Source organism: Pleurodeles waltl, chromosome 1_1, assembly GCF_031143425.1.
Source record: "Pleurodeles waltl isolate 20211129_DDA chromosome 1_1, aPleWal1.hap1.20221129, whole genome shotgun sequence".
NCBI classification, from domain to species: Eukaryota; Metazoa; Chordata; class Amphibia; order Caudata; family Salamandridae; genus Pleurodeles; species Pleurodeles waltl.
This window is the reverse complement of record NC_090436.1, coordinates 552,423,552-552,495,640: the sequence shown is the minus strand read 5'-3', so window position 1 is coordinate 552,495,640 and position 72,089 is coordinate 552,423,552.

Genomic DNA, 72,089 nt, shown 5'->3' with positions numbered 1-72,089 from the left:
CACTAAAAATATATATATTTAATGTTAATATAAATGATCTCTGAGAATGAATGTTTGTCTTTCATTTTTATTGTAGTAACAATCACATAATGTGATAGGTGGCAACGTGAGAATGAAGTCAATCAGGTAGTATCTGCTATTCACAGAAGAATATGTGGTCATTTACAATAAAATCATTAATATATCACAGTTATAGAGAACAAACAATTCTCGGGTAAGTAAGGACCCATACACGAAATCATTATTAGTGCCAAGCCATTCACAGTTAATATATCACGGGTAGTCATTATCTCATAGCATAAGTTGTATAGGGTACAACGTACAATAGTCATACTCAAAACCATCACAAACAATAGGAAGCGTTGCAACAAAATCTAATCCATTGCCATTTGCAGAGTAACAACAAATACAATCATACATAAAAGACCTGGCAGAACTAAAAAACATTAATGGCGCCAAACCATACACTATTAGCATGTAATTTAGTATACAGCACAGCTTAAAATGTTTCATTTAAAGTGCATTGTGCAAATGACACAAATTTCATTCTCAGTTGTAACATCTCAACTAGCATGGGTATTCGCTATATAGCAGCATATATGGTCATTTTTTAACACCAGGCTGTGCACAGATGACAAATGCTTGAGTAAACAGCATATCTTCATGTGCAGTGTGAGACTGCAGAAAACAATTCAGTACTGCAATAGTACTGGGTGGAGTAGGTGCTTCAAAACAAGGTAAGTACAGAATATGCCATACAGTTCAAATTGCCTAAGTAGCCACTAGGGCTTTACGTCTAGTGGTCCACATCCAGCCCAGGAACTTTGGAACAACACATGCATACAGAGGTCTAGGATCACATTATAAAATTCGCAAGGCCATTGAGCAGTTTCTTGTGCCTAAAGTTTGGCAGACCAGCCTGATCCAGGTCTTTCTTGGATCAGAATAAATCATACAAATGAATAAGACATGAGCTACATTTTCTTTGTACCTGTTACAGCTCGGGCAAATGAATGATTACTCAGCTTTGAATGACCATTTTGCAGTAAACATCTTAAGCGGTAAGAAGGTATAATTTCCTACCTAAGGGATTAGTCATGCAGTTCAGATACTTTTGATATGGAGGACTTGACTAGAACTGGACAACATTCATAGTAAGAGACCCTCTGGAGCTGTTAGCAAACTCTTTGTAAGTAATCCAATGCCAGTATAATTTATTGATTTGTTATTTTGAAGGAATTGGCTCAGACTGTGTATGCTTCCAATGACTCAGCAGGCATAGAGAGGATAACACCTTTCTCATATTTAAAACATCACTTGAATTTATGGACTCTATCTAGCCTGATTACATCCTGGACGGTCTCGGTGTAATTAGCTAATTTGGGAGTAGTTCTAAGTCTCCACCAAAACAAGATTGGTCTGAGTCTTGCTTTGTCAGCAATTTGTTTTCTGCCCATGTCGAGGTCGAGTGAATGAGAAAGTGTGCTGGGGGAAGGGCCACAAAAGTTCTAATGAACTTACTTTAAGATTTGAGGTCACGAGGGACCGGTGCAAATCCAAAGTTCAGGTCAACCTTGATGGAGGATAGGTCAGATACAGCACCCATGCAAAGTCTGCTGAAACAGTATCTTGGATGGACCATAGCGTTGATGTTGAGGCACAATGCATTCTTTCCACGCAGTATGGTCACTATGTCAGGCTCCATTGAAGTGAATGTGTTGCTTCGTCACCACACAGAGGGCTGTTGTCAAGCTCTGCGGGTTGTGAATCTGCTCTTATCGAACAGCCCCTGCGTCGACACCGAAGGAGCAATGCAGTGAGATTTTACCTGCACTCGGGGCAAATTTATCAGTTTTTGCAGAAATCAACTGAAGATCCCAACTCTTAGGGCCAGAGCTTAGAGGGGGCATCTCAGGAAAGGGTGAGAATCACAGAAAGCAGAGCCCAGCAGCACTATGAGAGTTGTAGCCAGTCTTTGATAAACCTGAGATTGCAGGAGAACAGGGGCAAGCCAGCAAGCCCATGAGATCACTTTGGAGGGAAGGCAGAGTCCTTCCAGCAGGGCCAGAGAGAGCAGGGCAACGAGCAGAAAAGCAGATTTTCTAGAAAAGCAGTCCAGGTGAGTCATTTGAGCAGCACAGCAGTTCTTCTGACAGAGGTTCAGTTCCAGATCCAGAAGTGTCTGATTTTAGGTGGTTAGAGACCCTTTATTTATACCCAAATAGCCTTTGAAGTGGGGAGACGTCAACAAGTGGCTTTGAAGTGTACCATTTCCCCTTCAGCCAAGTCCTTTCTACCAGGCTATCTGTTGGGGGTAATCAGTCCTTTGTGTGGGTCAGGCCACTGCCATTTGAAGTGTAAGTGTGAGCCTTTCCCATTCTTCCTGCCCGAGCAGACCCATCAGTATGCAGATGAATGCAGGCACAGTTGAATGCCTTCTATTTGTGGCTATACAGATAGACTGCACAAATGTAGCTGTCAACCAGCCCAGTCCAGACGTGTAGTGGAGACAGGCTGTTAGGCACACCAAGCAGTAATAGAAAAGAACTACCTACTTTCTAAAAATGCATTTCTAAAATAGTAATGTTAACGCCGACTTAACCAATATGAAGGATTTATCATTACTGCTCCATATATATAAAACATGAAGTAGCTATTCCTTTCTGATCAGGAATTAGAGCTTAAAAGTATATCAAGGAATTTCCATTGCTGGCCTAGGAGAGGAGCAGGCCTCACATTAGTGAAAAACTACTGTTTCACTACCAGGGCATGTAAAACCTAAAAGTACATGTCCTGTCGTTTAAACACACAGCACCCTGCCCTGTGGGTCACATAAGGCCTACCTTAAGATGGCTAATATGTAATAAAAGGGGAGTTTAAGACTTGGCAATGGGTATTAAATGCCAAATCAAGGTAGCAGTAAACTGCCCACACAGGCATTGCAATGGCAGGCCTGAGACATGGTTAATCAGTTACTCACGTGGGTGGCACAATCAGTACTGCAGGCCCAATAGTAGCATTTAATTTATAGGCCCTGGGCACATGTAGTGGGGAATTATACATAAAAGAAATATGCCAATTAGGTAGAAGCCAATATTATCATGTTTAAGGGATAGAGCACAAGCATTTTAGCAATGGTCAACAGTGATAAAGTCTGTGAGAGAACATGGCGGCCAGCTAACGGGGGCCGCCGAGGTTCTCCGTGCTGGTCGGCTTGTGCGTACATGTCGCGCTCCGGCTTTTCTTTAATAAAATAAATGAAACGCAGAGACAAGAGGCAAAATAACAAAAAAAACATATCCTGGAGGGGATAGCTGCGATGTTCAGGCCCGCGATATGGACACGGGCCGCTTGCGAGTTTCAGCGCGGTAGGTGCACTGCTGCCAGAATTCCCCTCTGGGGAATTGAGGGAAGAGTCAGCACAAGCTACACTGCTGACAGCCTACGCCATTCTTGCTGGAGAGGAAGCCTTGGGGAAAATTGTCCCCTTACTCAAACAGCACCATAAAAGAAGGTATTTGGTTCCTGCAAGGGGGGGTTTGCTGCTCCTGAGTCTCCTCTTTTATTCTCCCCATGGGATGGTGGAAATAAGTATAATTCTATTATGCAGAGTAGGAGGAGATTGAGTTTGGGTAAGAGGAAAGGAGGAGGTGGAGCTGGGAAGAAAAGAGAACTGATCTATTCATTAAGAAGTACTAAGAAGAGCCTTAATACGAAGGGGACTTTGGCCCCTCAGGTTGCTCCCCCCCCCCAATAAGGAATTGGAGATCTAGCAAGTCTTCGGTGGTGGATGACCAAGAAATAAGGGATAAAGATACCACCAGGCATACAGTGGTGGTTGTGTCCAACTCAAGACACTCAGAATCTGCTCTTAGGAAGGCGAGGATTACCCTGTCTCTAAGAACATATTTTAAAGGTTTGCCCAGTACGCAGGCGAAGGAGATGGAGGTGGAAGGGTACAGGAATCCTGATTTCTCAGGCAGGGGTGTAGAGGACAGCCAGGCTTTACAAATCGAGCATTCTCCCAATAGATTTCATCTGCTAGAAGCGGACAATTTGCACCACAGTAACAACAGTAGGGCTTCTAGCCAAGAGGATGGGACAATTGTTCCTAAAGGGACTTCTGCATCCTACCGGCATGATTCAGAGATAAGGGGGAGGCATGGTATAGAAGGGGATCTGCAACAGGAAGTTGTCGCTTCCCCCCACGGGCAGGCCGTAAATGATGGACCTCTTGCTCAGTCTATTGCAGGGATGATACAAGACTTAGCGGTGGAGGTTGGGGGAAGCTTTGAGATTTCGAATACGAATCAGAAAGAGATAAGAGGCTTATGTGAAACTCTTGGGTAGAAATTTGACGATCTGGCAGAATGAACAGCTGTCCTGGAAATGGAGGTTTCTGATCTAAGAAGAGTCATGGAAGAGAATAGGGAGGCAATCCATCAAGTGAAATTGGGGGAGGAAAACCTACAATTAAAACTTGAAACAAAGGAGAATAGATTGAGGAGGAATAACCTGAGGTTTTTAAAAGTCCCAGAAGATTTGGAAGCTGGGGATTCAAAGAGTTTGGTTGTTCCCCTGATTAAACAAGGCACTCAGGTTGAAGCTAAAGGAAAAGACTTGCTAAAAGACATTCAGCTGGTGCATAGGGACCCCTTCAGGAAAAACTCCAATAGGGATAAACCTAGAAGAATTCTGGTCTGCTTCCATACCTATGCTATCAAAGAGAGCATTTTAGCTGCCGCACTAAAGAAAAAGACTTTAACAGCTGAGGGCATCTGCTTCGAGATCAGATCTATCTTCTGTGACACTGAATAGACAGTGGGAGTTAGGGAAACAAATCGATGTTTTGAAGTGACTAGGGGCTACGGCCCAGATGAAATTCCCTGCTTCCTTGAGGGTGATGGCAAATAATAAAATGTATACATTTAGTGATACGAGAGAGGTAGATGGTCTGATTAAGACAATAGACAAGGATTATCATTTGTTGGGTTAAGGAGTATGGTATTTTTATAGTTGATTATAGACCGGGAGGAGACGCCCTCGGCGATTTGCTGAGTGAGGGGATAGGGTGGGTTCTCTCAGGGAAATGGTGATGGGCTTGAGGGATCGTAGAGGGGAGTGGGAGGTTGGGAGGAGGGGGAGTTGCACAGGGTGGGGAGCATGGGGGAAAAAGGAAAAAAAATGTTGTCCTTATTCTGGTGTATTTGTTATGAAATGGCTGTTTCTGTCAATCTCTAGGGGTGTGGGTAGAGTGTGTGGGAAAACAGGAAAAGAGGATGAAGGATAATGAATTAAGGCTTCTGTCTTGGAATGTTAATGGTTTAAGGGTAAGAGGCAGGCAAAATAAGTTAGTCCAATATTATAGGGATGTCCAAGCCATGGTGATAATTTTGCAAGAAACACACCTATCCAGTGAGGAGTATAGTAACTTGTTTAAGCCACTTGGGTGGGTTCAGTACATCTTATGTTCTACTCAGGCGGGGGCAGTAAAGGGGTGGCTATATTAGTTAAAAATCATCCAGAGATCTCTTTTCAGGGAGGACTAGTGGATAAAGCTGGTAGGTGGGTAATAGGAAGGTTGTTGGCTTTTAATCAGGCTTTCACCCTGGTGGGTTATTATGTCCAAATAGGGATGATGTTCAGCCTTTGCGAGAGCTGTATCAGCACCTGCTACAGCATACAGACCCAATAATATGGGCGGGAGATTTTAATACAGTGCTGGAATATCACCTGGATAGGTCAAAGGGGAGTAGGACGAAAATGAATGAGAAGATGCGATCCCAGGTGATTAACATGATGTCCCATTTTGGGCTACATGATGTTTGGAGGGAGGTGATGAGAACACGGCAGGGTACACCTTTACTAATAAGAAGTATAAACATAATTCTAGGATTGATTGTGTATTAGTTGACGGGAGGATGAGAGAGAGTGTTGAAAAGATATTGCATGTTGGAGCCCACTTGTCAGATCATTCAGCAGTGAGTGTGAGCTTTAATCTTAGAAGGAGAAATGTACGGATCAGATGGACGTTAGATAGAACTCTCCTCCCAGATGAAGATATTGTGGCAGATCTGAAAAAGGATACAGAAGAATTTTTTATATTAAATGTTGGATCAGCTGCACCAAAGGTGGTTTGGGATGCTTATAAAACCTTTTTGAGAGGTAGATTGATGAGGGTAGCCTCCTTTAAAAATTAAACATATAAGAACATGATTAGTGTCTTGGAAGAAAGTATACAATCAGTAGAAAAAGAGCTGATAGATAAAAGGGACAGGAAGAAGAAAATGAACTAGCCAAGGCAATCCAAGAATCCCATAATGAGCTTGTAGCTCTATTAGAGAATCAAGGAGAGATGTGAAGCTTACAAGATTACCTTTTTCGATACAAAACAGATGAGGAATAAAGTGGTGGAGATTCATGGGGAAAACATAAGAGGTCCCTGTGGAGGGAATAAGGAAATAGAAGAGGCGTTTCAGGATTATTTTAAGGGCCTATATACAGAGAGGTTAGAGGTACCTTCAGGCTCAGTTCGGACCTGGCTACAAGGTGTAGATCTCACAGCTCTGGGAGTTGAGGATGAGGACAGAGATATTTTGGATGAAGGAATTAATCGGGCCAAAATAGTAGATGATGTGATTTGTTCTGGGAAATCAGGGAAGGCGCCAGGTGCAGATGGGTTAACCCTTGAAGTTTATAAAAGTTTAGGGGATATCATAACTAAGGTTTTTGTCGAATTGTGTGATAGTATTTGTAAGGAGGGGGCAGCGCTCCCCCCTCCTGGAGGGAGGCAACAATTACCATTATATTAAAACAAGGGAAAGACCCCACATGCTGCGAGTCATACAGACCAATCTCCCTATTGAATTCCGATTATAACGTTTTTGCAAACATTTTAGCAAGAAGATTAGGTACGGTGGTTGGGAAACTGACCCAAGTAGATCAAAAGGAGTTCATAAAGGATAGATATCTACATGGGTTAGCGCCTGGTTTGATTGGGGCTATAGATTTGGCAAGTACATGTAATGGTGGTGATGATCGATGCGGCTAAGGCTTTTGACATGGTTAATTGGGCCTACTTGACTAACCTTTGTGAATCTCTCAACTTGGGTAGTAGGTTTATAAGTGTATTACGTCTGATATATCATAACCCTGTGGCTAGAATTTTAGTCAATGGCTCCTTATCTCGTCCCTTTAGGATTGAGAGGGGAACAAGACAGGGATGCCCTCTATCCCCTCTATTATTTAACCTTTATATAGAACCCTGGCTTGCACAATTAGCAGTAATCCGATGATACTCCCTTTTCAGTGTGGAAACTGGCATAGGAAAGAAACCCTGTCCGCAGACGACTTGATGCTTTGTACGGGTAATTTAAAGCAATCATTGCCTGTTTTGGAAAAGTTGATAATGGAATTTGGGTTAATTGCGGGATATGCGGCTAATAAAAGCAAAACCGAAGTCATGGCTTGGAATATGCCTGAGAATATGATTGTGGGTAGTGCAAAGATGAGTAGAAAGCTGAAATATTTGGATATCACAATAGTAAATGATCCGGGGGGGGATACCGGAAATAAAATTTGGGAGAGTGATGACCGAGTCTTGTAAGCAGATGAAGAAGTGGGATAATCTGTCTCTCACAATTTTAGGAAGGGTCAATCTGCTTAAAAATAATGCTTCTGCCAAAAATGCTATTTATCTTCAATGTTATACTGTTGAGATTTGATAAAGAATGGTTGAACAAATTTCAAGGCAAGATCAGTAGTTTTATATGGGGTAATAAGGGTGTGCGAATAGCATGGAAAAAGTTGAGGCGGAGGAAAGAGAAAGGTGGCTTAGCATTACCGGACTTACAACTGTATGCTTGGGCAACTTTCATAAAAAATATGAGAAGGGCCTGTGGGGGAGCTACATCCTCTGAATTAGGGTTGATCTTAAAAGAAATGATGAAGTTTGAGAAGGTTGTAGAGGAGGGCTTTTTGTATAAATTTGGGGATACAACATTTTTCAAGAAGGTGAGATTCAGATTATTAGTGGATTCAGTAAAAACTTGGTATGAGTTGCCATATTACAGCAAATAGGCCCCCATTTGGAACTCACTGGGTTGGCCCGAGTGGACAAAGGATGTTCTAGCTGTTCCCCTGAGGGAGGCTGGGGTGTGACAATGGGGGCAGTTGTGTACTGTAGAGGGCCTGATCCCCTAAGGTGATCTCTTAAGGGATACAGCAGGGAACTTATCTAAATGTAAGTACTGGCAAATAAGGTGTTGGGTAAAAGAAATCAAAGGAGGAGTGGGTGGCACAAATCTGCTGGAGGAACTACTCCAGAAGGGTGATGTGGGAAAAAAAGAACTAGCGAGATGGTATTGGACACTCCTGAAGATGATAGACGATGAAGCTCTGAAGCCGGAAGACATCTGGAAAGAACATCTGCCAGGAATACAGATAACAGAGATGTGGCAAGTATTTATAGCTTTGTTGTATTCTACAGTTAAACGGCCTGTTTAAGGAGGAACCATCTTTTTAGAATTCACAGGGTTTTTTGGACCCCTCTAAAAACTGTCAAGACTGAAGTTGGGTAGTAAGGCTCGCTGCCGGAAATGTGGTGCCTAATCTGTAGGTGACTTGCATATGTTTGTGGAATGCCCTCGTCTCTTCCTATTTTGGACAGAGGCTAGTGAATGTATTAAACAGATTCTATCCCTGAAGTGTAAGGTAAGCCCCTCTCTGATTATTTGTGGTTGTATACAGGGAGATAGTAGGATAAAAAAGACAGTGGTAAATTGTTATTTTATATGATACTGTTGGCTAGAAGAGAGATATGTAAGAAATGGATTAGCCCGTTGCCTCCAACGATGTTGAAATGGAAAGACTCATTATTATACAATTTAGTTTGTGAGACTAAAGGGAGAGGAATAAGTGAGAAGAGTTCTGAGTTCTGGAAGCCGTTAATAAATTGGTTTGCTAAGTAGTTCAATTGGTCCTATGATTACACATTCAAGAGTCCAGAGGAACGAGATGCTCAGCATTCCAGAGGGTTACCCTGCCCAGAGATGGACTGTTCCCTGGTCTGAAAGTCTTATTTGCTGATCGATATAGAAGGAACCCATTTTAGGTTTATTCTGTCAGAGGTCTCAGACCATAGGATCAAGAGAATGAGGACAAAAAAAACAGTGGTAAAGTCTGCAGAGTCCTGAAACCAGCAAAATCAAGTTCAGAAAAATGGAGGAAGGCAGGCAAAATGTTGGGGGAAGACCACCCTAAGGCTATGAGGGTTAACATGCCCACTCCAGAAAGGAGACCTACCCAACCTCTTGGGAGCTCTTATCTTTAAGGTGGAAGAATTTGGAGATACCATCAGCACTGGTGTGGTCGGACCCCGGGTGATGCCCCACCATAAAGCCCATTCCCTGTAGGGAGATGGACCACCCAAGGGTTTAGGATGTTCACCCCTCATCTGAGGGGCCTGTGGTGTGTCTGAATTCAGAAGTGAGTCCCAAACAGGTATTGTCTCAGCTTCTTCAGTGCCCAGACCATGGCAAATGCTTCTCTTTCAATATAACTCTACCTCTGTCCCCATGGAAGTAGCCTTCTGCTGATGAAGGCTACCAGTTGGTCTCGGCCCCCCTCATTCAGCTGTGCTAAACCTGTCCCTATGTCATGCTCTAAAGCATCTGCCTAGCAAAATAAAATCCTCGTGGACATCAGGAGCCCTGAGCACAGGTGTTGTGCACATGGCTTCCTTGAGACTCCGTGTACAGATCACCAATTTGGGCTGCTTCTTGGAAGTGGAAGTCAGCTCAGATAAGGAGGCAACAATGGTGCCATATCCCTTAATAAATCTTCTGTAGTATCCAGAAAGGCTTAGGAAGGCTCGCACTTCTGTTTGGGTTTTAGATGGTTGCCAGGTCATGATAGTTTCAATCTTGGCCCAAGGGGCTGCACTTTGTCTTCACCTACCAGGCATCCCAAATACACCACGGAACCCTGCCCAATCTGGGACTTACTGGCCTTGATTGTCAGGCCTGCCTGTTGCATGTTGCCATGTCTAGTGGAAAGTAATGCAGGTGTTCCTCTTAGCTGGAACTGTAGATGGAAATATCATCTAACTAGGTGGCACAGAAAGCAAGCCTCCTTACCACCCAGGACCCTGTTAACCGACTGTTGGAAGATAGCAGGGGCCTTCTTCAAACCAAATGGCATCACACAGAATTGGTAATGGCCCTCTGTGGTTGAGAATGCTGACCTCTCTTTGGCATGCTCAATCAAGGCTATCTGTCAGTACAGTGTTGTCAAATCAAAAGTACTGAGGAACTTGTCAGTACTTAGCCTGTTAATGAGCTCATTAGCTCTGGGGATGGGGTGAGCATCAGTCCTGGTGACTGAGTTGAGTCCTCTGTAGTCCACGTAGAACCAGAGTTCTGGTTTTGGTGCCGGGTATGGCAGCCTTTGGTACTAGCACCAAGGGGCTGGACCAGGGACTGTTAGAGGGCTCAAACACCCCTAAGGCCAACATCTTGGAGACTTCCTCCATGATGCAGGCTCTCACCCTGTCGAATAACCTGTACATTTTGTTCTTTACAGGGGGACTGTCTCCCTTGTCAAAGTCATGGCCGCACAGATGTGTGAGACCAGGGGTGAGAAAGAACTGTGGGGTAAACTGTCCCAGCAACTGTTCTGGGGTCAGTGTGACAGGGAGGCTGACACCCTCCACTTACCCACCATGTTCTTGTGAAAAGAGGAGGTCAGGGAGAGGTTCACTCTCCTCCTCTACACCCTCATCTGTCACAAGGAGCATGCTCACTTCAGACCTCTCAGAGTGAGGCTTTAGCCAGTTGACATGGAACACCCTTTGGGGATTTCTAGGGTTCTGGAGGTCCACTAAGTAAGTGGCCTCCCCTTTTGCTCATTGACTATGTATGGCCCAGTCCAGCTGTCCTGGAGAGCTCTGAGTTCTACTAGCTCCATGACCCATACTTTCCGCCCAGGTTAAAACTCTACTAGAGTGGTCTGCTGGTTGGCCTTAAGATTGCACTTGGCCTTCTTCTAGAAGTGGTGCATCTGGATCCAGATGACCATCATGTAGCTGATCACATCCTGGGGGGTTTCCTGGGAGATTTCTCTCATCCCTCCTTGACAATGGTCAGAGGTCCCCTGACAGGGTGTCTTTAGAGGAGTTTGAAGGGTCTGAATTCTAATAATTTCTGTGGCACCTCCCTGTAGGCAAAGAGAAGGCATGTCAAGAGAACATCCCACTTATGTCTCCTGGCCTCAGGTAGGCCCACAATCATGCCATTCAATTGCTTATTGAATCTTTCAACTAGACTATTGGTTTGTGGGTGATAGGGTGTGGTGAACTTGTAACTTACACCACACTCATTCCACATGGACTTCATATACACAGACATGAAGTTAGTTCCTTAGTCAGACACTTTCCCCTTGAGTTTTTGTCACCACAATGCAGTCAATGTCCAAAAAGGGATAGCCTCTGGGTAGCATGTGGCATGGTCTACTAAGACCAGGATAGACCTGTTGTCTAGGGCTGTTTTGGGTTCAAGTGTCCAATGACATTAATGCCCACCCCTTCAAAGCGGGTGCCAATGAGGGGAAGTGGGATTAGAGGAGCTTTCTGCTTTTTCCCTGACTTCCCACTGGCCTGCAGGTGGGACAGGTCCTGGCGAATGTCTCTGAGGCTGTCCTCATTCTGGGCCAATTTAAGTGGGATGCAGGCCTGGGAAAGGTCTTCTCTTGCCCTAAATGTCCTGCCAGAGGTATGTCATGAGCCAAATCCAGTAGGCAGGCTCAGTAAGACTGGGGGACCACCTGCACATGGTATTGGAAATGAGGTTTCTGGTTGGCTAGGGTATGCACCTAAGCCAGGCAGAACCCACCACTCTAGTTAGGGCAAGTAAATTACACACCAAAGACAACCTCTGCTCACCCCGTGGTAGCTTGGCGTAGAGCAGTCAGGCTTGTCCCCAGAGGCAATATGTAAAGCATTTGTGCAACACACTCATTTCATTTGAGCTGATTCCGATTTCAGACCCCCGTACTCTTGAGCCACCCATTCACTTGAAAGATCTTAAATCTGGATGTAGTCCCACCTGTCTTGTTATTCCAGAACTCCCACGACAGTCTTTGTCCCTCGTCAACCAGCTGACCCCATCTAGTAACACCACTTTGTTTCAATGGTAAGGCTAGGTTGTCCAATAAGCACTCTGGAATCCCAGGCGAGTCCCAAATAGGAGCTAACTTACTGTAATAGCCGAGACCTAGGAAGGATTTAATCTCGTACCAACTAGAAGCTACTACTTGAAGGTACTTCAACCTAACTTTTTTGAAAAAATTCAGGGCTCCAAGTTTATAAGAAAACCCATCCAAAGAATAGCCTATTAGCATTGCCCTAAACATATTACCCATTAATGAGTCATCTGGAGTCAATAGCAACATCCTGTTATTTTTTAATTGATATGACCAACAATAAAGCTGTAAATCAGGAAGGGCCAATCTGCCAACTCCCTACCTCCTCCTCAGTTTTTTCCATGATAAGCGAATACCTTTACTATCCCAAATAAAAGAAGTGATCTTCGCCTGCAGGTTTAAAATTGCTTTTTTATCAAAATGTAATGGAATATCATCAATTAGGAAAGTGATTTTTGGAAGAATAGACATCTTAACCTAATTAACTCACCCATATATAGTTAGTGGCAGGTTTCCCCATATTTTCAAGATTGCTGCGATCTCAGCGGTCACCTTTTCTAAGTTCCTACTGGCTAACTTACCCAAATTGTGTGTTATCCTTACACCCAGATATTTCAGTCCTACAACCTTTCTGGGATCTTCACAATATAGATTCCATGCCAAAATCTAAGTTTTTCCTCATTCACCTCATAACCGGCTAGTTTGGAAAAAATCGCCACTTCTTTTATAAGATTCGGGATAGCAGATGAAACATCAGAGGTACATACCATCAAGTCGTCAGCATATAAAGCTATTTTCCTATAGAAGTCCCCAACCACAAATGATCTTATAAAGGTCATTTAACCTCAGACTTTCTGCGAGAGACTCAATATATAAATCAAATAGTATCGGGGAGAAGGGGCAGCCTTGTCTAGTTCCTCTTTCTATCTCGACTTTCAGAGATAATACACCATTAACAAGAATTCTTGCAGAGGGTGCACTATAAATCTTTGCCAACACATCAATTAAGGGTTTACCCACCCTGAAATCAGTCAAAACCGTCATAAGATATTTCCAATTCACACGATCAAATGCTTTAGCAGCATTTACCGTTATAACCACCAGAGGGCTATCTAATGTTGTTGCTAGGTCAATAGAACCACGTAGGGCATGATTGAGACCTTTCATATTCCTGCCCAGCAGAAATCCCTGCTGACGTTGATGTATCAACTGGCCGTCAACTTTATTCAATCTATCTGCTGTAATACTAGTAAACACCTTATAATCACAATTAAGTAATGATATTGGACGATAAGATTGACAGTGTAAAGAGTCCTTACTGGGCTTCAATATTAAGGAGACTACTGCCTTGTTCCAAGAATTCAGAATAGGAGAGCCCTTCAGCAATAGAGCATTGAACAAATGCACCCAAATTGAGTAATAACCTCCTCCAGTAATGCATACAGCTCACTCAGGATCCCATCGGGGCTGGCAACTTTCTGTTTCTTTGCTTTCCTAATAGCGCCTAAAATCTCACTACCAGATATTTCTTAACAAAGAAACTGATCTTGCTCACTCGCTAGACTTGGCAAATACTTCTGATCAAGCCACACTTCAATTGCCCCCTGATCCAGGTTTAAATCTTCGTTATACAATTCCTGAAAAAAGGATTTAAACGCCACTATCATCCTGGAGGTGTCTTCAATCACCAGACCTGTGGTATCGTTCATAATTTTCTTAATTTTATTCTGGCACGCTTCCAGTCTGGCTCTGCAGGCCAGCATCTTACCACAGTTTTCACCATGTATAATATCGAGCATCTTGTTGGCTTTCCACTGCTGTGCTGCCTTTCCCTCCATCGTGACCCGTTTTTTTGACTGCAATTCTTGTAGGTGTTCTAATGCTGCTCCCTTTTCTACCTCACTTAATGTGTTTGCTTTTAACTTCTCTTCCACTCTCACAATCTCTTCCTCCAAGTCAACCTGTTGCAATTTTTCATGCCTTACCCAGTGAACCCTTAATCTAGTTATCTCCCCCTTAATCAAGCCTTATATGCGTCCTATATCACGTGTATTGATGCAGATGCTTGATTCCAGGAAAAAACTCTTTAGACAGTTGTAATATCCTGTCAACAAACTCTGGGCACGCCCAACATTCTTCTATCCATTGTTGACCCCCTTTCTTCCCAGAACTGTTTCTGCTGAATTTTTAGAATTAAAGCTGCATGGTCCGATAAATGGATGGGCATGTATTCTAATTTGATAACACTCTCCATCTGTTTATTCTCAATAAGGAAGTAATCCAACCTGGAATAGTGACCATTCTTCTTGCTGTGAAAGGAGTACTCCCTACTATTCCCTCTCAATTTTCTCAAAACATTACATAAATCAAAATTATCCATTATCTAGGAGGCAAGCTCTAATTTTTTGGGAGTTAATTTGTATTTTTTCAGAGGATCTATCCAAAATATTTTCCAGCAATACGTTAAAATCCCCTCCTAAGGTAATCAGGGCTTTTAAAGCAAGCAAATTGTCAAACAGCTGAGATATAGCGGAAATATCATCCACATTTAGTCCATAACAGCTTACCAATGTATAAACACCATCAAAAACCTTTATTTCTGCCATTATCCAACACTCTTCCGTATCAGCCTTATATCTTGCTAAACTTACCCCTGAGTTTGTTTTCAGAACCAGAGCCACTCCTTTAAAACAATACTGCTGATCCGTTGCTAGTATAGTTCCCACCCACCTTTGCCTAGTAAAGAGATCATTACATTCCTGTCTCAATAATTGAGTCTCCTGCAGCATCAGTAGCTGAGCTTTACTATCCTTTAAATATTGTAAGACCGCACGTGACCTTCTGGCAACCCGAAGACCATTTACATTCTAACAAAGGATCGACCAAGACTTCATTGTGTTTCCCTCACCCATACCATCACCCAGAGCCATCTATTCCGGACTCATTTCTAGTGCGCCGTACCCCAGCTGGACTGGTTAATGTTTCCTTCCATCTCCTAGTTACCTTACTGGTTTTTCTAACAGACCACTTAGCTATGATTGAGGACCTTGACATTTATTTTCTTTTTTCCCACTGCTCCCCACCACGAGTGCCCCTCCCCTGGGAACCCTCCCATCTATAACTAGGAATATCCTGATGCCCATTCCACCTGCTCCTGTGGGAAAGCCAACACCGCTTAATTATCCTAACTACTGCCGGGGTCCCCCTCCTTCATTATCCGAGAGATAAAAAATATCCAAATCTGCTGGTTCCATGAAGTTATACATCTTGTTTCACCACATGACCTTCATAATGGCGGGAAACCTCAGTTGAGCAGTAGCACCCAACTTCCTTAACTCATCCAGCCTCTTCCCCAGCTCCCACTGCCTGCCAGCAGTCTCCTTAGAGATATCAGATCTAATCCTAAATGAGGCCACTAATGCTTGTAGAGACCCAGATTTTAAAGCTAAGCCCAACAGCTTCTCCAAAATCTTGCTGGGACTCGTCCGCCCAGAATTTAGTTTAAACGGAACTCTATGCACACGCTGAATTTCTTCCTCTAAATTGTCCATCCAGCTGTCCTGCGCAAAATAATTTCTCAGCAGATTAACCATGACTGTTTTAATATCCATCTCTTCCAGGCCCTCTTTCACCCGTAGGATTCTAATGTTGTTCCATCTAGCAATATTTTCAAGTCTTTCAAGTTTAGATTTAAGACGTGAAACCTCTTGGGCATTGTCCTGCATCACCACTTGTAGCGCCTGAAACGCCTCCTCTAAATCCTGTGTACATTGGGTTAAATTCTCAACTTTAGCTTCCAGGCTAGAACAGGTGGCCTGAATCCCAGTCAGATTAGACTACGAAATTGCAAAACGTTCTTTAATATCTTGGGACAGCTGGGCCAGGGTCGACTGCACCACTTCCCAGCCCCTGGGCTTACACTCCGGCGTACCCAAATTATGTAATTTTCTGGCCTCTTGGGATCCTGGCTGCTCTTTACTTCCTCCTCCACACATCTCCCTCTCAATGACATCAAGAGCAACCGTCCCTGAACCTGCGGAGCTTTTATAAGTAGTCGACACCACTAAGGTAGAAGGGGGGTCAAGAATAGATGTTTCAGTGGAACCCACCCCTTCAGTATCCATCTTTCTTACTGTGTGACTTTGTTCAATTGAGGCTAAATGTTCCCTCTTATCCACTATGAGGCCGTCACTTGTGTCAGACCGAATTTTGAAGTAGGACTTTAAAGAGGGCGTAATTCTCTTAGGGTTCCTATCTTGCACTCTCGTGTCCTCAAATAGGATTTTTCCTGCCACTGCTCTTGTTTTAGAATAATTTTTAGAGTAGGGGGACTTGATTAAAGGGTTCTTGAAGAAGGATTTATCTGTTCTTGCCAAAACACTTGCCTTCATCTGTTCAGAGTCAGTGTTAGAGTTATTACTGCCCTCCTGCGCATTACGAGGTCTAATTGACCTCAAAGAATATCTTGCCGCACTTCCCTGCTTCATAAGTTTAATACATTGAGTCCCCCAGTCTCTCCCTGCCCATTGAGCATAATCACTGCCTAAATTTTGTCCAGCATTTTCCATTGAGCACCTCCCCCATTTGTCTGCCTCATCGCGCTGCCCTCGGCATTTTCATTTGTTACTAGATTCAATTCTGCTGGAAATCGGCACTTCCATCTTGTGCTGACTCTGGCCCTCTTGCTCCTGACAAGTTCTCCACCTAACAGCAAGCTGCCTCCAGAGTGCACTTGCCGCTGAGCTCCAAGCAAAGATCTCCGGGACCACCAAGGACGACAGCGCACCAAGAACAGAAGGTAAGAAGAAGGAAAACACTTGCTAGCACGCCACTTGCCAGGAAAAGCTAGCGGCGTGCATTACTTCACCAGTGGCGCGGTGTGGTGGACTTTCCCGAACGGGCATTCCAACCACGCGTTAGCCGGCCACCATGTTCCCCAGCTCTGAAATCGTATTGTAAAATCCAACTACATCAGTAAGCAGGATCTTTCACTACCATTCCAAACATTTCAAACAACCCAACGCTACTCCTTTCAGATCAAATATTACCACTTAAATGTATATAAGTGAATTGCTAATGCTAACCTATGGGAGGAGCAGCCTTCACAGTAAAGAAAAATGAAAAATACTGTTTGTCACTACTAGGACATGCAAAAAATAAGAGTACATGTCCTACCTTTTACATACTCAGCACCCTCCCCATATGGCTACCTAGGGCCTACCTCAGGCATGACTTAGGTGAAGTAAAAGGGGACTTTAGGCCTTGGCAATTAGTTTGAAATGCCATTTCAATGTGGCAGTAAAAAGTGCATGCAGGCCTGGCAGTGGCAGGCCTTATACAGGTTTGAAAGGCTACTTCTGTTGGTGGCACAATCAGCACTGCAGGCCTACTAGCAGCATTTTATTTACAGGTCCTGGTATATGGTGTACGACTTTACAAGGGACTTACAGGTAAATAAAATATTCCAAACAGGTGTAATCCAATCATACCATGCTTTAGGAGAGAGAGCACCTGCACTTTAGCACTGATTAGCAGTGATATAGGGCCTGATTACAACTTTGGAGGACGGTGTTAATCCGTCCCAAATGTGACGGATATACCACCTACCGTATTACGAGTTCCATAGGATATAATGGACTCGTAATACGGTAGGTGGTATATCCGTCACATTTGGGACAGATTAACACCGTCCTCCAAAGTTGTAATCAGGCCCATAGTGCCCAAAGTCTTAAAGTCAACAGACAGAAGGTCAGAAAATTGGAGGAGGAATGCAAAAAAGTCTACACAAATAATGCACATCCTAATCCAACTTTACTCCTAAATTTTCTATCCTCACCAACACCTACTACAAACACCTCAACACTACAACACTCGTTCATCCACCTTTCACCCATTGCACAGTTTAGAGCCATAAAACATGACCCACATTCTCCATCACCACCCTTCACTCATACACCTTCTGTAGGAAAGTGATATCTTGCCTGGCATGTTACCCCCATTTTTACTTGTGTGTCAGTTTGTTTTTGCCTGTCTCACTGGGATCCTGCTAGCTAGGACCCCAGTGTTCATAGTTTGTGGCCTGAATGTGTTCCCTGTGTGGTGCCTAGCTGTGTCACTGAGGCTCTGCTAACCAGAACCTCAGTGCTTATGCTCTCTCTGTCTTTAAAATTGTCACTGCAGACTAGTGACTATTTTTACCTTTTCTGATTGGCACACTGGAACACCCTTATAATTCCCTAGTATATGGTACCTAGGTACCCAGGGTGTTGGGTTTCCAGGAGATCCCTGTGGGCTGCAGCATTTCTTTTGCCACCCATAGGGAGCTCAGACCAATATTACACAGGACTGCCACTGCAGCCTGAGTGACATAGGGGGTCATTCTGACTTTACCGCTGTCAGAATACTGCTGCGCCTGCAGCGCCGCCATGGAGGATTCCCCAGGGCAGCGGGAAACCGGCGGGACACCGCCGGTTTTCCGTTTCTGACCGCGGTGGTACCGCTGCGGTCAGAATGCCCATGGTTGCACCGCCAGCCTGTTGGCGGTGCATCCGCGGTCGTTGGCCTGGCGGTAGTCTACCGCCAGGGTCAGAATGACCCCCATAATGTCCACGTTATTTCACAGCCACTTTCACTGCACTTAAGCAACTTATAAGTCACCTAAATGTCCAACCCTCACTTGGTGAAGGTTAGGTGCAAAGTTACTAAGTGTGAGGGCACCCTGGCACTAGCCAAGATACCCCCACATAATTCAGGGCATTTTTCCCAGAATTTGTGAGTGCAGGGACACCATTACACGCGTGCACTACATATAGGTTAATACCTATATGTAGCTTCACAATGGTAACTCCGAACATGGCCATGTAACATGTCTAAGATCATGGAATTGTCCCCCATGCCAAATGTGGTATTGGGGTGTCAATTCCATGCATCCCCGGGGCTCCAGCATGGACCCCGGGTACTGCCAAACCAGCTCTCTGGGGTTTTAACTGCACCTACCGCTGCTGCCAACCCACAGACATGCTTCTGACATCCTGGGGTCTAGGCAGCCCAGTCCCAGGAAGGCAGAACAAAGGATTTCCTCTGAGAGAGGGTGTTACACCTTCTCCCTATGGAAATAGGTGTTAAGGGCCTGAGAGGAGTAGCCTCTCCTGGCCTCTGGGAATGCTTTGAAGGGTACAGATGGTGGCAGAAACCGCCAACAAAGACAGCCACTTTAACACTCCGACCGCCACAGCGGTACAAACAAACAGCGCTTCGGTCACCGCCAACAGACAGGCGGGAGACAATGTACCGCCCACACTATTATGACAGGCCAATCCGCCACCTTTTCTGGGGCGGATTCACCGCGGATAAAAACACGGCGGAAACAGAAATCCCGTAGGGAAAACGCTCACCTCTACACACCCCACGAGGAACGAGGATGCCATGGCCCAGGAACTCCAAATTCTACCTGGAATAGTCTTCCTGCTCCTCTAGCAGGAGCACGAACGCCGGCGGCGAAGACCACGGTGAGTGCTGCACCTATGACACAGGGGAGGGGGAGGCAAAAAACATGTACACACACACGCAACACCCCCACCCTCACCCACTACAACACACACACACTAATGCATATCAATACATCACAGTTACACCCACCAAAGCCCCAAGAACAATGCAAAGACAATAGAAAATGAGTGTAACCATTGTAATATATTAAAAGCAAGTAGGCAGAAATATATATATATACACCATGTACATAATATATACCAAGCATAGTAGTCCAGGTAGTGCACTAAGAAAGTCTGTGGAACACTGGGACCACACGGTATGGGCGAGGCCCACACAAGATCCCCACCCATGACGGAGAGAACACTGCAGGGGCATCAGAGAGCAACTAAACAGGCACCTCAGGGGGAGGGAAAGGGGGGGCACCTCAGCCGCTTGAGTGCAAAACGCCAAATCCACGAGGGGGCCACATGCCCACTGTTCAATCCTGGGGAGTGCAAAGCCACAGTCTCACAAGTCTCTACAGTGGGTAGGTTGCCCACTGTTCCATCCTGGGGAGTGCAAAGCCACAGTCTCACAAGTGGATAACAGTCTCCACTGGTTCTGGAGGGGGCATGGTGCCCAGAGTGCTTCATCCTGCTAAGGACAGAGGTAGTGGATGACAGTCTCCACTGGTTCCGGAGGGGGCATGGTGCCCAGAGTGCTTCATCCTGCTAAGGACAGAGGTAGTGGATGACAGTCTCCACTGGTTCCGGAGGGGTCATAGTGCCCAGAGTGCCTCATCCTGCTAAGGACAGAGGTAGTGGATGACAATCTCCACTGGTTCTGGAGGGGGCATGGTGCCCAGAGTGCATCATTCACCCTGTGACGGACTCAGTTGCGTCAGTGCCCTTGCCGCTCATGGGCCAGCGGTGCTTGAGATGGCGGTGCCCTGTTCAGCGGTGCTTGAGATGGCGATGCCCTGTTCAGCGGTGCTTGAGTTGGCAGTGCCCTGTGCAGCGGTGCTTGAGACGGTGGTGCCCTGTTCAGCGGTGCTTGAGATGGCGGTGCAATGTGCAGCGGTGCTAGAGACGGCGGTGCCCTGTTCAGCTGTGCTTGAGATGGCGGTTCCCTGTGCAGCGGTGCTTGAGACGGCCGTGCCCTGTTCAGCGGCACTTGAGATGGCGGTGCCCTGTGCAGCGGTGCTAGAGATGGCGGTGCCCTGTTCAGCGGTGCTTGAGATGGTGGTGCCCTGTGCAGCGGAGCTTGAGATGGCGGTCTGCATTGCAGGGTCTCAGCTGCTGGCGGTCCTTCATGGCCCAGCGGGGCTTTTGCTGGCGGTCCTTCATGGCCCTGCAGGGCTTTTGCTCGCGGTCCTTCATGGCCCAGAGGGGCTTTTGCTGGTGATCCTTCAAGGCCCAGCGGGGCTAGTGCTGGCGGTGGCCTCCTGGGCAGGTGGGCTGGTGCTGGCGGTGGCCTCCTGGGCAGGTGGGCTGGTGCTGGCAGTGGCCTCCTGGGCAGCTGCGCTGGTGCTGGCGGTGGCCTCCTGGGCAGCTGGGCTGGTGCTGGTGGTGGCCTCCTGGGCAGCTGTGCTGGTGCTGGTAGTGGCCTCCTGGGCAGCTCGGCTGGTGCTGGCCTCCTGGGCAGGTGGGCTGGTGGTGGCAGTGGCCTCCTGGGCAGCTGGGCTAGTGCTGGCGGTCCTGTCCTGGGCAGCTGGGCTTGTGCTGGAGGTGGGCTCTTGGGCATCGGGGATGATGGCGGTCTTCTCCGCCTTGCTGCTCTTCCCAGACTTGCTGGGTTTCTTGTGGCCCTTCCCCACCTTGGAAGGTGTCACAGCTGACTCCACACTCCCACCAGGACCCCTGGTAGCGGCTTTGGTGGCTGGAGTCTTCCCCCTCTCCCGCCGGGCACTGGCCAACTTCTGATGTTTCACAGCTGGGGGACTGTCTGTGCTGTGGCTCCGTGCCAGGTTGCCCTGGTGGCCGGTGCACTCCAGATTCCGGTGACTACAGGCACCACTGGTCCCGGAGATGTTGTGGCTGAGGTGCTAGTTTGGGACCTATGAGACGGACGGGGTGGGGGAGGTGTGGGAAAGAGGTCAAGGTTGGACAGGAAAAGTTTTTGGGACACAATGGGACGGGTAGCTGGAGGGGGTTTGGGATTGGAGGAAGAGGTGGTGGTTGTAGGAGGTGTACGTTTGGTGACTTTGGGTGAAGGTGCATGCGCTGGAGGCTGTCGTGAGGTGGATGGCAGTTGGGTGGGTGTGTGCCTGCGTTTGTATATCTTGGGAGAGGGCGTCACAGACACACTGGGAGAGGACACAGGGGACATGTGAATGGTAGTGGGGGTGGTGACTGCACGTGAGCGGGGTGTGGTGGTGGGTGTGCTGGAGAGGGACGTAGTGGCTGTAGAGGTAGTGCATGCAGGTGTGAGTGTAGACGAGACTGGGAGGGAAGAGGGAGACGAGGAGGAGGGGGACACAGTGGAGGCAGTGGATGTTGGTGTGTCTGCATGTGTGTGATGCTTGCGTGAGTGCCTGTGGGATGTTTGGTGCTTATGTTTGCCTGAGCTTCCCTTGTGTGTTGTGTGTGCACGTTGGTCTGTAGGTGTGCTTGGTATAGGCTGAGGTACAGGTGATTGGGTAGGGGTGGAGGAAGTTGGAGGGGGGAGGCTAGAGACGGGGACAATGGCTGCCATCAGTGCTGAGGCCAGAGTCTGAAAAGCTCGCTGAAGGGCAGCCTGACCAGAATGTGAGGAATCCCAGGACAAGTTCAGAGGAACGCTACAATAAGGCCCATGGGTGAACTAGGAGGGTGATCGAGCGGACCTTCGGCCTCCTGAAGGCCAGGTTCCGGTGCCTCCATATGACAGGTGGATCCCTATTCTACTCACCAAAGAAGGTGTGCCAGATCATCGTGGCCTGCTGTATGCTTCATAACTTGGCTTTGCGACAACAGGTGCCTTTTCTGCAGGAGGATGATCCAGATTGTGGTGTTGTTGCAGCTGTGGAGCCGTGGACAGTGAAGACGAGGAAGCAGAGGAAGAAGACATGAACAACAGGGACTCAGTGATCCAGCTATATTTCCAGTGAGACACAGGTAAGAGTACATACGTGCCTACTACATGTACTTTAACACTACTACCTCTCTACTATCTGTCGTTTTCACCCAGTGTATGGTCACTGAGTTGTCACTTTCCCTTACGAGTTCACAGATGTGGGTCCCACTGTGTGACATCTGCATAGATTCCTCATGGACTAGAGCTGTGTGACATAGGTATGTTGACATTATAATTGAAAGAGCATTTTGTCACTGCAATTGATAATACACTATTTCAAAATCACAGACAGACTCCAGATTGTTTTGTGCTTTAAGTGTGTTTATTTTAGTGCTCAATATTGGAGGGGGTAGTGAAATGGTGAGGGGTGAGGGGTGATGGCGGAGGAATGTCCATGGCAGAGTCCAGTCTATTAGTCTCACAGGTGCATTGCCCAAATGGGCATAGGAAGTGGAGCTGGGGCAGTTTAAGGATGGACAGGGTGACAAAGTGGGACAGTAGGATGACAATTAGGGTGGTCTCATTTCTTGGCGGGAGTCTTGGCATCGTGCTCCGTCTTTGTCCTGGATCTCAGGGACCGTTTGCGGGGTGGTAATCCCTCTGCGGGGGGGGTGCTGGTGTGGTGGTCCTTTGGCGGGGCGTCCTGTCCAGTATCGCCGGCGGGGTAGTGGGCAGTTCATCATCCATGCTAGTGTCAGGGGCCCCTTGTAGTGCCACAGTGTCCCTCCTGGTGTTGAGTACTTCCTTCAGCACCCATACAATGGTGCCCAGGGCCGAGCTGATTGTTCTGAGTTCCTCCCTGAAGCCCAAATACTGTTCCTCCTGCAGGCGCTGGGTCTCCTGAAACTTGACCAGTACCGTTGCCATCGTCTCCTGGGAGTGGTGGTAGGCTCCCATGATTGAGAAGAGGGCCTCGTGTAGAGTGGGTTCCCTTGGCCTGTCCACCCCCTGTCGCACAGCAGCCCTCCCAGTTCCCCTGTGTTCCTGGGCCTCCGTCCCTTGGACCGTGTGCCCACTACCACTGCCCCCAGGTCCCTGTCGTTGTTGGGGTGGTGGGTTATCCTGGGTTCCCTGTAGTGGTGGACGCACAGCTGATTGACGTGTCCTGGGGACAGAGGTATGGGCCCGCTGGGTGGGTGCTGTGCTGGTGTTTCCAGAGGGGGGAAGGTCTGTGGTGGCCTGTGCCAGTGTGAGGGGAACCGACTGTCCCGAGGTCCCCGATGGGCCGGGCTGGTCATCTAGATCCAGTTGGACAGAGGTGCTGTCATCACTGTGGGCCTGTTCTGTTGGTGGTGTGGGCATGTGTGGACCCTCCTGTCCAGTGACATTGGGTAGGGGTCCTGCAGGGGTATAAAAGGATGGTTATTACATCTGTGTGCGTCATGGTGTGCAATGGGTGGGTGACCGTGTACCCCAGTGCTTGCATTCCTGTGTGGGACCTCGTTTGATGATAGTTTAGGGGGTTGTATGGGTATGTGCAGTGGGCATGCTTTAGTGATGTGTGTCCATGCTTTGTTGTTGCATGCAGGGCTTGGGATGTGTGGTTGTGATGTTGGGGCATATGCGAGGAGTTTGGGTGCTGGGGGTGAGGGTGAGGGTGGGGGTATGTGATAGCATGCAGGTAGGGTGGGGGATGTAATAATTAAGATTTTTTTATCAGAGTCCATTAATCCAGCTAGTCCTGCCAGGCCCTCAGGATGCAGAATCGCCAAGACCTGCTCCTCCCATGTTGTTAGTTGTGGGGGAGGAGGTGGGGGTCCGCCGCCAGTCCGCTGAACCGCTTGGTGGTGTCTTGAGACCACGGAACGCACCTTCCCCCATAGGTCGTTCCAACTCTTCCTGATGTCGTCCCGATTTCTTGGGTGCTGTCCCACTGCGTTGACCCTGTCCACTATTCTTCTCCATAGCTCCATCTTCCTTGCAATTGAGGTGTGCTGCACCTGTGCTCCGAATAGCTGTGGCTCTACCCGGACGATTTCCTCCACCATTACCCTGAGCTACTCCTCCGAGAACCTGGGGTGTTTTTGCCGTGCCATGGGGTGGTGTAGGTGATGTGTGGGGTGGAGTGTGTGGTGATAAGTGTGCGATATGTAGTGGTGTGTTGTGTGAGGTACGTGGAAGTTCTGTGGGTGATGGTGTTGTGTGCCTGTGGATGCTGTTGTTCTTGCTGGTGGTGTCTCTCTGGCCTTCTTTCGGAATTTGTGGTCGTAGGGGTTTGTGGGTATTGTGGGTGTGTGTTTTATATTGTCATGGGTTTGTGGGAGTGGTGTGTGTATGTGTATCAGGTGTGTGTATTTCAAATAGTCCAATGTGGTAGTGTTTTGTAAGACTGTGTGTATTTTGAGCGCGGTGGTGTGTACCGCCAATGGAATACTGCGGTTGAAAGACCGCCGTATGGATTCGTGTGTCGTGAAAGTGTGGGCGCATTTCTGTTGGCGTGACGGTGGAGGTTTTGTTTTCGCCAGTTTATCACTGACCTTTGCTGTGGCGGAATTGTGTGGGTGTCTGAATTTTGGCGGATTCCGAAATGTGGGTCATAATAGCTGTGGTGGAATTTCACGGCCCCGGCGGTGTGTTGGCGGTCTTCTGCACGGCGGTAAGCGGATTTTACCGTCAATGTTGTAATGACCGACTATATCCTCTGAGATATTTTTGCCACATTGTCACTAAAATAAAGTACCTTTATTTTTAGTAACACTGAGTATTGTGATTCTTATGATATAGTGCTATATGATACGAGTGGTATAGTAGGAGCTTTGCAAGTCTCCTAGTTCAGCCTAAGCTGCTCTGCTATAGCTACCTCTATCAGCCTAAGCTGCTAGAACACTACTAATCTACTAATAAGGGATAACTGGACCTGGAACAAGGTGTAAGTACCATCAGGTACCCACTATAAGCCAGGCCAGCCTCCTACACCTTCTACCCTAAACAGATCCAAAGAAACTTAACAACATGCCATTCTTCACAACTTCACATCTCCTTGTTTATTGAACAAGACTATTTTACAAAAACAAAACAGACAACCAACATATATTTTGGTGGTCATTATGAAGATGGTGGGAATCACCGCACCCCTGGTGGTAACTACCGCCAACAGGCTGGCGGTCCGGAAAGCCAAATAATGGAGCACATGAGAACCAAGTAGCGGTCAGGCCACACACTGCCAGCATTGGAGTGGTGATGAGGACGGAGGAGGCTGCCCACAGGCCGGCGGAAAGGTCCTACCTGCCCACCAAATAATGGAGCACAATCCTGCTGTCAGGCGTGGCGGAAACAAACTAAATAAAAGGAAACACTCACCGGAGAAACACACAACACACCAAAGTACACATGGAGAGAGAGTTGCAAATAATGCCAGTGCCCCTTGCTCCTTGCCATATCCCTCCACGACTATGACTGCCGACGAAGACAGCGACGGTAAGTACTGCAACCTAGTACACATGAGAAGAAAGGGCACAGTTACACATACACCCCACCGCGCAACGCACTCCTAACCCCTCACACCATCCCACACAATACACACCAGAACAAGATGTACTTACCCGACACAAGGCAACGAAGACCGGTACCAAAATACACACATGTGCACACCACACCCCCACAATGAAACGATTAACAATGTCACCATATTGTGCCAACAACACCACTAGGCACTCAAACTTTAATAGAAGTAGAACAATGTAATATCCGAATAAGGCCATTGGCCAGTCCAAAACGAATACCCTGAAGGGCCCAAATAGACAGGACTTGACTCCCACATGTGCACAGGGTACTCCACTGTAAAGGGACATCAATGAGGCAGCCAGGCACCTCAGGGAACAGGGGGAAGGGGTGGGGACTTACGTCTGGAAGAGGGGGGCTTGGGCTTACGTTGGGAAGTTGGAGGGGGTTTAGGCTTGCCCTTGGAAGGTGGGAGAGTGGGCTTGGACCGGGGGGGGGCAGAGGGACTTGGGGCAACACAGTGCTTCTTCCTCCCTGGGGAAGGGGCACAGGAATGGGAAGGGCGGACTTGGGCAGACTTGAACAAGGAAGGAGTGGACTGGGCAAGGAGACGTGCACATTTAGGGAGGAGACAGGGAGTGCCGGTGGGTTCAAACAGGTCAACACGGGAGAGGAAAAGTTTATGAGGGGCAGTTGGGGTGGAGTTAGAGGAAGGTGTGGGAATGGAGGTAGAGGAACTGCTTGTACCAGGTGTAGGTGTGCCAGACGTGGATGCAGGTGCCTGAACAGAATGCTTATGTGTGGTGGATGTGTGTTGGGTTGGTGTCTGTGAACGTTTGAGTTTTTTGGGAGGAGGGGGAGTGGACACAGTGGGACATGACAGGCTGCCAGTGTACATGCTTGTTGTCTGGGTGTCTAGAGGTCTGGTGAGTGTGCTGCATGTATCAGTCTAGTAGTTGTGGTGACTGCAGGTGTGGTGTTTAGGGTGGATGACTGGATGTCAGATGTTGTGTTGACTGCAAGAATGGGGGCAGCAGAAGTGACAGCAGGTGCAGTGATTGTGGGTGTGCATGGTGAGGTGACAGACAGGGAGGCGGGAGAGGTGGACACACTGGGGGAAGTGGACGTTGTTGTGTGTGCCTTTGTATGTTGGCTCTGTGTATGCCTGTGGTGGGAAGTGTGGTGCTCGTGTTTGTCTGTGCGCTTCTTGGGTGTTGATGTGTGTGCATGGCTGTCTGGACCTGTGCTTGGGATGGGTGAAGGGAGTGGGGTGCTGGAAGGGGTAGAGGTGGTGGGAGGGGGGAAGGAAAGACCAGGGACACTGGCTGCCGTCAAAGAGGAGGCCAGAGCCTGAAAAGATCTATGTAGGCCAGACATGGCATCGTGAATTCTTTCCAGGTATGCATTGCATTGCTGCATCTGGGATGCTAGCCCCTGGATGGCATTCACAATGGTTGTCTGCCCTACAGAGATGGTCCTCAGGAGGTCAATTGCCTCCTCTGTGAGAGCAGCATGGCTGACTGGGGCAGGGGATGACGTGCCTGGGGCAAAGTAGATGCCCACCTTCCTGGGTGAGCAGGCACAGGCAAATGGGTGGGGAGCAACTGGGAGGGCAGAGATGGCATGGGGATGGCAGAAGTTAACAAAGAGTGGATGGGCCCACTAGGGGCCGCCACCACCAGGGAGCTGTCATCTGAGGAGGTATCAGAGTCACTACCGCCAGTGGTAGTTGCCTCCCCTGTGGTACTCCCTCGCCCTCCAACCCACTGGTCCCCTTTGCCTCCGCCAACTCTGCCTCCTTGGAACTGTGGGCCGCTGCATTCGCGGTGCCACTGCTCCCTCACCAGATGATGCTGATGTACGCAAAGGACACAATAGCACAGGGGTGGGGAGACAAAATATGGGAGACATATGTAAATACCTGAATTAATGTACATTTCTTGTTCCCACACACTCCCATCCAGCTCACACACCTACACGCAGCACCTACAATGTTTGTGCCCCTGACTAGTGGCCACTACCCCCAGAATACACCCCATTACCCACATGAAACACGGACCTGAGATATTGTGTGGACTTCACACATGGGGACCATGCCCAGACAATGCACCCAATAGTCCCTGGGCCCACAAAGCATCCAAGAGTACAGGAAGGTGAACCCCCATGGGCCTATTTGGACCGTCCACACCTGTCCCACAACATTTCCTTCTCTATGGGGGGGGAGACTGCAAAACACACCTGTCATAGTGCCTGGCATTAGACAGCATACATACCACAGCGCCCGAACACATCCATCAAAGTAGTACTAAACAGTGTTGTTACTCACCCCCTTGTAGCTGCTGTGCTGCCTTCAAGCGCCCATCCAAATCCAGATGGGCCACCGCCAGAATGCAGGTCATTAGGGGGGTCAGGGTCCGATGCGCACCCCTTCATCGGGGGGGGCCTTACCCAGCTGGGCCTCGCAGGTCTTCCTGGGCCAGCAACTCAGGACCTCCCACCGCTTCCTGCAGTGGGTGCTCTGCCGGTTGTAGACCCCCAGGGTCTCCTTGGTGTTGGCTTGCCACAGTCTTCTCTTCTGATGGGCGCTGACCTGTATGGGACACACAGAGCAGAAAAACAGACGTCAGGATGTGGGCATCTTATACAGATTACATGTCGTCCCCTATGGAACATACATTTCAAAAAGTCACGTAACCAATTCATAAACAGTACATGCCACACAATCTACGGCTGTGCAGTTACAAATCGAACACACATGCATACAGTCATCAGCCCCATCACACACATCGAAGCAAGACATCCACCAACTCACCTGCTCCTCTGGTCGCCCATGTAACTTGGCATACAGGGGTAGGATCCCGCCTACCAGCTACTCGAGCTCCTCCGTGGTGAAGGCCGGGGCCCATTCCCCTGTGACTCACGCCATTGGAGTAACCAGAGTCAGGACACAGCAGCACATACAGGGAGTACTTGCTTGCACGGGAATCAGGAGTCAAGTGTCATGGGTGTGACGACATGGCGTATGTTCTGCGGCGGTGTGCACCGTCTCCTCCGCCGGCGATAATGATAGGCTCAGGTTCCCCATTAACAACCATGTAATCCAATGAGTGGGTGCACGGCGGTGAACACCGCCTTCTGCCATGACGACTACCACCAGCGGAATGATGTCACTTCCACTCCCTCACACCTGGTTGGCAGGAGGCTGCCATCTTGGTAACACCACATACATATATCCTAGCCGGGTGTCCCAGACAGGGCCTCCAAATCTCAGCCAAAGTCGCTTGCTCACATGAGTGACTGATCCTCACATGCACCCATGTTATGAAATGTGTCCACACTGGGATGCCATTACAACAGCCCTGACCCTGCACACATGTGCCTAACATTGTACATAATTCATAGTGTCTGTCTGTGTAACCTACTTGTTGCACATCCATCAATACATTTACAACCTGTTTGGGACATGTATGTGTGACCCTCATATGTGTTCTTTCTTCCCCCATAGGTACAGACCCATGCGGCGAGAGAGGTCTCCATCTGTGTACAGACCTCTTGTCGATTTGGAAACCACGGATGAACATCACATCATGACCTATGTGCCTTACTGGATCCTGTACTTAGACAGTCTAATCAGAATCAGCATGCCATCCCTACTGAAGTGCAAGTGCTATCTATTCTCCATTTTTTGTCTATAGGCTCATTTCAGGTGACAGTGGGCATGGGTGCAGGGTTCTCACACCCAATGTTCAGCCTCATCTTGTCGAAACACCTGCAGACAAATGTCCATTTTCCCCAAAGGGCTGAACTACCTGCTATCAAATCTGGATTTTATGCCTTTGCTAACATGCCCCATGTGATAGGTGCCATTGATGGAACCCACATAGCTCTCATCACCCCAAGAGAGAATGAACAGGTGTACAAGATTTGAAAGAACTGCCTCTCCATGAACATACAATTGGTGTCTACTGCTGACCAGTACATATCACATGTAAATGCCAGGTTTCCAGGATCTGTCCATGCTTCCTTTGTCCTGAGGAACAGCAGAGTGCCACACATGATGGAACAACTACAAGGGGGCAGAGGTTGGCTCATAGGTGAGTGTGTATGACACTGGATCAGTACATAGCTGACAGCCAGACTGTATGCAAGTAATGGCAGTTTGTTAAAGTCCTCTCTCGCCCACTTTTGCAGATGATTCTGGCTACCCCAACTTGCAATGGCTCCTGTCACCAGTGAGGAATCCCAGGACCGATGCAGAGTGGAATTATAATGAGGCCCATGGACGTGCTAGTAAGGTGATTGAGCGCACTATAGGTCTCCTGAAGGCTAGATTTTGTTGCCTCCATCTCTCTGGGAGATCCCTGTGCTATGGCCCTGAGAAGGTGTGTAGAATAGTGGTGACCTGCTCCATGCTGCATAACTTGGCTGTGAGGAAGGCTAACCCCCTTCTATAGGAAGAGGGTGCTGTCCAACCAGACATGCAACCTCTAAGAGGGGATGAGAGTAATGGTGAGGATAAAATCCAGGAACCAGCTGATCCACCCATACTTCCAGGGACTATGAGGTACTGTTCACTGATGCCGTTGTCGTCACTGCATAGTGTAGGTCTGACTCATGTGATTGGTGATGTGGTGTCTGTAGTCATTCACACTGTTAACTGAAGACTGAAGTGGCATGTGCCAGGGAAACCGAAATTATGTACATTCTATCTTACTTCAGACACTACAGTGCGTGGGAATTCCTTCATGCAATAAAGGTATGATTATGAAATTGACTCCTTATTGTATACACACTCACAATTGTATACTCATAATGACAGAGGACATACGATTTGGTGTAGATGTGTTTTATTAAGTGTCACAAATTTGTAATTTTACTGTACAGTGATATGGAGTGGGCTCATGGTGCATATCCATACTCTGGTGAATGGGCTCATCTGTTGGTGGCAGTGGGTATTAGTCCAATGGTCCCTTGGTAGGTGGTGTATTGGTATTGGTGGGTCAACATGGGGGCACAGTGGCACATTTGGGAGACAGTTCAGGGCAGAGTCACTTCTTGGCGCGGGCCTTGGTCTTGGCAGGTGTTCCTGTGCCATATCTGGGTTCGAGGGCACGTTTGAGTGACTGGTGCTGGGCTGCAGGGCTAGGGGTGCTGGTCTCCTGTGTGTCCTCTGGCAGTGCCACCAGTCCAGTAGCTGCTGCAGATGTAGATGGCTGGGCAGTGTCCTAGCTACTGGTAGGGGCTTGCAGGTGGGTGGGGGTCTCAGGCTGGCTAGGGTAGTGGTGCTGCAGCACCCCTGCAATGGTGGCCATGGTGCCACTGAGTTGTTTCCATTGCTCCATGGCCTCTTGGTGTTGTGCTATCTGCAGCCTTAGATTCTGCTCTAGGGTGGCCAGGATCTGACCCATCCTGTCCTGGGTATGGTGATATGCTCCCAGGACCTCAGAGATCACCTCCTGGGCTGCAGCATCCATCCTTTGGCCTCCCCCTGGCCCACTGATATGACCTCCCACTGGCCTTGCTCCCTGTGCCTGTGTCCCCTGCACAGATCTGGAAGTCGCACTGGGGCCATCATCATCCTACCTGTTGGTGGGTGGAGACTGCGGCCTCTGTACATGTGGTCCACCAGTCTCTTGCCTGGAGACACTGGTGTGGGGTTGTTTGGCCTGAGCTGATGGTGTTGGCTGGGTGGTAGGGCTGTCAGTGGTATCCTGGGTGGGGCTGCTGGAGGGAGACAGTCCAGGACTGTATGATGGTCCAGGGTATACCTCACTGTCCATACATCCCTCTCCAGTCTCCTGAGTGGGGCCTCTGTCTCCATGTGGGGCGCTGGCACTCCTTGGCCTTTCCGTCCGGGTGGCATGGGTGGTGGTCCCTGTGAGGGTGAATGGACATGTATGTTACATGTACTAATATAGAAATGGATGCACAGATCTGCCCTATTTTGTGTTTTTGTTCCCATGTCGGGCCATGCAGGGTCCTTTTGTGGAATTATCCTTTCATTTTGCATGTGGGGTGGAGGTGCACTGTGGGTGAAGTAGTGCCATTGTGAATCATTGCAGGGGTAGGTGACTGTGCACAGGGGGAAGGATTTGGCCCTGTTAGTAGGTTTGTGGGCATGCAGGGTGACTGGATGTGGATGTTGTTGACTGGGTGGTGATGTGTTCCTGGTGGTGTTGGGGGGGTTGGGGTGGTATATGCATTACAGGTGTAGTGGATATGAAGGATTTGTAGCTGACTTACCCGAGTCCAGTCCTCTAGTGAGTCCATTGAGGCCCCCCGGGTGCTGGATAGCCAGTACCTTCTCCTCCCAGTCGGTATAGTCGGGGGTGTAGGTGGGGGTCCTCCACCAGTCTTCTGCACCGCAATGTTGTGCCTGGATGCTATTGACCTCACCTTCCCGCGCAGGTCGTTCCATCTCTTGCAGATGTCATCCCTTGTGCGTGGATGGTTTCCCACTGCATCAACCTTGTTGACAACCATCTGCCATAACTCTCTCTTCCTGACAATGGTTGCCTGCTGCACCTGTGCCCCAAAAAGTTGTGACTCGATCTTCAGTATTTCATCCACCATGGTCCTTAGCTCCCTAACTGAGAAGCGTGGGTGCTTAGGGGGTGCCATGGTGTGTGTTATGGGTGTTAGGGGTGTATTGGTGAGGGTGCTGTTGTGTATTTGTTCGTGTGAATTTTGTTATGTTGTGTTCAGTGAATGTGTGTTATGTTGTCAGTCTCATTCTTGCAATTGGCATTGTAAAGGATTGTTGGGGTGTGTATGTGTGTGTTTTATAGTGTTGTGGATGTGTGTCAGGTGTGTGGGTTTCAAACTTGCCAAACTTGCCAATGTGTGCATTTCTTGTTGTTTGGTCCCATTGCTGGCCGTGGCGGTCCGTACCGCCAATGGTCGTTCGACATCCACTATCCGCTGCGGTGATTTGTGCATCATTATTTGGTGGGCGGAGGGTTTGTCTGCATGGCGGTGGCGGGGTGGAATGCTCAGCCTTTCGGCCATCATGGGCCCTGGCGGTGGCCTGAGGTTGCTGGTTTTTTTGAGGTTTTAGTTTTTTGTCACTATTATATGGCGGTGTGCTGTTCACCACCACTGGCGGGCTTCTGTTCACCGTCGCCACGGTAGTTGGCGGTGATTGCTGCAATGTTCATTATGAGGGCCTATATGTGTGTGTGTGTATATATATTTGTATATATATATATATATATATATATATATATATATATATATATATACACATATATATATATATATATTTTTTTTTTTCCAAACTAACAATTGAAAACAATTGTAACGTTGCACTCCAGGAGAGTTTATATGCTTTAATCCAATTGTGTACTCCACCGAACACCACTACCTACGCATTTCGACCACACAGTCTTGCTTACAGTTTGTGAGTATTTTTTCAATGTCTTTCTTTTATACTCTATTAACTCTACCATCTAAGTGCATTATGGGTCATGTAGTGAAAAAATAATAAAGAAACATTTAACCCTAAAAAACTGAGAATCGTCTTATTTTAAAAGGATGATACACAAATGTGTTAATTCAAAGCTTACGAGCATATTAAATGGAAAATTTATAAAGGGACAAATATAAATGATGAGAGGAGTCCTTGCTAAAGGCGACATTATTAATGTTCTTAACAATTGTGCTTTTACAGGGAGTTCATCCATTTGCTCTTGTTTCCATTTCTCATTTATATCTGAAATGTGTCGCTTATAAATGCTCATACACCACTACATTGACACGTGGGCAGGGTGACACTGAGGTGTGACACTGGTAATTATGTTGTATACCCTGACACAATGGGATCCACACCTCTGGAAAGATGACGGCTGCCACAAACATTAGCTGCCACTCTAGAGCACCAAGGGACCAAAGCCCACAGTGACAATGACATTGCCTGCACTGTATGTACAACTTGGAAGATGATCCATTTACAATTACATTAGGCCACTCTCCCAAACAGTATGTAGCATGGAAGGGGTGTACAATGTGTGTTGCAGCAGGTCTAACACCATGAGAGACATAGCATGATGATGCAGACTCAGATGTAGGTGAAATGGAAATAGTGAGGCAGTCCCAAAATCATACATCACTCCTGGGGTGCTGTTTCCAGGTTACAGTAAGGAAGTGGACTATGCTATGAACACATATTGATGGACCATTAATGCAAACTGCACTCTGCTGCACACAATGAAAGAGCCAATTGTCCATCAAAATAGCATATGTACAGGGAGATGGCCCTTCCTGCACAGATACATCCAATTCCACAAGGCAGTTGGCCAGGTTCCCTGGAGCAAGTTCAGTAGTGTAGGTGCACGGTTGCACATGAGCTACTGGCAGAGGGAACAACAAAGGCTTTCCTAGAAACAAGTCACACATGGGATAATTGTGCATTGTCAATACTGAACAGCTCAGTGCTGCCAACTTATGGAGATGTGTTGTGCATTGTCACCTACCTAATTCAAAGGGCCTCAATGTTGCATTTCATCTGCAATGACATATGTCTAAATGGATAGGATGTCCAGGCCATATGGTGCAACCATGTTATCACCACATCTGTATCCATTGTGTGTATGGATGTATCATGTCCCCTCCAGTGAAAGCACACTAAAACATGTGGGACACTACACAATGAATGGTACATACATACTGACCAACAGTTCAGAAACCAAATCATAGATCTCAGGTTAATGAGCCAAACACAAGTTGTCATGTGAAACAACCCAGTGCAGAGAAAGCCTCACAGAAGCCCAGGATCTCACACAATCCCACACACACATATGAGTCACAGAGGACACAATATATCAACTGCCAACCTACATGACATTCCTTTTGCAAGCACTAACAAAATACTCACTCCTTTATCTTTTGCAGCGGCACAGCAGCAGAGTGTGCCTATAATGAGGCACATTGGAGGACAAACACCATTGTGAAAAGTACATTTGGCATCCTGAAGTCCAGATTCAGCTGCCTGGTCATCACAGAAGGCAGCCTCTAATATGCCCCACACATTGTGTGTAAAATAAAACTGACCTGTGCTATCCTGTACAATATTTGTGTGAGGAGGATCATCCCATTATATGAGCCGGACCAAGAACTGCCTGAGGAGGAGGAGGATGGTGGAAGGGAAAATGAGGGGGAACAGCAGAACACAGCTGCAGGAATGTGCAGCAGATAGCAAATTGCACACAACGTTTTCACTTAATAGTCACTCTACACACCTTGTTAAGATATGTAAATAAACATCTTACTTCATCACACAATCCTGCTCTGGTTTCTTCATTCTCCATTTTCATTCTCCATTCTTAGGAATGTGAGTATTACTTCAGGGATCTCTTTACAAAGACAAATCTGACTACTTCTGATGCAATATAACTTGTGATGTGTATGATTGTACAGCAAACATCACACACATAAAAAAATACTCATCTCTTGAATGTCACATATGAAGGACACAATCAATGGACCACAACATATTAGTCACATCCATGTTGCCAACATGGTCTACTGTAGCACGACACACAATTATGACATCTCCAATCATAAGGTAAATAAGCGCCCCCTGCATGAGGCAATGGTTGTGAAATATCAGAAGCACAGGAATGTATGAACAGACCCCTGACATTACTAAGTGTGTCACTTGCAATGTCTGCAAGGAGCTTGTGTTACAAGGGGGGCATAATTTGTGATAATGGATAGCATGATTGTCCCAGGTATGACAGGCAATGTTCACAACACATACCCTGCGCAGTCCATACCTGGAAATCAGTCCTGCCACTGCCATGTGTTATGTCTCTGCCGTCCCATCTCTAGGGGGTGCTCTAAAAAGACTATTGGTAGCCTGGGAATCATCATTAACACTCACTCAGAGTCCCTTTCTGACTCCTGTTTGCTTCCCTTTTCGATATGGCATGCTATAGAAGAACTACATGAGCTCCCATAGACTTCAGGTCCCATAATGCACTGCCTGGTAGTTGGTAAGACCTGTAATCTTCTGTCCATTGCTTCCTATGGGAAAAGTCAGTTTGTTCCTTTATACTGGATTCTTTCCTCCAGGACTTGTGAGAGACTGAAGCTGCACACACCTGTTGTCAGGAGCAAGGCTGTGCGGGGTCCAGGTCCCATCCGAAGGTCCGCTGAGCAGATTAGCGGCGCTTTATGCGCACCACTGGTCATCCCCGCTTGTTCCAAGAATGGCCAGCAGCGTCGTTTACCCTGTGGTAAAGCTCACATAGCTGCAGGTTCAGGCCATTGGTGGTCAAGATGCACTTATCAGTGCTATCTTATGAAAGGAATACATTTCCAATGTTTTTAGAGACAGCAGCCATCTTGGGGTGTGGCTGGCCTATAAATGCCAGCCACACCCAAGCTCGTCGCTCACTATTTTGAAGACTTCGATGCAGTCAGACCTCAAGGGACCTTCCTCTGGAGCAAAGCAGAGGCAGCCTGGCAGAAACTCGAAGGTTCCTGTTGTGAAGAGCCCAAGTCAAAATGGAATTGTTTCTCCCTAACTTTCAGCATTCCCCTAGCCTAACGAGCATGGTGTTTTAGGCCATTTGAGTTTAGCGCTTCAGTTCACGGCAGCAATGCACTCAGTAAAGCGCTTCAGTTCACGGCAGCAACGCCCTAACACGCTCAGTAAGGTGCTTCAGTTCACGGCAGCAACGCGCTCAGTAAGGTGCTTCAGTTCACGGCAGCAACGTGCTCAGTAAAGCGCTTCAGTTCACGGCAGCAACGCACTCAGTAAAGTGCTTTAGTGCACGGCAGCAACGTACTCAAGTAAAAGCGATTCAATTCACGGCAGCAACGGGCTATTGATAAAGCGCTTGAGTTCACAATAATAACGCGCATTGACATAGCGCTCCAATCAAAAAGAATAAACCCACATTGGCATAGCGCTTCAGTTCCAGAGGAGAAAAAAGGCGCTTTGGCCACAATATTTGAAAGCACTTCATTCACAGAAAGTAAAGCGCCCTTGGCTCAATACTTAAAGCGATTTTCATGTACAGGAGAACATTTATTGAAAAAAGGTTTCAAAGATAATTAAATCACAGTTTCATTGTTTTAGGATGCATGTTATGTGAGATACATATTAAGGGGTTTTATATTATGTGAAAAGACCTCTTTAACTGTTTACGAGTCTTCTAAAATGAGATCTAATGTTTAGAGTTTTATCAATGCATAAGTAGTTCTATGATTGATATTTAAGAGAATGTCCATGGTCTAAAACTCTGGTCTTCTCAGGACTCTGAGGTCTCAGTTCATTGTGGTGTTGTGATTTACAGAAGGGGCTATTGCCCAATCACAGAGAGTTTCAACCTGGTGTTATGGAGATGCATGTACGCAAAGGTTGTAATGGTGAATCAGATTGTCATTAATCAGTATATGCATGTTTGTTCTAACCTTTTCCTTTTCAGATCTCTCTACCAGCTGTTCCCTACCCTAATTCCCTTCCCCCCCGCCTGGCTTCATCATAACTCTGTGCTATTAAAGCTTTCTGAGTTGGTGATGCCGGAAGGAGGGCCTTCTTGTTCAGCGGCGTACGGATCCCGAGGAAAAGACACCATGACACCTGTGACCTCTCTTCTGCAGCCCAGGCATGTGACTCCACCCTGGACTTGCTGCTGCCTGGAACTGCTTATAAACTGCCATTCCCTTAAGCTCCTCGTCGTGCATTGGAGTTCGATTCCTTTGTGTTCCAGACCCCTTGCTGGATTGTGTTCCAGTCCTACTTCAGCCTGAACCTGCTCTCTGTTTCCCCAGTCCCGTTCCTGCTTGTTCCAGTAGGAGCCTGCTCTATATTTCCTAGTCGTGTTCCTGCCTTTGCATCAGCCTGAGCCTGTTCCCTGTTCCTGGCTTTGCCTCCTAGTATGTTCCCTCTGTTTCTGTTTCCTATTGGGTTATCGTGTCTGGTAAGTGTACTATCAGACCTCACCTGTGTATAAGTGTTTTTCTCTTTATGTGGGTTGGCCCCTGGTTTCCAGGAGGCAATTGCAGCCCCCATCCTTTCTCTAGTGTTGCATGCAGTCTTTAGTGCCTAACAGTGACAGTGTGCTATTGCTGTTTTCCAGGAATTGCCACTGTGTCTCCAGCTGGACCCACAAGGACTAGTCTTGTGTATGTAAGTACAATCCTTGTTTGTACCCAAAGGGTCCAGAGACAGAATCACTTCTGCTGCCTCCTTTCTATGGGGCTTGCATGGTGACTATCTGTAAGAGTAATCTGCACAAGGCATTGACGTTCCCTGTTGCTGTCGGAAGCTCTGAGCCCTACCCTGTGTATAACCTTAGTGAGAACCCCAGCATGTTTGTCTATTACTGATCCGTTCCATGTTTGTTCACTAAGTTGCTCTACCTTCACTTTCCTGTTTTTTCTGCCTTACCATAGCTGCCCTTTCCCCTTGTATGCCTTTAGCTGCTCTTCTGCTTCGGTACACTACCTCCTTGCAAGATACTCTGTGAACTCAAGGGGTGCCCCTACCAGAGTCCTGACTAGACCCGCCCAAAACCGTGACACCATGGAGGCCAATCCTGACACAGGGTACACATGCTCACACACTTGAACTGGACACTTATGTGGAATTCACATTGAAAATATGTGAACACATGCAGCCAGGGCAGCAGGTGCACCACAGCAACACAAGTAACATAGGTAATTGTAATGAATCAAACTGACGTGCACCAAACTTTTTATGGGTGGAATTAAGGCACAGTGTCTCAAACACAGTACGTACCAAAGATGTACACATATCAGACATTTGTGTAGTTCACACACATTTCACCATGAACTTGTAACCAACAATTAATGACATATGAGGGGTAACATATCCTACATAGCACTCATCAGCCATCCTCAATGAGTTTTGTTTGTCGTCTGAAATGTAATGTCCCCTAAGTCAAACAACTACACACATCACATGAGTCAACACGTTACAAACACATACCATGACTGTTGTAGATCACTGAGTGCCATCAGCTGTAGATACACATTTGGCACACATTCATACATTTGCGTGACGTCCAAAGTATTGCATGCCGTTCCTTCAGAAACACACACATCGTTGTCACGGATCATTCACACCCAAATCACAAAGTAGCATGCTCTACCACATGTGGCCATACACTATATTATAAACTGCAGGCCATACCATCCTATCTTCATGTTCATCCAGGGTGCATCTATCTTAAATATTAGAAAATCACGCACTCACAGGTAAAGTAAAATATTTTGATGCAAATACGTTGAAAAAACGCGCAAACACAAACTAACCATACATGGGCCCTTAGCTTGAATTCCACCAGCGCACCACACTCATGCAGATATCCACTGAAGTTGAAGTATACAGGTAATACATACTATTTTGCCGCACATGTAGGTGATGCATTGAAAATATTCGCGCAAACATCGTATGCGTCACAAAAATACACCTATGACAGAAAAAGTGCCACAAGGGGACAGAAAGTGATGTAATAGGAAATCCTGTTTACAGGCATAGTACAGTGAGTGTACTTTCACTTTCACTTTACAGTCTGTGCAATTTGTTGACTGTGTGGCTGTGTCTGGTGTTGCTGGAGTGGTGATTGAGTTTATTTTATCTTTTGGTGTCTTTTTTGTTGTGTCTGTCATGAAATCTGTTTGTTTATTGTACCAGTTTATGTGACTTTGTGTAGTTCAGTGTCTTTCATATTGTATTTGTACTGTCGGGTGTCTGTCTGGGTGTTAGATTAGTTGGGTTATTTGTGGGTTCTTAGGTTTGGGCTGTAAGTTTCCTTTATTTTCATTTCTTTTCCTCTTTTTTTCTACTTTTATTGTTTGAATTTGTTGTTGAGGGACATGTCAGGAAGGGCGAGGCTGACACGCATGGGGAGGAGGAGCTTGGGGGCTTTGTGTGGCTTCCTACCCATGATGCTCGAGATGGGTGGAAGAGTGATACAGGGGTATCACACAGAGGCGAGGCGACTGCGGTGGGACAAGGTGCTCTACCACCTGAAAAGGATGTACCATACCAGCCGGAATGAGCACCAGCTAAAGCATCACTGGGGGGACCTGGTGACCAGAGAGCAGGACCTGCTGGACCACCTGGGTGTGGTGATCGGTGGCCCTGTTGGTGGGTATCACATTGACAAATGTGTACAGTCGAATGCTCCTGAGTGACATTAGCAGATGTGTTGACATGTTGCATGCAATGTTTGTGGCCAGGTTGAATGCAAGCAGAACAAAGTGTTAGTGTCCCAGTACTGAGATGGAGTCCACATGTGTTTACAAGTTAACAATGCAGGCCTGAGGTTTGTTGAGTCAAGTTCGACTATCACTTAGGGCCACATGTGCGAAGCTATTTTTTTTGTTGCAAACAGCCTAGTTTGCTGAATTGGTGCGTTTGCGCCAAGAAAAAACGCTTTTTCTAATGCAAGTACCCAATTTTGCCATTCCGCAATCACATTGCCGAAATACACAAAACAGGGTTTGCTAGTGGCATTTAGGAAGGGGCATTCCCTTCCTATTTGCGAGTCGCAGTTCGGTGTATGATTGTTTTGTGACAGCGAATACCGTCACAAACCAATTGCAGTTACCACCAGTTTCAAGCTGGGGCTAACCCATTCTCAAAATGGGACCCCTTCCCCTTTATGAATGCATGCAAAAACATTGTGTCAAAGTAGACAGTGGTCCCACAGATCACTGCCTATTTAAAAAAAATGAAAATAAAAGTTATAATTTTTGTTTTTAACATGCATTCTGTTTACCCCTAATGAAAACAGGCTGCATTAAAAAAAAATATATACATCTGCATTTAAAAGCAGTCACAGACATGGTGATCTGCTGAGCCCAGCAGGCCACCATCCCTTGAGTGCCGCCATTCCCAATGGGTTTGCAAATTGAGACCTACCTCATGAATATTCATGAGGTAGGTCATTTGCTATGCTATTTGTGAATTGCAAACAGTGTCATTGACAGTGTTGTACATCAGATTTTCCTACTCGTAAATTGTGAGTTGCTAAGTCTCGCAATTTGCGACTCACGAAACCTGATCTTCGTACATGTGGCGCTTAGTCACACATTTCAGGTGCTATGACAACACCTGTGCCCATGCATTCTGTCAATGATGATCAGGTAAGACACTGTCAGCATACTACATTTCACTGGATAGGGACAGCTATGTGGGCAATCCATGTTTCACGCTACATTGCTATCATTACACACACATGATCCTTGACATTATGTTGGCAAAGGGGGCATACTCAGCTTAGGGGACACTGCCAATGGGGCATTTGTTACCTAGATACAACTGTGCCACATCTGTCATGGACCACTGAACGCATGATAATTGCAGACTGAAAATCGAGCGACATGTCAATAACACAGTAACTCAGTGTCCCTTGATGCATAAGCCAGAATACCTGAGTCACTGGTATTGCAGAGCACCAGGGAAGTGCCATTGACATTTTCACCCAAATACTATTCATGCCATGGAGTACCATCTGAAATGGATTAGCCACTTATGGTTGTAGTAGGGTTTAGCACCACGTGATTGTTAGGCCCAGTGCATGTGTGCAGATGTGTGGCTATCACTCACCGGAGTGTCAGTGCCAATGTGAGTTTGCAGTGGTATGTCTGTTATACTGTCTTCATTCAGGATCACCAGCTCACTTATGTAAAATGTTACACACTGTGATATGTTGTCCACACGGATGTACAATGATTTGACATTGAGCATAAATTTCCTTTCCATGTCTTACAGGTGGACCTCCCCCCTATACCATTGGGGAAGTGCCAAGATTTCAGGACCCAGATGTACCCAGTAAGTGTGATAATGTTTGTCCTGTGTAGTGATTGTTGCTGCCGTGTAAGTGACTCTTGTGTGTTGCACTCATTGCAAGATATGATGAGCTGGCACGTGAGCTCATATCTTAGTAGGGTGGATGGTAACATAGTGTTCCGTGCAAGGGTTACCCATTCACGAGCAGAAAGTCATATTTTGGGAGTCTTGGGCTGGCCAATAGGCAGCAGCGCGTGAACAAGGTGATTAGTAGCCACATGTAGGCCCACATGTGACTTGGAAGTGCCCCAGTGCCAGTATATTGGCACTGTGTCATACCGCCATTCTCACAACACAGTGATGCATCAGTTATCCACACAAATCAGTGCATCCCTGTATTGTAATGTACATGTAGGACTGCATGGGTACCTGTCCCCCAGCATGCAGCCCCATAAGTTGTACTCTATTTACGTGACACTTATGTGGTATATAATAGGCGTGCATGCAGGTCAAGGCCAGATTTGTGCTGGCATCAATGTGGGTGTTTTGGGAATTGTGTTGGCAGATCAGGTGTTGATAAGTGTCGACAACTGGAAACATGAATGTAGATGTGAATGACCTATTGATACCTAATTCCTAGCTGACAGCGCTCCTCACATGTGTTCCACTCACTAAATTCATGTATAAGTGGACAAGCCTTCGTGGTTGTCCTCGATAGTTGTGATGATGTATTGCATGCCCGTCACCCCTGAGGTATATATATATATGTAGATGTGATGGTCACAGTGTAGATGACATTCATCTCATTCAAGCGTGCATGTGTCCCAAACAACACTGACTGCTTATGATTACCAACTGCATACCATTCTGCCAATTACATCTACTAGTAACTGGTATTGTGTGCTTTGAAGTTGACTCAGATGATAAAGATTATTGGTCCTGGCCCACGTAAGGCAGTTGCTGCCTTTGCATTGTGACACAGTGCACTAAATCAATGCACAGATCACTTTATTTGGTCCAACTCTTGTTGTGCTTTGCTTTGGTGTAAATGACATGATGGGTAGGCAGCGTTGCCATTACATTCATCAGGGACATTGTATTATCTGGACTGTCATTCGGACTGCATGTGCAAATCGAGGCAGGGTGTTAGATTATCATCTGTACATGCATCACACAGTGATGACACTGATGGCTGCCTGTCTTATTTTAACAGCTGCCAACATGGATGCTGCAGAACTCAGGGCGTTCCAAAAGTGGGCGGTGAGATATCGCCACATATTGGATGTTGAGTCTGGGTACCACAAAATGGCACAACACTATCAAAGAGAGCGAGCCAAGGGGAATGGCAGGCATTCAGCCAAGGGGGACTCGCATTGGCCACAAAGTGTAGCCAGCACCACACCTACACAGGGGACCACAGCAGCCACCGTCACATCTGCCCCACCGGCTGCAAAATCAACATTAGCACCACAGCCCACCACGCTTGCTGCAATGGACATGTCAGCAATAAGGGAGCTCCAGAGGGACATGAAAAGGTCCTCAAAAAGCTGGACAGCATACAGAAGAACATACCGGAATACAAAGAGACTGAAGGTCATCAAGAAGACACGCAACAGGGCCAACCTCTGAACTCTTGCCTACCCTTACCCTTAGTTCAGTCCCCTCCCTCTTCATTCCTCATCATGTTTTGTAGTGGGTTTAAGGGGTTTAGTGATAGGTTAGAATAGGGTAGTTGTTTAGATAGGATGTTTGTTTGTTAGTTTGTGAGTGGGTATTAATGTTGGGGATTTTGTGTGAATAAAAAATAAAGAAATACATAATTTAAAAAAAAAATATTTAAATATATTTGTTTAGGATTAGGTAGTATATGTTTAGGTTAGTATATGTTGGCCTGCATGTATAAGAGGGGTGGGGGGCCAATGTATAGAGTGTGTTGTTAAATGTGGTAAGTAAGCTTAGCATAGTGTAGTTAGGGCCAGTTGTGGGTAATGTATAGTTAGGATAGATTTGGTTAGTATAGGTGTTTTACATAGTTTTAAGTTCAGTTCCATACATAGATAATGAAAATGTGGGTACTACCGTACTGCATGTGTCATATGCTTGGGGCTCATGGTCTTTGCATGAGTGTACAGTGCCAATTGTCTGATGGCCTGGGGATTCCATCTGCATCGTCTCTTGAAATGTTGATTCCCACTTACAAGTGAGCTGTCACATTGGCAGCTACAACAAATCTAATTCTCGATGCAACTGCCATCCACTGTACCCACCACTCAAGGTGAGTATTGTTCTCACGTATTGGACAGGTATGTGTGGTTTTTAAGCTGTAATTCTTTGGATCCTGTGTCAAGATTTTGGGCACTGTGGGACGTCTGTCTGCAGCCTGAAGTTCATGTCAACACTGCTCAACTGAGTAGTGCCACTTTCAGATGAGGTGAAGTATAAAACTTTCACATCAATGTGTTTCACTTGTACTCCCAGCTGACGTAATTGGCTGAGCACTCTTACACAGCCATTCCTGCTGTATGTAGTGGGTGAGGCATGTATGTTTTGAAACAAATGTCACATACACAGTGACTTGCTTGTAGGGGATGTGGCCAGCATTGACGTTCATCATGTAGGTACCTTGTGCGTAGGTATCTTCTCATATTATTTATGCCCTCTTGTACTGACACTCTGTGACCGTAGACATGTTACACGCATCACACATCTCCAGCAAAGTGGTTGTGTAGATGCTGTTTATTTTAAAGTGCCTTAGTGCAATATTTACATTGTCCAGGTCTGTGACCCCATTTTGTGTAAACCAGTCTATTGTGACACAACACAAGTGCAAGGTTGAGGGACATTTCATTAGACATGTTGAGGTGAAGTGTTGTTCAGTGCAGGGGAACATGAATTGCCAATGGAGTACTGAGAGACAATAGCAGTCCATAGTGGAAAGGTTAACAGTGTGTCGGTGAAGAGTCCATGTCACCAACTGTAGCAACACTGGCATGTTGTCAAGCACAGGACAAAAGGAAATCACTGCCCATGTGGCATGGGCTGGTGCTATTGGGTACTTCTACGGGTGAAGATGATCTGTTACACATCTTCATCCTTTGGTGTATGTGTTGTCTCCTCTGCCCTTGATGGTGTTGGTGGTGGGTTTGAGGGGGCCACAAACACTTCAGTGGTTGGAGAAGTCAACACCAAATTCCCAGCAGCTGCCATCTGTGGAACTACATATGGCATCACTGCAGCAAGGAGGAGCTGCTGATTATAAATTATGGCAGCAACATCCCTGTGGTAGGCAGCCATGTCTGCCCTGGGGGAGGCCAGTTCCCGGTGCATGGAGTCCTGCTTGTTGTCATGCATGCAGCAACAAGATTGGGAGGGCAGGTGTTGTGGCAACTCCTCACGGCAGTGGTTAGGTCCCTCACACACTGTTGGACTCCATACAGTGGAGATTGTGGGGGTCATTTTGACCCTGGCGATCCGAGACCGCCAGGGCTAAAATGACAGAAGCACAGCCAACAGGCTGGCGGTGATAATCCGCCAGGGCAGCGCTGCAAGCAGCGCTGCCCTGGGGATTATGACACCCCTTCCGCCAGCCTGTTTCTGGCGGTTTGCACCGCCAGGAAGAGGCTGGCGGTAAAGGGTGTCCTGGGGCCTCTGGGGGCCCCTGCACTGCCCATGCCACTGGCATGGGCAGTGCAGGGGCCCCCTAACAGGGCCCCGGCCAGCTTTTCACTGTTTGCATAGTAGACAGTGAAAAGCGCGACGGGTGCAACTGCACCCGTCGCACGGCCGCAACACCGCCAGCTCCATTAGGAGCCGGCTCCTATGTTGCGGCCTCATCCCCGCTGGGCCGGCGGGCGCAAACTTGGTTTGCGCCCACCGGCCCAGCCGGGATGTCGTAATGGGGGCTGCGGGAGTGCGGCCGCATTGGCGGCCGCACGGCGGTTACCGCTTGGCGGGCAGCGGTAGCCGCCCGCCAAGGTCGTAATGACCCCCTGTGTGTCTTGTTTGGTTGCTGTCTGCTCAGTGGACGTTATCATGTACATACCCTCAAGGCTGGCTGCCATAGTTTGCATCGCCACCCGCACTTCCTTGGTCAGCTCCCGCTGGACCCCCACTACTGTCCTCTCAAAGGTGGTCCCTGTGTCAGCAGAGACCTCAGCTGTGTATGAGCTGGCAGGTCATACTATTGGGGTGGTGGGTGGGTCCTCTGGGATGGCTGCTACATAAATGCTCCTCCTTGCAACTGGAGGTGGTGTCTGGAGGGTTCCCAGGACATTGTGGAGGGTTTCCTGGCTGTTGGTTGTCAGCTGGTCATTTAGGGCATCAGGGTAATCCAGGCAGGCAGATCCACAGGAGGGCCATCATCCTCTGCAATGAGATATTATACAATTAGTGTGTCTGTGTTGTTCCAGTTGTAATGTGACATTCCTGACTTCCTATTGGAGGTACATTGTCATCTTGGTACCCATGCATTGCTCCTGTCATTAATGTTTGCAGTCTCTCAGCCCTATGTCCCACCTGCATGTCACGTGTAGTGAAGGGCGGTTTGGGCTAGTGTCTGCGTCACATCTTCTAGGTGTGGGTTCTGTCCAAATTATGGATTGCCACATTCTTGTCCTCATCAACCCTCTCTCTGCTTCCATTTGCATGGTGAGGCCTTGCGATGAATGTTGGTGTGCTGATGCCACAGCACCACACGTGACAATATGGCCCTGTCCCAGTCTTTAATTTCTCACATCTACCTATGCAGTGCTGAGACCTAGCACCACACCATGCATGGCATTTCCATGAGACAATGCACGTGTTACCAATGGTAGTTTCTCATGTTGATGTTTGCGTATGTGTGCTACATTGCATTGTACTAATGGACCTGGCAGAGTTCTGTTTCCTCTTGTGACTGTGCAGGTGTGTTCGCCTTCCTACACACATATGTCCTCCCCCTCAATGCAGTTGTCTTTGCACAGAAATACCTGAGATGTTGCATGGTGGCATTGCAGCTATTGTGACACAGGCACAGGGGTAAACCCAGGGATGGCCAGCATGGGTATGAGATTACTGCTGTGTACATCATCATGTATGTGACAGTGCCTGATGGTTATTGAGTCTATGGAAATGACCAGTTGATAGGAGTTGCAGTTGGATCAGGATTGATCACGTAGTCATACTGAAACCTCATTTCTAGTGTGTTTGTTCCATGGGCACCTAAATGCCATTTCCTAATTGACCAGCGCAAACAGCACAGGTAGTTGTGGCAACTCTTGGCAATGGGGAATGCCGCTTAACCCAATGGCCTGAGACTGTCATTGTCCTATAGCTTACATTCTGACAATACCAGCTGTCCTGTGACACCAGACCAGTTTTATGTTCTACCCTACCCTCCTGGTCTGCTTCAGCATTTCCACCAGCCTTGGCATGACGGTGTACCCCCATGCTAAGGTTGTTGGTGTTGTGTTGTGCTGTGCCCCTGGATGCCCCTGCACATTCCATGCACCTGGCATGGGCAGTGCAGGGAGTCCCATGCCCTGCCTCTTTGCCCTTTCTATTGCCTGATTTGCAGAGCTAACATGCATTGTGAAGTAGCTATGTGCCTCCCCCTTCTTGCACTTGACATTTTGGCATTTTTGTCCCCCATGCAACGTACCCTGCATATGTGTTGTTTCCTGGTAGTCTGCGCTGTCCTGTCTTGCGGTACCAGTGTTGATTTCCTCCAGGATGACGGCTGCAACCATCTCCTCCATCTCGTCCAGGTCCTCTTGTGTTGGTTGACTCCCACCTCCAATCTGCAGTGCTGCCTCCCTGTTCCTTGCCATTTTCTCCTTTGTCCTCCACTTGCAGTCATGCCAGTGTTTCTTGCACTCAGTGGCAGTTCTCCTGACATCTGCCACACTGTTAATCTTGTCCACATTCTGCTGCCAAATTGCTTCTCTCCTTCCAATTGGCAATTTAGAGGTGATGAAGAGTTGATGCTGGTGCTTCATTACCTCCCTCACCAGTATTCCATGCTCCTCTGCGCTGAAGCGGCACTTCCTCTTTTTCTTGTCTCGCCCCTGGTACTTGTCAATGTCCTCCTGGCTGGTTCCTGGTTGTCTGGGGTCTCCTTGGAGTCTCTCCTGGCTTTGTGGATCCATCTTGCCTCTCCTCTGCACTGTTTGCTTCATTTGCGTCACTTTTTAGCGCTATTGTGGGCAAAAATGGTGCATTTCTGTTTTGCGACGTGTTTTCATGTCGTAAACTGGATTAGAGTCATTTTTCCTGCATTAAAGTCATTTTGCCCTACAAAAAGGCGCAATGGTTAGCATCAGGAAAAATGACTCTAACCTATTCTTCGCGCCACTCAGCGTCACAGTATAAATATGACGCACATGTGGCAATAAGAAATGGCGCTAGACAGCACTAAACTTTTTGATGCAAAACTGTGTTAGCGCAGTTTTGCGTCATAAAGTGTAAATCTGTCCCTTAGTGTTTTTTAGCGCATAGAAACAAATAACGCCAGTCTAGTCATCTGGTTGCACCTCGACTTGGGCAAAAGTCAAAGTTTAAGGTTGACCGTGAAGGAGCCCTGCTTGGCTACAGCAAGCGGGAGGCCTCGGTCAAAAGTTTACCTTCGGACTTAGTCGTTTTTTTGAAGCTTTTCTTCAGCAGGATGAAGTTGCCAGTCCAATCCGATCTCCCTGGAGCTCTTACTCGATATGCGTCACAGAAAACCTCAGTGAAGATTTCTACGTTCAGACAGGGCCAAACCTGAGTCTTGATCCAAAGTTCCCTGGAGCGGGAGGTCCCGGTCAACTTTCTATGTTCGGACTTAATCACTTTTTTGGAGATTTTCTTCAGCGGGACGAACCTGCAAGTCAGGCAGGGTTGTGGTTGTGGTTGAGGCAAGCTGGCTGCAGGCCGGTCCCTCTATGGAGCTTTTTCCAAAAAGTTCACCAATCTTCTCCAAACTTCTGGATCTTCTTCCAGAAGGTCTTTGAAGGTCCTTTAGGAATCCACAGCTCATCCAGAAGCTCTGAGTTGCTCCTTGAGGATGCGTTCTCCAAATCCCAGAATGCAACTGGCTCAAACTCCAAAATGGCCACTGGATAGTGGTCAGCTGGTCAGTTTCTTTAAGATTTGATGCAGGGGACTCTGGTTAGTTATTTTTCACCTGTAGCAAACAAGGAGTCCCTCCTTGAACCAGTTGAAGCCAGGCAAAATCCATCTTGTGGTGAAGCCCAAGTGAGCAGGTTGTGCAGTCCTTCAGAGACCAGTGTCCAGGGGCAGGTCAGGGGTCTAGCAGGGCAGACCTTTTTCTTCTGATGTACATCCTTGTAGATATCTGAGGTTTAGGTGCAGCTCTGTCATATTTCTCCTCTCTCCTGGGTGAAAAACAAAGGGGGTCCTGGGTATCTAATCACAGGCAGACTCCTTCTCCCTTTGATGACCACTTCCTGGGAAGTGTGGCAGAAATCAATCCCAGGGAGCAATATTCCTGAAAAATCCAACATGGCTGAAAGTGATTTGTGGAGGTTAGTTCTGGTTGAGCTCACCCACTGGTGTGGCTAAAAATCCTAAATACACCCCTCTTCTGCTTTCTCCTAATCTAATCAAGAGGACACCTAATTGTTTGGGGTTGCAGGATGTGATGGAGGTGCTGGGCTGATCCAAATGTCCTTCCCTGCCTTTGAAGACCAGTTTAGCCACTCTCCCCACTTCCTGCTTCCTGTTCGGCTGAGGAAGATCTCCTCCCACAGTCACATCCTTTCTGTTCAGCCCAGGCCACTTCACACCTCATCAAGGTAGCCTGGCCAGGCTGCCAGAGGCTAGCCAATCACAGAAGGGCACTACAGAGCTGAAGCTGGCAACTTCAGGGTAGAGTTTTAAAGCTCTTTACCTGAACTGGTTATATTAAATCCAACAATTGCAAGTTGTGGGATTTATTATAACAATTAATTTGATACCAAACTCAAGGTATCTGACACTTAAGGGGACTTTATTAATTAAAATAAAGTCTCCCCATTTTAGCCTATGGAGGCCATTAACTACAGTGAGGGGAAAATACATTTGTCTATTTTACCTCACCAGGGCTTATAAAACAATTTTATAAGGTCCCTGCTTATAGTTACATGGCACCCAACCCTAGGGGCACATAGGGCACACCTTAGGGGTGACATATGTAAAAATAAGGTAGTTTAAGACTTTGGAAGAGCTTTGAATCCCAAAGTCGAATTTGCATATAACTTTAGTTTAAAAGCAGCCAGAATGGCAGGCCTGTCTTTAAAATGACACTGGGCACCTCAGCAGTGCACCTCTCTAAACCTACATGCCTTAACATACACTTGCGGTAGGTTGATACTGCCAATTATAATTAACCTTATTTGCATATGTACCTTACACAGAGCACTGGTACGCAGTACCCAGGGGACAGCCAAAAGTCAGTAACCACCAACATCTGCCCAAAAGGTTTGGGGGAGACCAGGGCAAAAAGGAAGACCTTCCTAAATGACCTGTTTTAGGTCCTGAGCTCGCCCCCCACGACCGCAGCACCAACCTGCTGCCTCCTGCCTCTGTCCCACGACCACGCTGCCGTTTGCGTGTTCGAGGCCCTCCTCCACCCGCAGGCATCCTCCTGCGCCTCATCCCTGGTGGCTAGTGGGCCCACTTGACCCGTGTGCCGCTTCCGCCGTCCCGTAAGTTGTTTTTTGTTTTTTCTGCGCCTCGCCGCCGGCGCTTCTGCCCCCATTGTGCACCCCTGATTGCTGTCTCCCCGATCGTGTATTGTGCCAGTATTGTATTTCTTATTGTGTGGTTTTTCTCATTGTGACTGCCTTAGTTTTGCTCGTTTTCTGTGTTTTTGCCCCTTGTGCGCTCCCCGATCCCTGCCGCTGCCTCCCTGCGGCCCCGCCCCCCTCGCGCCCCCATTTGCCGCTCCCTCCCGCCTCCCGCCTCCCAGCTGCTCCTCCCTCCCCCCCCCTCCAGAGGCAAGCCCGTCTGCGCCCGTCCGCGCCTGAACCGCACCCAGCGCCACCCCCCCTGGTCCTGGCCCCCCCGCGTCCGCTACTCAGCCAACGAACTCCGCGCTTTCAACACCGGCTCCTCCACGGAGTGCTTCCTGGTGTCCCCGAAGCACACTAAAGGACCTTTTTCCTGCCGCACCTGCAACTTCTCCTGCAACAGAATGACAAAACTAACAATAGAATCACTCAACCCCAACCACCTGAACTGCATCCTCATCAACACCCGCTCCGCACGAAAACACGCCATCGAGCTCTGGGATTTGCTCGACTCCACTGCACCCGACGTGGCCTTCCTGACCGAAACCTGGTGGAACGACTCCTCGGCTCCGGACATCGCCATCGCCATACCGGACGGTTACAAAATCACCAGAAGAGACCGAACCAACGGAATCGGCGGCGGAATAGCCATCGCTCACAAAGCTTCCCTCAAAATCCACACCCACACTGACGACACCCTCAAGACAGCCGAACACCTCCACTTCCAGATCCACACAGACCCCAACACGACCCTCAGAGGAACCCTCATATACCACCCTCCAGGACCAAGAGCCCCCTTCAGCGACACCATCGCCGACCTCACAAGCACCCACGCCCTCGCTTCCCCGGACTACATCCTCCTGGGAGACCTAAACTACCATATGGAAAATATCAACGACGTCAACACCGCAGCACTGACCTCCAACCTCCTCAACCTCGGACTCCGCCAGCTGGTCAACACTCCCACCCACATCGCTGGACACACCCTCGACCCCCTGTTCACCTCAAGCAACCACATCTCGTTCAGCCACACCTCCGAACTCTACTGGACCGACCATCACTGCGTCCATTTCTCCTATAAGAAAAAAACCGAGCAGCACCGCATCCATCTACCCCCCTACCGCCGCTGGGGCAAAGTCACCCAAGACCAACTGACCAGCACCCTCGTTAAAAACCCTCCACCCGACAAGACCGACCCGAGCACAGCCGCCATCAACCTCCATCAATGGATCCTCGACTGCGCCAACACCTTAGCCCCGCTCAAGAAGCCCACCGCCAACCCAGGAAAGAAAAAACCAGCCTGATTCACAGACGAACTAACCACCTCCAAAAGCCGTTGTCAGAAGCTCAAAAAGAAATGGATCCTAGAACGCACGCCCGACAACCTCGCCTCCCTCAAAGACGCAAACCGTGAACACCACCAACGGATCCGCGTCGCCAAGCGCGCCCACTTCACCGAACGCATCAACACTCTTCGGCATCGTGAAAGAACTCTCAAATCCAAAAGCCAACGCCAACGACATCCCGCCCTCACAGAAACTCTGCGATGACCTCTCCACCTTCTTCCACCAGAATATCGCTACCATCCACAACAGCTTCAACACCGGCCCACCGCCAGATCCCCCCCCCGACGTCTCCAATCGCGACTGCCGCCTCACCGCCTGGACCCACGTGGACGACGCAGAAACCATGGCAACCATGAACACCATCCACTCAGGCTCCCCCACGGACCCATGCCCTCATCATGTTTTCAACACAGCCAATGCCACCATCGCCCCCAAACTCCGCAAGATCATCAACCTCTCCTTCACTTCCGCCACCTTCCCGGACAGCTGGAAACACGCTGAAATCCAACCCCTCCTCAAGAAACCCAAGGCCGACCCCAACGATCTCAAAAACTTCCGCCCGATCTCTCTCCTCCCTTTTCCAGCAAAAGTCATCGAGAAGATCGTCAGCACACAACTCACCCACTTCCTCGAAGACAACTCCATCCTGGACCCCTCACAATCCGGATTCAGACGAAACCACAGCACGGAGACTGCTCTCCTCGCTGCCACAGATGACATCAGACATCAAATGGACAACGGCGAAACCTCGGCCCTCATCCTTCTCAAACTATCAGCCGCTTTTGACACAGTCTGCCACCGCACCCTACTGACCCGCCTCCAGGAAGCCGGCATCCAAGACAAAGCCCTCCACTGGATCTCATCCTTTCTCTCCGACAGAACTCAGAGAGTCCGACTCTCCCCCTTTCGCTCCAAAGCCACCAACCTCATCTGCGGCGTCCCCCAAGGATCCTCCCTCAGCCCTACTTTGTTCAACGTCTACATGGCCCCCCTCGCAAAACTGGCCCGCCAGCATCACCTCAGCATCATCTCCTACGCCGACGACACCCAGCTCGTCCTCTCCCTGACCAAAGACCCACTCACCACCAAAACAAACCTCCACGAAGGACTAAAATCCATCGCCGAATGGATGACCAACAGTCGCCTGAAACTCAACTCCGACAAGACGGAAATCCTCATCCTCGGGCGCGCTCCTTCGGCCTGGAACGACTCATGGTGGCCCGCCGACCTCGGACCCCCACCCACCCCTGCCAGCCACGCAAGAAACCTCGGCTTCATCCTGGACTCTGCACTCACCATGTCCAAACAGGTCAGCACCGTCTCCTCCTCCTGTTTCAACACCCTCCGCATGCTCCGCAGAATCTTCAAGAGGATTCCAACAGAGACCAGAAAGATGGTGACCCAAGCCCTCGTCAGCAGCAGACTTGACTACGGCAACGCACTCTACACAGGCATCCCAACCAAAGACATCAAACGACTCCAGCGTATCCAAAATGCCTCCGCCTGACTGATCCTCGACATACCCCGCCGATGTCACATCTCCCCTCACCTGAGGGAACTCCACTGGCTCCCGGTGGAGAAGAGGATCACCTTTAAACTCCTCACCCACGCTCACAAGGCACTTCACAACGCCGGACCCTCCTACCTCAACTCCAGACTCAATTTCTACGCTCCCACACGTCAACTTCGATCCGCCAACCTCGACCTCGCCGTCGTCCCCCGAATCCAGCGCAAGACCTGCGGCGGCAGATCCTTCTCCTTCCTCGCCGCCAAGTCCTGGAACTCTCTCCCCACATCTCTACGCCAGACCCAGGACCTCCTCACCTTCAGGAGACTCCTCAAAACCTGGCTCTTCGACCGCTAACTGCAGCACACCTCCACCCCCCCCCCCTTCCCCCCAGCACCTCAAAACCCTGACGGGTACATAGCGCGCTTTATAAATATCGTGATTGATTGATTGATTGATTAAATTCCCTCTCACTTTCTTTCTCTATTTCTGTCTCTCTTTCAGTCAATTTCTCCCGCTAACACACCCACTCAGACACTTACACACTCACTCATTGACCCACCCAGATACTCAGACTCTCACGCACACACTCACAGACCCACTCAGACAGTCACACACGTACTCACAGACCCACTGATACCCTCATGCACCCACTCACAGACCTGCGCACACACTGATGCACCCACTGAAACACTGATGTATGCACTCTCACACCCAGACAGACAATCTGACAGCCACTCTCACACACAGATACACCCTATTACACCTATTCTCACACCCAGAGAAGCTGCAGCAAACTCCCACCACGCACGGCTAGAGGGCTGTGCACAGCATGAGCTTGGGTGGTTAGCGGGTGTTGGCCACAGGGTCTGGCTGCAGGCCAGGTATTGTGGGCAACCTTCCCTGTGCACAGCTGAAGACTGTGCACTCTGCAAGCTTGGGTGCTTGCTGCGGTGGTTGGATTAAGGTATAGTAATCCAAATAACTATACATAAAAAAAACATAGAAATTCACTGAAAAAACAAATGTTACAGGGACGTTATAGTTAGGAAATAGAATAAAAAAAAAAATAGAAGTTCACTTAAAAAAAACAAGCATTACAGGGACGTTACAGTTAGGCTCACGCTTTAAACATACAAAACCATAGAAATTCATCAGTTATCGTTAAAGTTACCTCAAGTAACTATACCTCATGCCCTAAAGTAACTATAACTCGTGCCCTCGCCATGCACTGCTAATTACCCCACAAGTTACAGCACTCATGCCATCTTTCATAACATAATTGATAATATCGATGTAATATTAATAGTAAAAATTTTGACGAAAAAGCTGTGCATGGTGGGGGAGGGTGGCCACATTTAATTAAACATTCAGCTTACTGAGTGACAGCATTAGACTTTGATCATTCAACTGGAAGTGACTCTGTTCTGCTCTGCATCCAAACATAAATATAACATTCACACTAAATATCTTGCTAGTTTGACTCTTTGAAGTAATTGTATGGAAAGACCATTGCAATAACAGTCTCTCTCTCTTCCATCCCTTTGTGGGATGGAAGAGAGAAAGTGACAGGACTACAGGGGGCCCCCTGCAGCCCTAGCCATCTCCCCATGTCCTGCGGGAGCTGGCATTGCTCCCACAAGCAAGGAGCTGCTTGAAATACCAGCTCTCTGCTTGTGGGAGCAATGCTTTCATCTATTTCTCAACATGCATATTTTGCATGCAGGGAAACAGATGAAAACTCCACTTTCTGCCAATGAGAGCTGTTTGACATCTCCCGCTGATAGCTATGTTCTGGGTGTGGGCACCAAAGGACATAGCAGGAGCCGGCCCTTGGGGGTAAAGGCCCCAAAGGCCATTATTGGCTCCCCGAGGGGGGACACACAGCTCCCCTCCTACATGGATTGCTCCAAGGAGACGGTGGTAAGGTGGTAGTCCTCTGGGTTGCATGGGGGTCCCCAGTAATGAACTAAATATTGGCCACAATCTTTGCCCCGGGAGGGCCCCCTGCATGTCCTTACTATTGTGCCACAGGGAGGTGGAAGTCCCTTGGGCTGTGGGTGGGACCACCACACATATCACTTTACATTGGTACCAGGGTGGTCACCAGGGCTGTGGGAGAGCTGGTTAGCCTCCCGCATGTTGTTACTATTGTGCCCCGGGAAGGTGGAAGTACTCAAAGCTGCAGGGTGGCCATGCAGCCCTCCCACATGTAATTAAACATAAGCCCTAGGTGGATGGTAGTCCTAGGAGCTATGGGGGGGGCTGCAGGGCGCCCTATGTTAACTAAAACATTTTGCCCCAGGGATGGAGGTCTTCAGGGGGCCACACAATTCCCCCACATGGAATCCAAAAATCGCCCCAGGGAGATAGTGGTCTCTGGGGCTTCAGCAAGCAAGGGAGGGTGGGGGGGGTCCTTATTTTTTACATTCCCCAGGTCCTGGGCCACCTGGGGGCTTCAGTTAAAGAAAAGGGCAAGAAAACTGCATTTTGTTTTCAACTTAAGAAAAATCTGCAGATCCGGATCCGCTGATTTTCTTAAGTTGAAAAAAAAATGCCTTTTGACCATGGTGGGGATCCCAGCACCAAAGCTAAGGGGTCAGGGAGATGACAGTTCCAACCAAGCAAAAGCAAACATAACTCCACTTTCTGAAAGCAGGAGCTATCAAACAGCTCCTGCTTGCAGAAAGTGGAATTGTGTCTGTTTCCCTGCATAAAGATTTGGGTGTAGGGAAACAGATGAAAACATTGCTCCCACAAGCAGGGAGCTGCTATTTTAAGGAGCTCCATGCTTGCGGGAACAATGTTGACCCCCACAGGAGCCATCTGAGACCACAGGGACCTTAAGGCTCATCCCATGGTCCCCTAAATTTAAAAAAATGAAAAAATAAATTTCAGGGTGGAACTGCAGACTAGCAGTTCACCCTTGAAAATTATTTAATGGAGACACTTGCGGAACAATCACATTAGCAAAGTTGAAAACAGCCAACGTCAATGGAGACATTTCCTCACCATCCATTAAGCAGCTGTAGAGTAGGAGATGCAATATATATTTTCCCAATGAGGTAGAACTTACTAATTAGCCAGTAAAAAGCACTCCACTTGGGTAGACACTTTGCACAAAATGGGGGCCTCTTGGTGAATAAATCCACATGACAGGGTTCATTCTGGTACGATGGTCATTTTACAGAAATTAAATCTCAGCGGCAACCAATTACAGATACAAAGAAAACAGTTTGTACTATTCAGCCTAACTTTTTATGCTCATGGGCAAGCCAAAGCATGTGTGTTTCCTCTGCATTTCCACCTTGAAGAGTTATCTGTAATGCTTGATGGATGTCTTTGCATCCTTGCTTTTTTTTAGCATAATATCTCATGTGGTGACTATGTTGAATGGGTCCTTTCCATGTCAACTGCTGCTGAGAACCAAGCCCATGTTGTGCACGGCCAAAAGCTGTGCGTAATGCGGGGCTGGGTGATTATAGTGAGTTGGCCGAAGGGACTGGCTGCAGGCAATGCCCTGCAGCCAACCCCCAACACAGGGTTGAGTGGTTATAGGTGGTTGCCCGTTGGGCCGCGCATAGCTGTGCATGGTGAGGGGTTGGATTGCTATAGGGGGTTGCCTGCAGTAACTGGCCATTGGCCAGGCCCTGAGGTCAATCCCCAATGCGGTCTACTGTATATATAGTAGATATTCATATGTATACCACACACTCCCTGCAGTTCATCCGACTTCCTCCACCAAATGGGTTGGTGCATGGCATCGGGCGCAGGGCCCTCTCAATATATTTCACAAGCGACTTTCTTCTTAATATCAAGAAAGGAAAAGCCTGCACTCCAGGCGATGTGATCAACATTCATTTATGTGAACTCAGCTAACGCGTTTCAACCATTACATTCTTCCTCATAGCCAGTGTCTCATCACAATGACCTACCTCACTTAGAAAGTATATCAGGCAGTTTAATAGACATGGAAGGAAAACTGTCCCCCTCCAAACGTGGGGTCAATGTCTCCATGGCACTTCAGTTCCCTTGAAGGTGATCTATTGTGATTCTTCTCTTCTCAAGGATTGCTCAATGTCACCACCTCTTGTTTTTCTTATTACATGTTGTATACCATAGAAATGCAAGGCTGACATGTCACTATCATAATCTTCCAAGATGTACATGGCCATTGTATATTTAAAATCCTTATTGGTGATTACACACAGGTGTTGTAACATTAATAATTTTTGTTTATTCACTGTACTGCCTTCATATTTCTTCCCACAATTACACTGCAGTGCATAAATAACATGGGTGGTGTCACAATTTATCCATTACTTGATGTCTCTTTTTTGTCCATGTAGAACTTTATTAGTGGATTTGTTAAGGCCATATGCTCATGCCTTACATTTAGGACATTTCCAGAAATCTGGTTTCTTTGTTGATAACCAATTCAATGCTCTTGGATTCTTATCACTCATATGACTGCTAGTCAAGAGGTCACCAAATTATGCTGTTCTCTTATAGGTGAAGTTAGGATGATAGGGAGTAGTTCTTTTAAAGTTTCATCCATTCTTAAGATCTTTCAACTTTCTCTAAACAGCTTCTTTATTACATCACTGGAGTCATTGTAGTCCATTATATATCTTACATCCAATTGCTGTTTCATAATTTCTTTGGACACGTTTCTTTGGTGCCAATAATTAATCCCATTTTCTATTTCAAGCTCTCTCAAAAGCCTCATCCAATCCTTTCTTAGGTTAACGTTTCATTCTGAATCTTATCTACATGTCATTAGCTTTTCTCTCAAATTAATTTTCTACAAAGCATTCTTCTCCTCATCCTGAGGAACTCACCATATGGCACACTCCATTTTAATGCCTTAGGTGGCCACTTTTTGCGTGTAATACACTGTTGCAGCTTGTTGATTTCCTGTGGATTCTGGTGCAAATGTTACCATCCTTTATATAAACACCAATGTCAAGATAATTGATCTCTACTCTGCTTAACTCATGAGTAAATCTCAGATTTAAAGAGTTGAAGTTTATTGAGTTGATAAAAGCTTCCAAATCGTTTTCCCATGCTTCCCATATTAAAAACAAATCATCAATAAAGCAGAGCCAGAGAACCACTTGTTTCAGGATGTCTGCATTCTTTTCCGTTCAAACTACTTCTGCCTTCCACCATCCCATCAGCAGGTTGGTATATGTTGGGGCGAATTTCGCACTCATTTCAGTATCCTGTTTTTTAGGTAAAATCTGTTATCGAATAAAAATACATTCTTGGGGAGACAGAAGTCCATCATTTTTATTTTAATTAGCATTTCTGTGTGTTCTAACAGGCTAACTGATCTTGATCTTAAAAGGTATTAGCAGGCATCCAGAACATCTTTGTGTTGCATCAATGTTTATAAAGATACAACAAATATAGTTGCTAAGTTAACTCTATTGAGAAAGCCCATTGAGTCTCTAAGGTAGGATGGTAGGTCTGGTACAAACGGAAACAAAAAGATGTCAATAAATCTAGATGTATTTTCAGAAAGCTAGTTTATTTAACTTACAATTAGCCATCCAGGATTGTTATAACTATCTTTGGGAACCTTTGGCAAAAAGTAGATTGTCGGTCTATTTGGCCTTTTTGAGATAGCTAAGCTCTTCTTTGTCCAATAATCCTCGCTCATGCCAGTCTCTTAGCTTTTGATGGTAGATGGCCATGATTTCCACGTCGGATCTTTCGAAAACATTTGATAAAATGCTTTATTTTCCAATTCTCTTCTGGCTTCTCTTACAGAATTTTCTTGATCCATGATAACTATGTAGCAGCCCTTGTCGGATGCCTTGATTATTATATTCTGGTCCTCTCGGAGATCTTTAAGGGCAGTCCAGTCCTGCATTGTCATGTTACTTTTGGCATATTTAAATTGCTTTTCTTTTTTTTTTTTTTTTGTCTGGCTGATCCTTTTCAAGCCTTTAAACATTACTTCTTGAAATAAATCAGTCTTGTTGCATGGCAGCAATGTGGACAAAACTTTGATTTTGGTTTGCAGTTGTTTGCTGCTGTTTAATCTTTTTCAATCCTCAGTGCCCCAAAAAGGTCTAAGTCAGAGCACTCCGCTGTGTCCACTCCTTCAGTCATGTTCACAGACTGAGCTTCTAGGCTTACAATAGCCTTCAAATGGACTATATCCTTACTTGCTATAGTGGAGATTTCATGACCATCACTATTCACCAGCTAAAGTGAGTATCGTATTCAGTTTGAAAATTACTTGAAGATTCATCATATGGTGCCAAAGTTATTGGCAAAACAAAAAACGCTCCGTCTATGGAAAAAATGGTCTTAACTATAACTACCTACAGTCTCCAGTTGGCAATATATATATATATATATATATATATATATATATATATATAGTTAGGATTGTGTTTCCATAGGAAATCTCTTTTTTGCCTATATTGTGCACTGAAAGTTTGGGGGGAGCCATTAAGAAAAGAGGGGGGTCCCAAAACATTTTCCCATAGGCATTTAGACACAGCTAAAACCTAAACCGCTAAATGGATTTACATTAAATATGGCATAAAGAAAGAGCTAGGTCCTGAAAAAGTGCTTTTTGTGTTTTGGTGTAAATCTGTTCAGAAGTATTAAGGTAACTAATGAAAAATAAACGTTGTATATCTAGGGATGCGAGGCTCCACTGATCCCGACAGATCTCAATCTGAGGTCTGATTGGCTGCCACCACTTCATCCAGGATGTGATGGCAACCATCTTAGGACTCGGGGAAAAGAAAAGGAAAAAAAGATGCAAAGGGGCCCCCAGGCCTGGCAGTGGGGTCCCAGAGGGATATTTTATAAAAAAAATGTTGCCATAAATTCACAGAGGATCCACAAATCCAAGGCAAAATTTGTGTGTGGCCCCTTGCGCTTGTTTTTTTAAGTCCCTCCAGGTCGGCCAGGTCCCGGAGGAAGCATATTTATAATTTGTGGGAGGGAGTGTATGTGACCCCCTCCCAGGCTGATTTCAGTCCCAGGCACGCCAACCCCTGGGGCCCGGCAGCAGAATAAAGGGGCAAGGGCCACACAGATCCCTCCCTCTCGGGCTGATTTTGGAACCAGAGACCCCATTCCCCAAGGTCTGGCTACATCTGCAAAGGGGAGGGGGCAATGTGGCCCCCTTCCTTGGGTCATTAATGGCCCTGTGGCCCCAAGGGGCTGGCTCTGGTGCTATGTATTGGGTTGCCAACTCCAGGACTTAATGGTTTCCCTGTGCACACTGGTGCGAGCAGGGAAACCTGTGTTTTATTCTCACTTGGCAGGGGTAATTTTATCCCACCAAATGAAAGCAAACAGAAAGTCTGCTCCCATTGGGTGGTAGCTTGAAAAATGCTCCTGCCTGTAGGGACCAGACTTCAGATATTTCCCTACCCACAGAAATATGGCAGGGAAACAGATCTAAAGACTGTTCCTGCCTGCAGAAAGCAGAATGTTTTAGCAGCTCCCTGCAGGAAGGAGTTGGGGGAGTGGGGGCCTTGGGGCTTCTTCTGGGGTAACAACAGTATTGTGGGTGTCCTTGATAGGGCCCACAGCACCCACCCTTTGTTGGCTGGGCCCCGGGGGATAGAGGTCCGAGGAGTGAACTTGGCCTAGGGAGGGGTGGCAACATAGCCTCTTGCCCATTTTAATATTTGGCCAGGACTCTGGGGATGGGATCCCCAGGGCCAAAGGTGGCCAGGGAAGGGTGGGCTGTGTGACCCCCCCCCATAAATATAGTGTTGGACCCTTGGGTTGGGTCCATAGTGCTAAAATCAGCCCTGGGGAGAGAGTCACATGCCCCCTACCCTAAAAAAATGCACTAGACCCCCGAGGGTAGGGTCTCTGGGGCACAAATGGCCCAGGGAGGGAGGCCGTGCACAGTGTGTGGTTGGCTATATGTGGGTGGCTGGATTGCCATATGGTAATTGTTAGAAATGGGGTCTTTGTTTCACAGTCAGGTTACCCCCTGTCCAAGCAAGGACGCTCACTCTAGTCAGGGTAAGACACACACAATCTAAATTATCCTGTACCCACCCTCTGGTAACTTGGCACTGAGCAGTCAGGCTTAACTTAGGAAGCAATGTGTAAAGTATTTGTGCAATTAATCATGCAATAACACAGTATAGCACCACAAAAATACACCACACGGTGTTTAGAAAAATATATAATATGTATCTGATAAGATGCAGTTCAAAATGATTAAAATGCAATAAGTATATGTTGAGATATCACTAGAAAAGTGTTATAAATTGTCATAAGTCTTTTAAAAGCAATAAATGCCTCTTGCAAGCACAAAGTACTTGGTTTGCGTGCAAAATCTCCGCAAAGAACCGCAGAGGAAGAGATGCGTGGAAAACAAGGAGGTGTGCGTTGATTTCTTGGGTTGCACACGCAATGCATCGTTTAGTTTTCACGCAGGGGTGGCTGTGTGTCGATTTCTGGTGCTCGTTCATGGATTCTCTTCGGGTTGCAGGGTTTTTGGACGCCCCGGGGACAATGCGTGGATTTCTGGCGCTGACAGGATGAAGTCACAGAGCCTGCATTTATCTGGTCGGCGTCGTGTGGAAATTTCAACTGCACAGCAGGCGCTGCATCAATTCCTCTCTGTAAGTCGGGCTGCATCATTCCGGCACCGCTGTGCGTCGATCCAGTGGGCCGTGAGTCAAATTTCCAGCCACTACGCTGGCCCTGTGTCGATCTGCTCATTGCAAAGTCAGGCTGTGTTGTTCCGGTTCGGCGTGGTGTGAATATTTTACTGCGGTGCAAGCTGTGCATCGTTTCTGGCAGGCTGTGCGTCGATTTTCACCGCACAAGGAGTCCTTCTTGTAGATTGCTTCCAGAGGGGGTGTTTGGTTAAGGAAGAAGTGGCATTCCAAGTGCTGAGTTATATCTTAAATTTCCACATTAACTTTTAGCAGTGCACTCAATGGGGATTACACCCTCCAACCCCCTAAACTGATTGACTGGTCAATCAATTGAACAAAATACAACACAGAGGCACTCGTTACTATCAAGTACCTATAAAGAATGCTCAATACTAGTTACAACCATTAATAAGTCACTCAACAATATTTCTTTCGAACAGTGTCACATTGTATGAATAAACTGAAAGATGATCCAATCATAGAAGAGGCGTCAATAGTCTTGGAATCAATGCAACATTTCATGGAATTTTTAATGTCTTTGTCCTATGTTCATGCTTCGTATTCTCTTCACAAAGATGCAATCAAAGTTAGATCCAACAAATTAACCAGTAATTCCGTTTCCAAATATATGCTTCATCGTTCTAAATTGGCCTCCCAGCCATCAAATATCTGCTTATCAGTTCCATATTGACGTCACAGTCAACAATTATGCGCTCATCAGTTCCATATTGACCTCACAGCCAACACGTGTTTTATCCAATCCATTGACTTCATCAGGGCTGAAATATCATACAAAATTATTTGAGTAGTCTATAATCATCATACTCCAAAAGATGTTTTAAATACCCTATTCTGAAAGAGTAGGATGGAAAGTCACAGAACCAATCTATAAGACCAATGTTAGAATTAATCCTGTGTCTGGGGGTAGTTTCATATTAGTAATAATAAACTCCAATTGTGAACTCAATAAACAAATCAGTGTATCACCGAAAACCAGAAAAGACCCAAGTGAACCCTGACTGACTATAACCATAATTAGCAATACAATTATAACCTACCAATGATTGACATAAATTAAAATTATTAGTCAGTGTGTGGTAACAACGGCCGCTATTAATGTCATATTGTGTCTAAATTCATTTAGAGGGCTCTAAACCTGATATACCAATAAAGTGTTTATATGAGACACACGTGTTAAATACCTGGAAATCACTTGCATCGTGGAACAAATCCCAATAACTATATCCGAAAACAGTTTGCCTGCAGGAACCAATGATCCTCTCCTTTCAAATTATATGCTAAACAACAGAATAAAAAACCACATGTACACTATCAAATATAGTCAGCGTGTAATTAGAGATCATCGTGTGCCGTATTACGGCGTACGAGCCCCATACAACCATGATGGAGTACACAGTAATAGGCTAATTTAGCTAATAAATACATTACCCACCTGAAGCACTGTCTGAACATCTCAAATAACACCCTGTCGACCCAACGATTCCCGCTTTCAAAGACGGTCGCGTGTACACTAACAGTGTCGTAGCCGGAAGTACCCTATTCACGTGCTAATACAAGAAATAGAAATTGGACTATCGAAGCTACATCGACCTCCATCTGCATAGAAGAAGGACTAACAGTTACAGGTTCATCTCCGGCAAAGAATAAATCCCCAAAATCTCTTATATTTTCACTATTACTGAAACCGATTATTCTAAATGGATTATACTTTACCAGTCCACACATGTGTCCAGTAATAGTGGCGTGTTAAGATCAGTGAATTAGTAGACATAACAAGAAAAGAAAAAGGAAAAGGTAGGGGGAAAAAAAAGTGTAATGTAAATAAAGTCAATTGTGATTACATCAGTGTATAATGATCTTTTGTTATTTGATGACTCTATGACCTCATGTGTACTAGAAAGAAATATTCCCCACATTTAACTGAGGCACCAAGATATTTTATAACATCTCCATAAACCCTAAGGATTCATTGTCACTTTGAATCAATATAACACAAAAATTATATACAAATTATTATAGAGCAGTAATCCATCAATAGGTTCACAGAGATGCATTAAGGGGGGCACATTCAATTACAACAACATAGTAATGACTACCCATAGTAATTAACAATTCCTATAGGGTAAACAGTGATGGGAGGTTGAGTATAGAGTAGGACACACCCCAAAGAACATCCATACACAAATTATTGACAAGAGCATCTAGAGTAAGTATAAACATTGTACTGAATGGACCCAATAAGGGACTGAGACCCGTGTCCCATTGAATATTATATTGCAGCAAGTTATAACTTCAAAAAACTGAGAAATGTCATAACAATCTACTAGATATTTCCATCATTAAATGTATTCCCCCCAAAAATATTCTAATTTATGATCTGTGTTCAGACCTTCTTCTACGGCTCTGAGGCTCAATATCCACATTGCCTCCTTCCTGCGCAGTACCAATTCCCTATTGCCCCCTCTGGGGTCTCTCGGTATATGTTCACAACCGAAGAACTCAAAGCTCTTCCGTGTGTCCTGAAGCTCACATGTCATCATGTGTGCCACCAAGGGATATCTGACATCCCGTTGTGCCAATGCTCTTGCATGCTCCCCAATCCTCACCCTAAATGGACGAATTGTGCTCCCTACATAAAGACGTTTACACTTGCAAAGAACAATATAGACCACAAAGGACGTGTTACAATTAATGATTGATCTGATCGTAAAGGTTTTGCCCATCTTATTTGAAAATTAGTTTTTACCGTGGCAAGCCTATCTGCAAAGACCACAGTGGCCACATCTGAAGAAACCTGTCCTATGGGCTGACAACCAATCAGTGTTCTTATTCGCTGATGGAAAACTTGGACTGAGAATACTTTTCAGGGATCTACCCTTACGATATGTAAATTCTGGTTTATGAGTGACAAAATCTCTCATTATCTCATCCTGCTGTAGAACGTGCCAATGTTTAGAAACATATGTTCTCAACGTCTGAGAGGTATCAGTATAATCGGTGACCAGTCTCACCTTCCCCTTTTCCTTATCTTGTTTTTGAACATAATTCTCCCTGGGCTTGAGTGTATTTGACCTAGGGATACGTCTTACCCTGTTTTGTGCTCTCTTAATGATTTGCTTCTGATAACCTCTTATCTCTAACCGTTTGCCCATCTCCTCAATACATTTCTTGAATTCATCATCCCTACTGCAGTTACCTCGTGCTCTTATCATCTCCCTATAGGGTATTGATGTGACCTGGTATTTAGGATGTGCACTGTCTGCGTGTAAGACAGAGTTACATGCCGTGGATTTGCGAAATAATCTACTCTGTATTCCGCTATTTTCAATGAATAGTTCAACATCCAAAAACTCGATCTGTTTGTCACAGTAATGATATAGAAATTTTACATTCATACTATTGGAATTCGAGAATTCAAAAAATCCTATCAATTGATTGACACTATCCGGTCCTAATCATAATGCAGTCATCAATATAACATCCCCAATACAATATGTATGTCTGCCAGGGGGTGGCACCAGGACCCCTGACCCACCTCTCCTCAAACAGGCACATAAATAGACCTGCGTAAGAAGGGGAAAACCTGGAGCCCATAGCCACCCCCTGCTTCTGTCTGTACCAATCCTGTTTAAAAAGAAAAAGTTGTTGTTAAGAATTAGAGTAATCATGTCCAATAGAATTCTCGTATGTTCCCACAAACTTGCAGGTTTTCTATTAAGAAACCACTCTATCGCTTCCAGGTAGGTTATAATTGTATTGTTAATTATGGTTATAGTCAGTCAGGGTTCACTTGGGTCTTTTCTGGTTTTCGGTGATACATTGATGTGTTTATTGAGTTCACAATTGGAGTTTATTATTACTAATATGAAACTACCCCCAGACATTGGATTAATTCTAACATTGGTCTTATAGATTGGTTTGGTGACTTTCCATCCTACTCTTTCAGAATAGGGTATTTAAAACATCTTTTGGATTATGATGATTATAGGCTACTCAAATAATTTTGTATGATATTTCAGCCCTAATGAAGTCGATAGACGAAACACGTGTTGGCTGTGAGGTCAATATGGAACTGATGAGCAGATATTTGATGCCTGGGAGGCCAATTTAGAACAATGAAGCATATATTTGGAAACTGAATTACTGGTTAATTTGTTGGATCTAACTTTGATTGCATCTTTGTGAAGAGAATACGAAGCATGAACATGGGACAAAGACATTAAAAATTCCATGAAATGTTGCATCGATTCCAAGACTATTGACGCCTCTTCTATGAATGGATCATCTTTCAGTTTATTCGTACAATGTGACACTGTTCGAAAAAAATATTGTTGAGTGACTTATCAATGGTTGTAACTAACAGGAACAGGAACTAACTGAACAGGAGGCAAGCTCTATCCAAGCCCTTCGTGAGCACTTCTCACCAGAGCCAGAGGGCAGCAAGGCAGCAGGGCAGCAGCAAGGCAGCAGTCCTTCACAGAAAGCAATCAGGTGAGTCCTTTGGGCAACCAGGCAGTTCTTCTTGGCAGGATGCAGGTTCTGGTTCAGGATCTCTTCTCCAGGAAGTGTCTAAAGTCTATGGTTTGGGGTGCCCTTCTTATACCCATTTTGGCCTTTGAAGTAGGCTTACTTCAAAGGAAAGCCTTGTTTGTTTGTGAAATCCTGCCTTGCCCAGGCAAGGCCTCAAACACACACCACGGGGTTGAAGACTGCATTGTGTGAGGGCAGGCATGGCCCTTTCAGGTGTGAGTGACCACTCCTCCTCTCCCTCCTAGCACAGATGGCTCACCAGGATATGCAGGCTACACCCCAGCCCCCTTTGTGTCACTGTCTAGAGAGAGGTGCAAACATCCCATCTGTCAAACTAACCCAGACAGGGAATCCACAAACAGGCAGAGTCACAGAATGGTTTAAGCAAGAAAATGCCCACTTTCTAAAAGTGGCATTTTCAAACACACAATCTTAAAACCAACTTTACTAAAATATGTATTTTTAAATTGTGAGTTCATAGATCCCAAACTCCACATGTCTATCTGCTCCCAAAGGGAATCTACACTTCAATCATGTTTAAAGGCAGCCCCCAGGTTAACCTATGAGAGAGATAGGCTGTGCAACAGTGAAAACCGAATTTGGCAGTATTTCACTGTCAGGACACATAAAACACACTACCTTAACCATACACTGCACCCTGCCCATGGGGCTACCCAGGGCCTACCTTAGGGGTGTCTTACATGTAGGAAAAGGGAAGGGTGAGGCCTGGCAAGTGGGTACACTTGCCAAGTCGAATTTACACTTTAAAACTGCACACACAGACTCTGCAGTGGCAGGTCTGAGACATGATTAGAGGGCTATTTATGTGGGTGGCACAACCAGTGCTGCAGGCCCACTAGTACCCTTTGATATACAGGCCCTGGGCACCTCTAGTGCACTTTACCAGGGACTTACTAGTAAATCAAATATGCCAATCATGGATAAACCAATCAACAGTTCAGATAGATAGATAGATAGATAGATAGATAGATAGATAGATAGATAGATAGATAGATAGATAGATAGATAGATAGATAGATAGATAAAACACAAAGGGCCTGATTTAGAACTCAGCAGAGGGGAATACACCATTACAAATTTGACCGATATCCCTTCCACCATATTACAATCCTATTATATCCTATGGAGATTGTAATAGGATGAACTCATGTTTGGGGACTCCTCCCCAAGCCAATTACCAGGTTTCCACTTGGCTGACCGCAGAAACCTCTGAAATCTGAGGTTTCCATTGATCAGCCTATTGGAAATAGTGCAGTGGCATTGGCCTCAGCTCCTCATGGAGCCGGGCCCAATGTAGTTGCAAAGAGGGTGCTCCCACCTCCCTCGTAATACACACTGTCTGCTGTAACAAACAATGTGCATTCCGAGGGTGGTGGGCAGGAGGGCTGCTGGGCAATGCAGGGGCCCTCCTGTGGCCCCCTGCACTGGTTTTCTGCCAGTCTTTTGATGGTGGGGTCCCTGCAATGAAAAGGCTGGCAGAAAGAGGACTTGTGATCAGCACAGTAGTGCTGAACTCAGCGCTGCCGAGGCTGACCACAACTCCGACCACCACCACCCCATCAGAAACTATGTTACTGGTGGTGGCGGCGGTCCCCTGCGCCTCAACCACCAGAGTCATAATTTTGTGGTCGGAACACCAGGAGTGTAGCGGTCCAATCGTCACCATGGGTCTGGCAGTCTAAAGACCACCAGTCTTGTAATGAAGCGCATAGTTCGCTTGTGAGCAGGAATAATGCTTTAGAGGTGTTCTGCCTTGTAAGTAGGGACAGGACAGAGCAGCACAAAGATCCCTGATTTGGTCACAGAGCACTTTATAAATGTTTAAATAAATAAATTAAATAACCCAATTGGGGAATGTTTGAATAAACCACAATTGCTACGGACACATTATACTCAAAGTAGGACAGACCGGTTCAATTCAGCTCAGAAAACTGGAAGGAAGAAATAGAGATTGCTTGTCATAATATCTGACCAGCAATTTACTTATAAAGACACACTACACACACTTTCTGAGTTAAAAAGCAACATAACCTGTAAAGAAGATTCTATACTCAATTTGGCTGCTGTTAATATACCTTTGGACTTGAGCTGCTCAAGCTGGTTCAAGCCCAAAACAGTTTTCCTATCATTCCCACAATGTTATCGATGTATTTGAAAGAGGGATCATAAAAGATTCAAATCGTCTGTGAAATGACACAAGAAATGAGAGGCATATTCCAACATTTGATGAAAGCCATGCTCTACGAGAATTACAAACTGACAAGAGTACTGTCATCTGACAGTTGTCTAAAGGTGACATATCCTGTCAAAAGAAAAGTGTTTGAAAAAATACATTAGACAAATTGATGAATTGCCTGTTCTGTTTATGTAAGACCTAAATAACGCACTCCAACAAGGAGTGCTGGGAGTTGTTGATAGAATAGAAAGACCAAAAACTCCTTAAGTGGTAAGAATGTCAGTTTTTCGGAAGTAATCAACCCAAATGTCCCTGTTCATGTCTACTCCTCAAGATCCATGTTAATGCTGAATACCCAACAGGCAAACCAACTGTGGGGGTTATTCTAACTTTGGAGGAGTGTTAATCCGTCCCAAAAGTGACGGTAAAGTGACGGATATACCACCAGCCGTATTACGAGTTCCATAGGATATAATGGACTCGTAATACGGCTGGTGGTAAATCCGTCACTTTTGGGACGGATTAACACCTCCTCCAAAGTTAGAATAACCCCCTGTGTCTTTTATAAGGTGATTGTTAGAAAATAAATCAAATTAATTATTTTCTCAGACCCTTTGTTTCATCATTACCACTGTATATCAAAGATGGGAAACATTTTCTAACCATCATTGAAAAAAGTAACTGGGAAGATGAATACGCACTGCCAACCATGGATATATGGCGTCCTTATTCATGTATCAGGCATGAGTTGGGCATCAGTGCATGAAGGTATTTTATGAAGGCTAGTTCCTTGTCATCTCTTTCACTTGAAATAGCATTGCTCTACAGACATGACAACGTTTTGTTTTTAATTTGAATGATCAATACTACAAACAGACACAGGGCACTGCAATGGGGACCTGCTTCACTCCCAGCTCTGCCAAGCTGTTTATGGGTTGGTAGGAGGAGCAGGTGGCCAGTAATATCAATCTTTATAATGATCACATAATGCTCTGGGTGTGGTACATTGATGATTTGTTTGTGATTTGGAAGTGTTCTGAATGCTGAGTCTTGGGATTTTGTAAATATTCTCAATGACAATTAATTCAATTTGCAGTTTGCAGAGAACACTTGAACGATGATGTTTGAATACCTTCATTTACAGGTAGTTATTTTGGGTAACCTTAGACACCAGATTGTTTTCAACAGCAGGCATCCTGATAAGTAGCATAACATATAGTGAATTTTTACAAGCAAAAATGGAAATGAGGCACCACCATGTATTTTCTAACAGAGAGAAATACCATGATCAAGTGCCTTGTAGATGCTTCAGTATTTTTTTTTTATTAATTTCAGATGTACCAGTCATGCTTTCAATTATATCATAGATCATGTCATGATGTCATGAGTGATGTAATATGTGGGGTAAGTAAGCTTTTCCTCTGGAAACTAGATCCTAACCATAGCTCCCTACTGGTGACTATAATTGTTAGACCCGGCATCCTTGGTGTGGTTTCCCCTAACTGTTTGTGCCTTCAGAGCTCCTGTTTTGCTGACCTTTATTTTGCTGGCTTTAGGACTCTGTGCACTTTACCACTGCTAACCAGTGCTAAAGTGCATGTGCTCTTTGCTTAAAACATCGGCTTATCCAAAATTGGCATTTTTAATTTACTTATACATTCCTAGTAAAGTGCACTACATGTGCCCAGGGGCTGTAAAGTAACAGCTACTAGAGGGCCTACAACACTGATTGTGCCACCCACTTCCGTAGCCCTTCAATCATGCCTCAGGCCTGCCATTGCAGAGTCTGTATGTGCAGTTTTAAACTGCCATGTTGACCTTACAAGCTAACCCTCTTGTCAGGCCCAAACCTTTCTTTTTGATATATACATATCACCCCTAAGGTAGGTCCTAGACAGCTCAAGGGCAGGGTGAAGTGTATTTAAAAAGAAAGGATATGTAGTTTTAGGTTTTACATGTCCTAGTATTGAAAAACTCTTAACTTCGTTTTTCTCTACTGCAAAGCCTACCTCTCCTCCAGGATATCATTGGGATTACCTTATTACATTTTATAAGTGTAAATTAATAATGGGAAGAGATTGAACACCTACGTTTGGTGTCTCTGGTATCAAAACTTAAAAATACAACTCATGGTGAATTTTGAAAATGGCAGTTTTAGAAAGTTGGCATTTTCTTACTTTAACCATCTAGTGGCTTCTACCTGTCTCTGAATACATGTCTGGGTGGCTCTTGTGCATTTTCTTTCATGACAGTCACACAAAAAAAAGAAGCTTAGGTGTGTCTAATGGGGCATCTGCTGCCTGATGGGCCATCCTGGGCCGGATGCAAGAAGGAGCTGACACTTAATACCTGAATGGGCTGTGTCCTGATCCTACACAAAAGGCTGCATAACCCCCTCAGTGAGTCTGGAGCCATGGCAGGAAGGGCAGGGAATATCTGCACTTCAGAGGCCCCTCTTTGAAGTCACTGGACCTCAGGCACCCCCAACTCAGTACACTTCTGGACCTGTGCATACTCTGCCGGGAAGAAATGCTGTGCTGCTGAATGGGCCGTCACTCTGCTGGAATTCTGTTCTGCTGTGCTGACCTGCTGCCTGCTGCCATCGCTGCCTGGTACTGAGAAGGGCTGGACCTGAATCTCTGCAACCCAGAACCAAAGTGAATCCAGGGGCTTGCGGGCTTGCTTTCTGTTCTTCTGAAGTTTATGGGATATCAAAGACTTCTCTTCATCCTCATTCTCATTCTCATTCTCTTCAACTTCATCTCTTCATCCTGAAACAGCACCTGGCCTTTCCTTGCTGCTTCCATTGCCCTGCCGTGTTGTGCCAAATCCAGTACTGGGCCCTTTGAAGTGGGTACAAAGTGCTGCATATGCCAAAACTTGCACATCGATGCTGTTGCACCAGTCGGAACCAGTGCACCTCCGTCAACTCTGATGCATCATCGCTGCTGTGAGAATCAAGGACACCACATCGCCGTCGACACCAGTGCATTGTTACTGGTGCGAGGATCAGGAGCACTGCATTGCTGACTGCACAACACATCACCTCCATTCCTGAGGTATCTCAGACTTGGCTCGACTAAGGGCTGATGCAGCACCTACATCTGCGGGATGTACTCCAACGCATCTCCTCTCTTGCTCCTTGCATCTTG